General features: G+C 36.7%; 1 protein-coding gene across 6 annotated transcripts; it reads left to right on the top strand.

The window, feature by feature from the left end:
- Positions 1 to 15,788: 15,788 nt before the first annotated feature.
- On the top strand, positions 15,789 to 54,792 carry PTAR1 (protein prenyltransferase alpha subunit repeat containing 1; the record flags this gene model as incomplete). Of its 6 annotated transcripts, none has more annotated exons than XM_079706923.1 (8): positions 15,804 to 15,889; positions 25,803 to 25,972; positions 35,784 to 35,850; positions 44,721 to 44,825; positions 46,905 to 47,118; positions 52,003 to 52,307; positions 54,450 to 54,484; positions 54,569 to 54,792. In XM_079706923.1, the coding sequence occupies 8 exons, from the start codon at positions 15,804 to 15,806 to the stop codon at positions 54,790 to 54,792; spliced, it is 1,206 nt and encodes a 401-aa protein (XP_079563049.1). The 6 variants fall into 6 exon arrangements, with proteins under 6 accessions (XP_079563052.1, XP_079563049.1, XP_079563048.1 ...); XM_079706922.1 differs by having other exon boundaries at positions 54,566 to 54,792; XM_079706926.1 differs by having other exon boundaries at positions 15,789 to 15,889; positions 54,450 to 54,792.
- Positions 54,793 to 72,089: the final 17,297 nt, after the last annotated feature.

Below are 72,089 nucleotides of genomic sequence, written 5' to 3'. Positions count from 1 at the left end.
CATTATAACTTTAATAAAATACTTCAACACATATTAAGAATATAAGTCAACTAACATTCCTTCTTATAATACCTCATTAATAGCTAATAAATGGTTAGTTCAGTTACAAACTCTACAGTTGCTAAATCATTGCTTTTATTTATTAAATTATACAGCAAAGAAACATTATCTCTATTAATTTATTGCCCAACGTTTTTGCATGATCCCATGTTAAGAATGAAACATCTTGGGGGAGTGACCAAGATGGTGGAGTAGGAAGACCCTGAGCTCATCTCCTCTCACAGGCACACCAAAATTGCAACTATTTACCAAGCAATTATCCATGAGAGGGACCTGAAAACCATCAGAAAAGATCTTCTCAAGAATATAAAGAAGATCGCTCTAAGAATATAAAGAAGGAACCACAATGAAATGGGTAGGAGGGGCAAAGACATGGTATAATCAAGACCCAGATCCCCAGGTGAGCAACCCACAAATGTGAGAATAATTACAATTGCAGAGGTTCTCCCCAAGGAGTGAGGGGTCTGAGCCCTACATCAGGAGCTCCCCAGACCCAAGGTCCTACATAGCAAGATGAGCCCCCAGAACATTTGGCTTTGAAGGCCGGTGAGGCTTGATTTGGGGAGAGCCAGAAGACTGAGAAATAGACTCCACTCTTAAAGGGCACACACAAATCTCACATGCTTCAAGACCAAGGGCATAAGCGGTAATTTGAAGACAGCCGGGGTCAGACCCACTTCTTAATCTTGGAGAGCCTCTGGGAGAGGAAGAAGGCAGCTGAAACTCACTCTGGGGACATGGATGCTGGCAGCAGCCATTTTTAGGGAGCTCATCCCACCACAAGTACACTGGTGCTGGTAAGTGCCATTTTGGAACCCTCCCTCTAGCTTATTAGTGCTGGGACCTAGTCCTGCCCACTAGCTGGTGGGCACCAGTCCTGGGACACCCCGGGCCAGGAAGCTAGCTGGGTGGGAACACAACCCCACCAACCAGTAGGTTGGCTGCTATAGGACCCCCTAAGGTTCCAGCAACCCTGGGACTTGGCACCATCCACCAGAGGACCCAGGACCCAGCCCCATCCCCAAGTGCAAATCAAAGCTACAATGAGGGCTTCCCTGGTGGCGCAGTGGTTGAGAGTCCACCTGCCAATGCAGGGGACGCGGGTTCGTGCCCCGGTCCGGGAGGATCCCACATGCTGTGGAGCGGCTAGGCCCGTGAGCCATGGCCGCTGGGCCTGCGTGCCCGGAGCCTGTGCTCCGCAACGGGAGAGGCCACAACAGTGAGAGGCCCACGTACCGCAAAAAAAAAAAAAAACACTACAATGAGATACTACCTCACACCTGTCAGAATGGCTATTATCAAAAAGACAACAAATAAATAAGTGTTGGTGAGGATGTGGAGAACAGGGAGCCCTCATGCACTGTTGGTGGGAATGTAAATTGGTACAGCCACTATGGAGAACAGTATGGAGATTCCTCAAAAAACTAAAAATAGAACTACCATATGATCCAGCAATTCTACTCCTGGGTATTTATCCAAAGAAAACAAAAACACTAATTAGAAAGGATATATGTACTTCTATGTTCATTGCAGCCTTATTTACAATAGCCAAGATATGGAAGCAACCCAAGTGCCCAACAATAGATGAATGGATAAAGAAGATGTGGTATATATTCACAATGGAATATTACTCAGCCATAAAAAAGAATGAAATCTTGCCACTTGTGACAACATGGATAGCCCTAGAGGTATTGTGCTAAGTGAAATAAGTCAGACAGAGAAAGACAAATACCATATGATTTCACTTACATGTGGAATTTAAAAAACAAAACAAATGAACAAACATAACCAAACAGAATCAATGTCATAGATACAGAAAACAAACAGGTGCTTACCAGAGGGGACAAGGGTGGGGGAAGGAGGGAAATAAGTGAGGGACATTAAGAAGTACAGACTTGCAGTTACAAAATAAATGAAGAAAAAAAGAGAAACTTGACTGAACATTTTTTTTTTAATCTGTGTTGTGACTTTAATTGCTATTTTTTTTTGGTAATAAAAAGTTGACTTTTGAATTTGAATTTGTCTTTTTTTATTTATTGGTCTGAAAGGCATTTCAAACATATTATAATAATATATTGGTGTAATTTAATTGGTGCAACATGCTTTATGGCTCCAATCAAAACTGGTTTTCATTCATTTGATTGGTTTGAGCCCAGGATAGCCTACAGGGAAAAAAAAAGCTGGATAACCACCCAAAGTGTTTGTATTTTCATTGGAAACTGATTTTTGTTTTGTTTTATTGTTTCTGTTTTTATTTTTAAATTAAATAAACTGCCATGAACTGAAAAAAAAAAGTCACGAGTATGAAATGTACAATGTGGGGAGTATAGTCAATAGTTATATAATATCTTTGTAGGGTGACAGATGACAAATATTGGTGATCATTTTGAAAGGTAGAGAAATATCGAATCACTATGTTGTGTATCAGGAACTAACATAGTGTTACAGGTCAATTATACTTCAAACACAAACAAACAAACTCATTAAAAAAGAGATAATATTTGCAGCCAACAGAGGTGAGGGGTGGGAGGGAGGGAGGGTTAGATGAAGGCAGTCAAAAGTACAAACTTCCAGTTATAAAATAAATAAGTACTTGGGATGTAATGTACAATTTGATAAAGATAATTAACACTGCTGTATGTTATAAATGAAAGTTGTTAAAAGAGTAAATCCTAAGTGTTGCATCAAAAGGAAAAAGACTTTTTTTTCTATTTCTTTAATTTTGTGTCTATCTGAGATGATGGATGTTCACTAAACCTACTGTAGTAATCATTTCATGATGTATGTAAGTCAAATCATTATGTTGTACACCTTAAACTTATACAGTGCTATATGTCAATTATATCTCAATTAAAAAATGAAAAAATATTTAAAAAAATCTTACCTGCAAATGAAATATGCTGTCATAATACACACACAAAAATCAACTTTTGCTTTATTTGTGATTAGTGAATTAGATGTAACAAATCCAAAAACATCTCAATAAGACTGTTGTATGAATCTAGATAGAAATCTCTGCTGTCAATGTGGTTGTATGTTGACATTTCTTAGAGTTAAACACCTTACTTTCTTTTTTAGTTAAAAATCCATCAACTAATGATTTGTGGCTTTACGCCAAATTTCTTTTTTATGTACACTTCAAATGAATGATTGTGCCGAATGACAATAGACTTCATAAACTTGGCAAATGTACAAGTAAAGGCTAGAAACAAAAAAACTCACATTAATCCTATCTATAAAATATATGGTCCCTTAAAAACAAGTAAAAAGTTAATAGTTCCTTTGTATATAATGCAAAAGTAAAATTTGAAAGAAACTTGTTTTGTCACTTTAAAGTAACAAGACATAAATGTATTGTTTAAATAAAATACTGGTAAATAATTAATACTGTTTAATAACTTACTGTGTAAATAAGATAAACTCTTTACTAAAATAACCTGTTTAAATAAAAGTAATTATGCAAACCTATGCCATAGACCTCTTTACCCTAAGAGCAGGTCCACAGCACACTGAGATTTTTAAGGGGGTCAGATAGCATAACTGTTCCTGTAAATGAGTTAATTCTAAGAGGTAATTTAATTAAAGGTGACACTATAATTTCAGAATTACTAGAAGGAAAAGCTGCCTAATGAAAATATTTACACTGTTTAAAACTTTGTATCCTTCCAGCACCCAGTCTTCTACAGAACAGTGAGTGATTCAATAAATATTTGTAAATAAATTCTTTTTGTGATTAATTAAAAAATCTAAAAAATGCCTTTCTAACTTCCTATTCCAATCTTTGTCTCTTATGATATGTAATAAGAGAAGATTTCAGACAGTATTGTTAAAGATTTAACCTTAAAAAACTTTGCAGACTTCTATTTCTGCTAATGGGGGGCTAGATTGTTCAATCTAACCTTTCAGTTGAACAGAACTAAAATGCCAGCTAAAGTGTTTTAAAAGCTCCTCAAAGCAATGAAGAGCTGTCAAGAGACTAGAAACCAACAGGTCAAAAATCTAAGGGAAAGTGGAATCCAGATAGCTAAGTGGAACACCTGAATTCTTAGCCATGTTTGTCCTGAGACATCTACTAATCCAGGCAACTGTTGTTTGGTTTTAGCCTCATCTTCCATGGGAACAGATGTCAAGGTCAAGGGCCAACCCCCAATGAGGAATCAAAAAGGGTCTCAAAGGGATACACTGATTAAAATATGGATGAACCAGGTTTAAACACACCCTTGCCTCTCTCACCTCCACTCATAGCATACTGTGGAACATGGGAGGCTGAGAGAGTAAAGAAAACATACCCTGAGAACTTGAGGCCATGGGATAGCCCTAAGACAGATTTTTAAAAGGTTCATATTCAGGGAACCTAAACTGTGAATTGGTTTAAGGTGGTGACAGACTGATGGTGTTCCAGGCACCTGGCAGAAGCAAAAGTAAATTCTTCTATGAGGAAGGCATCATCATCTTAAGCTTTAAAGAACCCCCCAAAATACATTTTCAGGGGTAATAAGCACACACACAAACAAAAAACAGTATCATGAGCGAAATAACCGAAACAATAATTTCAAGAAACAGATATGCAAAGACTTCAGATACTGGAAATATTACATACAGATTATAAAATAACTATGGTTATTCTATTTAAACAAATAAAATCATAACCCTAAAAGCATCTGAGAGGAATAGGTAACTCTAGAAAGAAGCTAGCATATTTGTAAAAGAACTTCTAGAAATAAAATATTTAATATTAAAATTTTAAATTCTAAGCTTATTAAACATTGTTAAAGAGTGACTTAGAATGAAAAGAAAAAGAGGCAGACAGAATATTTAAAGAAATATTGACTTAAAAACTTCTTATTTGATGCAAATTATTAACACATGCAAGAATCTCAACAAAACTCCAAGTAGAATAAATTTAATAGAAAGTCATAACACATCATAATCAAATTGTTAAAAGACAAAGATAAAAACTTGAGGGCAGCAAAAGAGAAGCATTTAGTTATATACAAGGAATCCTCAATAAAATTAACAGTTGATGTCTCATCAAAAAACATAGAGATCAGAAGGTAGGAGGATGACACATCCAAAGCATTGAAAGAGAAAGGCTATCAACCCAAGATTCCTATACCCAGCAAAACTATCCTGCAAAACTGAGGGGAGGGGCTTCCCTGGTGGCGCAGTGGTTGAGAGTCCGCCTGCCGATGCAGGGGACATGGGTTCGTGCCCCGGTGCGGGAAGATCCCACATGCCGTGAAGCAGCTGGGCCCGTGAGCCGTGGCCGCTGAGCCTGCGCGTCCGGAGCCTGTGCTCCGCAACGGGAGAGGCCACAACAGTGAGAGGCCCGCATACCGCAAAAAAAAAAAAGACATTCCCAGATAAAAAAAAAACAGAGAAAATTTTTCATAAGCAGACCTGCCATACAAGAAATATTAAAAGGAGTTCTCTAGGTTGAAGTGAAAAGACACTAGACAGTAAGTCAAATCCATATGAAGAAATAAAGAACACTAATAGAGGTAACTAAACAGGTAAATCTAAAAAGCAATATAAATATATTGTTTAGTTTGGAACTCTTTTTTATATCTCCTATTTGATTTTAAACACAATTGCATAGAAGAATGATTATAATCAATGTTGATTGATTGTATACAATTGCATACAATATATAAAGATGTAGTATGTATGACAGTAACAGCACAAATGAGGAAGGAGAGAATGGAGATATATAGCAGCAAAGTTTTATAAACTATTGTTATTAAGTTGTTTTTATTTTGAACTAGATTGTGAAAGATGAGATTGTAATTGTAATCCCTAGGAAACCCATCTCTAGGAAACCCAACAAAAATAAAACTCAAAAAACAAATGCAATAAAAGAAATGACAAGGCAATTAAAATGGTAAAGTATATTTATTTAATATGAAAAATAAAACAGTAATAGAGGAACAAAAAGACATAAGACATATAGAAAAAAATACAAAATGAAGATATAAATTATTCCTTATCAGTAATTACATTAAATGTAAATATATTAATACCTCAAAGTAAAAGGCAGAGATTAGAAGAATGGATTTTTTTTTTTTTTTTAAAGATATAATCCAACTATATACTGTCTACAAGGTAGATACTTTAGATCAGGGGTTCCCAACCCCTGGGTCATGGACCGGTACCGGTCTGTAGCCTGTTAGGAACCGGGCTGCACAGCAGGAGGTGAGCAGCAGGCAAGCAAGCAAAGCTTTATCTGCCGCTCCCCATCGGTTCCCATAGCTTGTATTACCGCCTGAACCATCGCTTGCGTTACTACTTGAACCACTGCTTACATTACCTCCTGAACCATCTCTGGCTCCCCCACCCCCTGGTCTGTGGAAAAACTGTCTTCCACGAAACCAGTCCCTGGTGCCAAAAAGGTTAGGGACCACTACTTTAGATCCAAAGGTATAAATAGCTTGAAAGAAAAAGGATGGAAAAAGATATATCACATAAACAGTATCCAAAAAAAGAACTGGCTATACCAATATCAGAAAAAAATAGACTTTAAGACAAAATCTGTTACTAGAGACAAAGAAGGATATTTCATAATGATTAAAGGATTGATCCATCAAGAACATATAACAATTATAAAAATATATTCACCTATCGACAAAGCCCCAAAATAAAGGAGGGGAAAAACTGACAGAATCAAAAGAGAAATTGACTATAGTAATTGAGGAATTCAATATCCCAGCTTCAATAATGAAAAAAACAACTAAAAATAAGATTAAGGAAATAGAAGACTTGCACAGCACTATAAATCAACAGAACCTAACAGACATCTACAGAACACCCTACCTAACAACAGCAAATTACATATGCTTCTCAAGAGTACAGGGAACATTTTCCAGAATACACCATTATATTAAATTATAAAAGAAGCCTCAATAAATTTAACAGTTGAAATCATACAAAGTATGGTCTCTGACCTAAATAGAATGAAATAAGACATAAGTAACAGAGAGAAGTTAGGAAAGTTCAGAAATATGTGGAAATTGAACAACATACTCTGAAATAATCAAGGTCAAAGAAAATATCACAATGGAAATTAGAAAATACCTTGAGATAAATGAAAATGAAAACAACATATAAAAATTTATTGGATTCAGCTAAAACAGTGTTTAGAGGGAAATGTATAGCTGTAAATACCTATATAAAAAAGAAGAAAGATCTCAAATCAATAACCTAACCTTCTATCTTAAGAAACTAAAACAAGTAGAGAAGTGGCATATGAACTGGGCCTTTATTTGTTCATATGACAAATGCTGAAGTGCTTACTATGTTCAGGTAATATGCCAGGTACTAGGAAAACAAAGATGAAATGGATTCCCTCATTTTATTATGTGATAAAACTCAAAACTGTGTATGTATAGATACATGTGTGTGCTCAATTTACGTATGTATGTATAACTAAACATAGTATAAAGTAAGGAGAGCACCCTTGAAAAATGGGTGGATTTCAACAGAGAAGCATAAACCCCTTCAATGGCTCCCTGCAACCCTTTCAGAAAAATTTCAACTGCCAAAATATGGTCTTAAGTTTCCTCACGATTCAGCCTCTAACTAAATTCCTAGGTGAGTTCCTCTACAGCTTCTTTATCTATGCTACATGTTGGCTATTCTATCCTTTCTTATTTTTTTCCATTTCTTTTCTTTCGTTCATCTATCCATACATTTACATATTAATTGACAGCCCATTATACGCAAGGCAAGGTACAGATACACAGCACTGAACAGGAAAAATAGGGTTCTAGCCCTTGTGGAGTTATATTCTATAGAATGATAAAGATATTGAACTAATTAGACAACTGTTAATTGCATTTAATATATGCTACAAGGAAAAAATACAAGAGTCTTGAGTATATAATGAGAGCTTTAGTCCTTTTTTCCTTTCAGGTATTTGACTTCATGTGTAGTAAGTAACAAATATGCTACATGCCTTGGCAAAACACATACATGACAGAGGATGCTAGATAAGCCCTTAAAACATTCAGGGGCCTGTCATGATAGTGAAGCTTCTAAGAGTCCAGTAGTCTGGGGCATGTCACAATATTTCTATCAACGTGAAGGACAAGTTGCTTCATCTTGTACACTCCACCACTGAGAAACACATGGGCCACTTTAGATTCAGGAGGCAATATGTAGTCTATTCAAATGTTCTAGTTGGAATAAGTGACTGAGTAACTCATAGTTTTGAATGGATCCCAGAGCTTCCATGCAAGCTGATTTTGGGCCATATGACTCAGAAGATCCAGTGGTAGCAAAAATTTTTTTTTAAATGTCATGGCAACACTCTTAGGGTTTTGGAAAAAAGCCTGTCCTCTACTATTGATAAATATTAGCCTTTTGAGAAACAGTTCTGTGTTTGCTACTGGGCTTCATGACTAAATACCTGACCATGGGACACCATGTAACCATGTGACATGAGCTGTCCTTAGTGAGCTGTTCAGTGTGGTACAAAAAAGAAAAAAGAGGATACAGAAAGTAAGAAAAATTGGAAGTAAGCAATCATGCTCATAGCTGACATCCAGGTGAAAGCAATACTAAATCTGAAATCACTTTACAAACACTTTCAGGTCAGTAAAAGTTATTAGCTTGGCCTTCTTTCAATTTCTGAGACATGCTATGTAAACTCTCTTCTTAAGGACTGCACACATACTGTTTCCACTATTGATGAGGCTCTTCCCCTGCTTTTCACAGGGCTGGTTCCTTCTTACCTTTCAGGTCTCAGCTTAAATATCACCACCTGGAATAGGTTTCACTGACCACACTGTCTAAAGCTCTGCTCTTACTCCACACTGTTATCATCTAGCATGGTGCCTTGCTTTTACCTTTTGTGTCATGTATTACAATTTTTCATTATACATTTTTATGTTTACTTGAATATTGTGTATCTCTTCCATTAGATGGTAAATTCTACAAGAAGGCAAGAATAATGTCTGTTTTTATCACCACCGTATACCTAGCAGCAAGCACAATGTCTTAAACACAGTAACATTCATTAAAATTTGTGGAATAAATAAGTACAATTACTTGGAGTCTCATCCCTCAGAGGTGGTATTTAACCTTCTCCTTCTATGAACCCAATACACAACATTTTGCACTGTTCTTTTTTGCACACTGATGGTGATTTTTCAGACTTACCATAGAAATTCAAGTGCCTAAAGCCAGAAGATGTTAATTGGGGAGTTACTCTTTGGCATTCCTTCCTAAAACTCAGACTGTCAGTCTCTATAAATACTATACTACAAGTTTGGGCATAATTCAACACTTAACAAAGAAAGTTCATCATTTCCTATGGGTGATTTTGGCCTGTTGTTAATTTTGGTAAGTGTCAGAGGTGGCTTAAAACATGGAAATAGGAAGAAAATGAGAAATATGGTATATTTTTATTATAAAATTTCTGAGTTGAAAAATTAGCTTAAGAAGTGAGATGAAAGAAGAGGAGATATAGCTCTGTCTTACTTTTAGGCAGTTACCGAAGAAGTCTCAACTAAACCTCTTTGATAGTAAAAATGAAGCTTTTACTACTTTCCTAAATTTTCAGTTATGATTTTTTAACCTAAGTCTATTACATGATTGTCATATTTACACTGAAGAATAAGAAAAACGCAAAGCAAAAAAATAACTCCTTAAGAATGTACTCATATCTGGATACTTCTTTCCCTTAGTCATCCACTAAATGGCATATTACTAAGAAATTCCTAGAAAAATTTGACATCTTCAGTACATGAGAAACATTGAATCCATCATAGAGACATACCCATCTCCCTAGCTGTTTCCATATGCAAGGCCTGGATTGGCTCTTTTTCTCTCCAGACATTTTCTCCTGTTCTCTTCTGAAGATTACATCATGGGTTTCCTGGGCCTCTGTGGTAGGGAGAAGAGGATAAAGGAAAACGATGACAGTTTGGAACTATCAAATGTCAAGAAAAATAAAACACCAGTTACTCAGCAACAAAAACCATATTATGCAACTAGTATCTTCATTCCTCTATCATCATGGATTCCAACATCAGTACTAACTGATCATTTAAAGTCATTGTCATGATAAGCATCTTTATAACATTTACCTACTTTGTCTGGTTAAAAAAAGTTCATGTTTTGATTAGGAAATTAATTGTAATAGCAGTATAATTCTCTTTAGAATATTAAACAATAGAGTTTCATTTTGAAAGTTAGTATTAAGCTTCATCTTAGTTTACTATTGTGTTTTTTGTTGTTTTTTTTTTTTTTTGGCGGTCCGCGGGCCTCTCACTGCTGGGGCCTCTCCCGTTGCGGAGCACAGGCTCCAGACGCGCAGGCTCAGCGGACATGGCTCACGGGCCCAGCCGCTCCGCGGCACGTGGGATCTTCGGGGACCCGGGCACGAACCCGTGTCCCCTGCATCGGCAGGCGGACTCTCAACCACTACTATTGTGTTTTAATACTGATTTACCTGTAATGATGTTGTGTCAACTCATAGAAATAAGTAATAATTTGTATAGTGCTTCCCAGTTTAAAGGTGCTATCACATGCATTTTCTTATCTTTATCTCAAGAATTATAACAGTGAAGTGTTACAGGGAACAACATTCAATATCTTATAATAACCTATAATGGAAAATAATCTGAAAAATATATATATATGTGTGTGTATATATATATATATATATATATATATATATATATATATATATATATAACTGAATCACTTTGCTGTACGCCCAAAACTAACACAATATTGTAAATCAATGATGCTTTAATTATAAATAAATAGTAACAATAAAAAAGAATAATGAAGTACTAGATATATCAACTAAGTACAAGAATAGATGTCATTTGCAATTCATGATTTTGTGACTTAAAAAAAATAGTTCTTGATCATACATGAAGTTTTGTATTTGGGAAAATACACCTACACACTGAGGCAAAATGTATACCAAAACTCCCCTAAGTTTAATGTACATGTCTTTTCAAATTCATTTATTTTCTATTCCTTATCTTGAAATGGTTTTTAATAAAAACTTTAGATATAACATTACTCCTATTGATTTTTCTTAAGAATTCATAAAAAGACATTGATATTGTGACTTCTTGACTAGTATTATATTTCCCTTCTCCTATTTCTTTGTAAGTTCTTGGATTTTAAATTTTAGGAGTGATTAAGGTTGAGGTTTGGTATACTATAAGTATATACTTAGTCACAATGGTAATATTATAATGAAGCACTTAAAATTGAGCACTTAATTATTTTAATGGAGAAAATAAACTTGTTTTTGTAATAATAGCACATGGTAAAAACATGTTTAGTACTATTTACACTCTATCTTGCATAATGTTACCATAGTAAAATGGACTTCAATCCAAATACTGGAGTAAATAAACAACACATCATAGTGATAAAAGTGGAATAATACAGAGCAAAAATGAAAACAGATTATAAGGTCATCTACAACTCTGCACAAAGGTAATTACAGTTGACCCTTGAACAATAAGAGTTTTTTTTTTTTGCAGTTTATTGATTTTATTTGAATTTTATTTTTTATTCAGCAGGTTCTTATTAGTTATCTATTTTATACATATTAGTGTATAGATGTCAATCCCAACCTCCCAATTCATCCCACCACCCCACCCCGCTTTCCCCCCTTGGTGTCCATACGTTTTTCTCTACATCTGTGTCTCTATTTCTGCCTGCAAACAGGTTCATCTGTACCATTTTACAAGAGTTTAAACTGTACAGGTCCACTTATACACAAATTTTTTTTTCAATAGTAAATACTACAGTACTGTGATCCAGGTTTGGCTGAATCCCCAGATACTGAACCACAGAAAAGGAGGAATTGGAACCAGGGATATGGAAGGCTGACTGTAAATTATACTGATTTTTGACTGTGTGGAGGGTCAGCTCCCCAAACTCTCACGTTGTTCAAGAGTCAACTGTACTAGGTCTGTCATTAAAGCCACCTTGGTGTCTTTCTTCCCACCAGCGCCCTCAACACATACATTAGGTTTTTCATTGTAGGAAGTTTGGAACAACCAGAGTAATATAAAGAATGTCTATTTATAGGTCTTAATTATCTCTAGTAGCTCTATCATATGGAGATAACCATTGTTAACATTTTATACCATCCCAGTCTAATACTTATATATATATTTACATTATGTACAATTTGTTTTGTATATGATGAAATAAAATTCATTTTTTATGGCAAGAGGAGAAAAGTTTAAACATAAAAATTTTCTTTGCCTGGTTGGGCTTCCTCCCTCCCCTTAAGCATGTGTTGTGAATTTGTGTTAGCCAGACCTCCTTAGGAGATAATGTTCCTTCTTAACCTCACAAAGAGTCACAACTCCTTAAGAAAGAAAATAACCTTCCTTCTTAATCTTGTAAGGGGCCATGATAACCCATGACCCACTACTCGCTTTGTATGTGTAGATCTGGATTGTGTAAACTGTCAATGATACATTATTTGACGTATCACACCTTGTCTCAAAAACTTATATAACTGTGCATTGAACTCTAATAAGTGGAACAGTTCTCAGAGCTTTCTGAAAGACTATCTCCTGAGTTATAATCCTCAGGTTGGCTTGAAAAAAAGTTTCCATTTCTTTGTTAGATCAACTATTGAATAATTTTTTGTCAACATATATATATGTTAATGCAAGTTCGTGTGCCCAACGCACAGTGAGGCCAAACAAACTGAAACGTCGGAGTGTGGAGCAGAGAAAGGTTTACTGCAAGGCCATGCAAGGAGATGAGGTGGCTCAGGCCCTAAAAAGCCCTGAGCTCCCCAAAGGGTTTCTGCAAAGCATTTTTAAAAGCCAGGTGAGGGAGGGGGGTTGCAGGGTATGTGATCAGCTTATGCATAGTTCTCTGTCTGACGGTGAGGTAGCAGGGTGGTGTCACAAGGGTTAACATTATCAGTCCTCAAGCTCCAGGAGGCCTGGGGCTATGTGCTCAAGGTCAAGTAGTTCTTCCATTTGGTGAGGGGGTGGGGTGGGGGATGTTCACATCTGCAAAACAACTCAGGAAATTTGCATCAAATACTACTATCTAGGTACTTCATAGAGGAGCTAAAGCAGAGGATATGGGGGAAGGCCTGTCCTGGGAAGGCCCCATGGGGTCCTTCTCGGTTACATATATAATTGTCTTATATGCTGTTTTGGTACTTGTTTTTGTCGTTATATATCTACCTTTTCCCCCATCATCAAATAGTCTTCTAAAATATGAAAGGAATGATTTGGGGGAGGGTATGGGAGGACTGTCAAATACATTCACAGGACTGTCAAATAGTCTTCTAAAATATGAAAGGCATGATTTTGGGGAGATTAATTTTTAAGCGAGTCATGGTTGCTTAAAAATCAATCTCTAAGAAAATTATTATGCATGAGATAGTTGGCTAATTAACAAATAAATATATCCATGTTTTTATTAACATATACTTTAAAAACTTCTTATATTACAAAAATTATATTTTGTTCTTCCTGTTACTTAGAAAATAAAATTCTCCTATAAATATACTTCCTCCTAAGCGTTTGCTACATATTCTCCTAGTTACAATGAGCTTTTAAATGACTAAACAGTATTTCATCATATAGATTCACTGTAATTTAATCAATCCCCAAAGTTGGGCATTTAAGCTATTTAAAATATTTCATTAGTAAGTGTATTTTGCAGATCCCTGAACATAAATCTTTGAATCCTTCAACAAAATCATGCTAAATTCATCATATCCCATTCTTATAAACATATCATTATTAAAGTCACATGAATTTCAATTCTCCTTTGAACCTCAGCTTCCTTATCGGCAAAATAAGGGGATTGGGTCAGAGTCCTAGTATGCTCTAACTATAAAAAATTCAAGTTCTAAACATAGCAGATCTTTAATAATTGGGTGAAACAATTTGTGAACTCTTAGAAGAAACATGAGACATATAATTCACACCTTTCAAATGAAGGTAGTGTGTGTGTGTGTGTGTGTGTGTGTGTGTGTGTGTGTTGGAAGGGGACACACCGAATCATATAGGATGTTATCTTCCTGGAATATCAATTTCACTTCAAGATTTGGGAATAAAGTTTGCTGTTGCTGTTGTTTTTCCTGTTAAATATATTAAAGTGAAATACAAAAATCACGCTAATTTTTAAGATAAAAATAAATTCTTTGGAAAAAATGTCATATTTCTGAGTGTGTCCTTTAAGCTCTGCCCCAGAAGTCAGGATTTATTTCCCACTTTTATCAGGTAAGGATGCAAGGCTCTGATTAATTGAATAGGAAGAAGACTTATCAGTGAACTCAAACCATTTCAGAATTGGTACTACATTTTAAGAGTAATTAGGACATTTGAAGTTGTCTTTGGCCCTGGAATCTAAACACAAATTCACTCCACTGCCTCATTTGAGAACTTGTCAATATGTTAAGGTTTGTTTGACTTTACTAAATCAAAACTGTCCATCTTGCTTTTCTATAATTTTATGAAACTTCTAGCTCATTTCTTTTAAAACCAGAAGGCCAAAGTCCATACAGCAGGTGTAGCCTTTCTAAACGTACCCATAGGGAGTATCGACCACTGAATATAATTTGTATTTCTCATTCACTGCTTTATAATTTTGCATCCAGTGGATGGTTTTTACTTTCACAATCATCAACCTTACTTCAAATGCTCTACATGTTTACATTAAACATTGAGTTTGCTTTAAAAAAAAAAAGTTTCTAAAAGATAAGACTTCAAGGATTAAGTAAAAAGAAACAAAAGCAGCCAGATTTTTTCTAACAGAGGTTGAAAGAAAATCTGATACATGAAAATTTGAATTACAGCATTTCAAAATCCAAATGGACTAGAAAGCCAGTTTTTCTTATAAAGATTATTTGTAGCAAGGCAAATAGCTATTAAGAGCAAACCTTGCCAGGGACTTGTTTTTTTAACTCCAAAACTAACACGCAACGTTCATAGGACACCAAATGACGTGCAAAGCAAAGTACACTCGATGTAGAAAATCTAAAAAATACCTCTGTACTTCTACTCCCTATATGGAAAGAGCAAATAACTTTTCCTTTCCTTTCCTTTCCTTTTTCTTCCTTTAATCCATTTATTACATTTTTTAAATTAACTTTTTGAAAGCGTCTGCTTAGTGTCCGAAATTGGCACGCAGGTACAAAAGCCTGAAGTCACCAATACGGTCCGACTGGGCCTCATTCCGCCAAAGGCGTCTCTGGACGGCCTCATCCCTCCAACTAAGAAAATACAGGGAACAAGTTCTCAGAACGCCAAGGGACTAACTGCTTAAGAGGATCTTCACTCTCGGTTAAACTTTCCTCCAGGAGCATTCTGGGACTGGCTCCTTTCCTGAACAGCTGAGGACGGGTGGTCTGGGCGGGGTATTCAGGCCAGACCCTGGCTCTGGGAGTGACCTTAGGACCCCTCCCTCCTCGGTCCCCAGTGGCCTAGAAATTAAAATAAAAAGTGTAATACAGCGACCTGAGGTAACTGCAAATGAGTCTGCAGCATCTTCTCGGGCTCTTAGAAACTCGCTTACGAGGGAAAGTCAGGGACCAAGCTGCCAGCCTCAGCCTCGTCAGGGACCACACACCGGCCGACCGCGGGCTGACCCGGAAGTGCTCGGCGGCGGCCTCCACGGCGGGGGCAGGGGCGCGGCCAAACCGGCGCACACGCGCGCGCTCCCCGGGAACTCCCGCGGGTGGCTCGGCGCTCTCCCGGAGGCGCTCCCGAGCCGCCGCGGACGCCGCCAACATGGCCGAGACGAGCGAGGAGGTAGCGGTGCTGGTGCAGCGGGTGGTGAAGGACATCACCAACGCCTTCAGGAGGAACCCGCACATGTGAGTCGCGCGCCGGCGGTGCCCCCGCCTCCGCCGCCTCCGGGGGTCGTCGGGGGCGGGAGGGGGCGGGGCCAAGCCTAGAGCCGACCTCGGACTGCAGGTCTTGACCCGCGCGCTGCTCACAAGAGCCGACAGAGCCGGGTCGGGGCCCGACAGTTGTTGGCCGCCGCGGGGCCAGCTTTCCGCTACCGGAACAAGCTCTCAGGCGAGTCCTTAGAAGTGACCTCGGAAAATCAAAACGTTGCGACTTTGTTTGGTTCTCCTCCCTCCCACCCCTTTCCCAGGAGTTCACGAAACTCGAAAGACTTCACCCGTGTGTCCACGTCCCACATCCGTTTAAGGTACACGGTGTGGGTCTGTATGTGCTTTGTTAACACAACTCTTTTGAGGTTCATCCCGGACCTTGGTAAGAAGGGGTTACTGATCATCTTATTCTCCATGGGCCAAAACCCCCTCAGTTTACTAGCCGAAGGTAGCTTGAGGCTGCTTTTGACTTTCGCCTCACCTGTCCCAAAATTGTAGAGGAACTTCGATGAAACATTTTGTTTTGAAGGTGAACAGGGCATTCTCAAGAGAGTAGCTTCTGTAGGCACAGGTTGGGTCTGGTGGGAAGCAGATGAAACCTTGACACTTTTTAGCATTAGCTGATTCATAGTAACAGGGAGCATATTAACTCTTTTTTTATGCAAACGCTGCTACCCTCTTTAAGTAGGACACCACAGAACTGACACATGTATCTTTCCCTCCTTCCTTTCCATTTTACTTGGAGTACTCCGGGAAGATCCGGTAAGAGACTGTATTCTCTCTGATACTTCTGCTTTTATGTAACGAAAAAGAAGCTATTAAAGGAGAGATATATCTACACATTGTACAAAAGAGTAAGGAAGAAGCAAGAGTGTAGCTAGTTTCCTATCCTTCCTCCCTTCATCCCTCCTCCCCTCAAGAGAAAGAAACATGGAATCCAGTTTTACATTGTTTTCACTTTACCTAATTGCTTATGGAGTTTTTTTAAAAAATATTTTATTCTTTAAACTGGAACGCATGAATTATTCTTTTTAAGCATTCTAACTCCTTAAGCTTTTCCGCTGAAAAGAGGTGCCAGACCTTCATCTAAATGAAGTGTTCTTTTCCTTCAGGGTGATGCCCTCAGATGTCTTGCTCCCTCGTGGCACACAGTTGGAGACCTGCAACTGTGCCTCATTAAAAACAAGACACTGCTGGCCTCAAAACACACCTGCCACCTCTGACAGCGTCCACTTCCTTTCCCCTTGTGACTGCTGCCTTTTTCAGAATGAGAGTGTTTGGAATGATTTCCTGGCAGTAACCATAGTGGGCACTGGGCCTTCTAAAGAATGCTTTGATGCCTTGTTGTATATCAGTCTTTCAGTCCCCTTTTGAGAATGAGAGCTTTAGTGCAAATAAGAGACATTCTCAAAAAAAAAAGTTGGACAAATGAAATGACTATTTTCTCATCATTTGAGGTTATTTTTCTTAAAGAAACTGAGGAGGTTAGAAAGAAGTCTAATAAGTACAGTAATCATCTTAGTTTGCCTTCTTTGAAGTAGACTAGAAAAGCATCAGTATTTCATATTTGAAAAAACTTGAGTTTGAGTGTTCATTGGCCTGGCAGGTTGACACAGTGCAGTTTGGAACACATCCCAATTCTTCTGGATCATATTTATTGAAACTCATAAAGGACTTCAATGCCCCCCCATCGCATTTTTTATGAGATCTCATCAATGTGCTCTCTGCCAGTGCATAACTTATAATGATTAATAAACATTTGGGTCATTTAGTACTTTTTAAAGTTTGAAATAATTTGGGCAGTTGAAATAATATGAAATAATGATATAGATCTGAAAATTTTAAATAACTTAACTCATTGTTTAATATTAATCTTCAGCTATATTTTAGTACATATTCCCTACAGTAACAATATCTCCAGTAATACTATAATGAGTCTTTAAAAATGTCTTATAATTTGGACTTTTCAAAATTGCTCACACTTCCTCCCCTCATCTAACCCTTTTACTTCCAAAATATATATGCTCTATTTCTAGTTAAAAGAAAAAGGCATCATTTACCTTCAAAGTTAGTACCTAATTACACTTTTCAGTATTATAAAAGAAAGTTTTTTATTCTTTACTTTTTGTTTTCCTCTTTTCTACAAATACAAGATAGATCATAATTTTATTAGCCAACATCTACTACAGTAAATATATTGACTTTGTCTCTGGAAATTTCTAGCCAGTAGGAGTTGAAGATATAATGGGTGAAATGTGGATTTTGTTACTGGTGGGTATGGATAGGTTACCCTTTCTCAGCCTGTTTCTTCTTTCTCTTTTATTTTTAAAATTTATTTATTTTATTTATTTATTTTTGACTGCGTTGGGTCTTCATTGCTGTGCGCAGGCTTTCTCTAGTTGTGGTGAGCGGAGGCCATTCTTCGTTGCAGTGCGCGGGCTTCTCATTGCGGTGGCTTCTCTTGTTGCGGAGCATGGGCTCTAGAGGCTGATGAAAACATAGGAAAATCATCTCACACAGTGTCTTGCACTTAGTTGCCACTAGGTAAATAGTAGACTTAACCTGAATCCCTGTGTTCCTTAGGAAATATATTGGCCAACTGAACGATGAATGTGAAGCACTTTATAAACTGAAAAATACCATGCAAATGTTGTTTGTGCGGTTGACTCCTAGAGAATACTTTGGAAAAATAACTGAAGGCTTGACCCAGCAACAGGTATTAGCTTAATGTACAGACGCTGTGCTAGTGTGGAGGACAGCTGTTTACAGTGTAATTAGGGTCAGGTCAAAGTTCTCTTATCCAGAAAGTTATTATTTTTTATTACTCTGTAATATTTATTGAACTCTCACTGCTTCTGTAGCTACCATCTTCACAGTATGGAATAGAAAGAAGTATAAAATACAGTTCTTGTACTCAAGGCCCTCAGAAATATCTGTGATGTTGGAAATGTTCTTTATCTGTCCTGTCCAAATGGTAACCACTAGCCATGTATAGCTGTTGAGTGCTTGAAATGTGGCTAGTGCGAAAGAAGATCTAAATTTGAAGTTTTATTTAATTTTAATTGATTTATACATAATGGACACATATGCCTGGTGACCACTGTATTGCACAGTGCAGGTCTAGATGGAGACCTAAGACTTGTATGTATGAACAGTGCATTTACCCTGCAAAGCAGTTTATAATAAGGGCTGGACTAGCAGTATGGTAAACAAGTCGTACGTGAGTCTATTAGTTAAAAGGGAAGCTGGGTATGTCTGGGCTAGTGCTCTTAGGGGAGGTGGGGTTTTGAGTGGCACTTTGAAGACAAGGTAGGATTTACAGTCTTGGAGACCTCTACAAGAAGCAGTGAATAGACTAAAAGTAACAAAATGTGATTGAAAAAATAAAGTAGGGACAGATTATGGAAGTCCTTGACTATCTGACTTAATTTCACTCATTCCATTGGTGCATTCAGCAAAAGAATGTTTCTATTTGATAGATACAGTGCTGGTCTCTAGGTATATGGGGCTAGGATTGGGGTATAGATTGACGAACACACCACACTTGGTCCCTGCCCAGTGGAACTTTAAACAAATCAACACACAAATTATGAAAAAAGCCCCAAAGGATAAGAAGGATAGTTTGAAAGAATAATAACAGAGAGGACTAATTTAGGATGGAAGGTCAAGATAGTTTTCCTGAGGAAATAGCAATTAAACTGAGACATGAGGCTTGGGTAAGAGTTGGCTCAGGGAAAATATACTTCTTAGGCAGTGGGTAGGCCCCAGTGAGAACTTTTGAGTAAGGCAGTAGTAATGAAAGGCAGTTTCAGATCGTCTGCAAGTTGAACTGAAGAATAGGAAAGCATAGAATCTTAATTGACTTCTTACACTTGATTTTTATCTATTTATTTGAACAATAGTATACTTGTAAAAGTTTGGGTTTGCAGTCTCACAGTCCTGGGTTTGAACTTTGGCTTGTTATTTACTAGCTGAGTAGTGTCAGACAAGACTCTTTCCTCATCTATAAAATGGAATTAAAATTCCTACTTTATAAGATTAATGTGTGGAATAAATGAAATAGTGTATGTAAAACCTAAAACAGAGCATTGCATATAATAAACACTCAGTAAACAATAGTAATTTGTGTATCTGTTTTCTAAATAGGGTCAGTAATATAATTTCAGTGATAGTTAGTAATCTTTAGAATTGAGAAAGCTTATGAGGTCTCTGAAATATCTTAATCACCAGTAAAGTTTTAGTTAACAATATGCAAGGGTCAGTTCTTTTAGATACTTTTCTAACTTTTTGGTCATTCTGGAAAGAATTCCAGTTTGAAGGGAAAAAAATAACTATTAGATTAAAAAGATCTGTACAATTTGCTGAATCTCGGGCTGTTTTCTCTTTAGTCACTCCACATTACAGGGTTCAGTTTTAATATTTGGGGACCATCCTTACCTCCCCGACAGGAAGCTGGTCAATATTACTTTTGTAAATAAGTGGACCTACTCCAGTTAGACTGATGTTTCTGAAAAGCACAGACAAGAGAAGCTGTCTAAACATGAGGAACAAGGTCAGTATCAGTGGTGTATGAACCCTGAACTTCATCTGGAAGTTAGTGGATCCCCATTGTGAAGTGAACCGCTAAGGGAGATATACCATGCTGTGGATGATCTTTTTAAGTAAATATGTAGTTTCATTCCATGTTGCTATTCCTTTGGAGCAGCCTTCGAAGGTAACCTAAAAAGTGAGCACTGTGGTTTCTCGTTGAAAAGATTGGAACTTGATCGCTGTCCCAAATTTTCATGTTTGTAAAAATCCCATGACCTTGTTAATGCAGATATTTACTTGAGTATCCTGGTTAAGCACCAGGAATCTAAATTGCCAGAAACCTAAAAATAAAAAAGAATGGAATGTGGTGGTAGTGAAAGTCAGAAATTTCTCTTATGAGACTATTTCATAAAGAAATAACTGGAGATGTATTTGATGTTTACAGCACATTCATTGCAACCATGAACGATACAAAAATTATATAAGAAAATGTTTAATGTGAATTGTTAAATTAAAAAAAAAAAAAAGAATTATAGGGGCTTCCCTGGCAGTCCAGTGGTTAAGATTCCATGCTTCTACCACAGGGGGCACGGGTTCCATCCCTGGTCGGGAAACTAAGATCCTGCATGCCATGGGGCACAGCCAAATAAATAAATAATTAAATAATTAAAAAGGATTATAGAAGAGTATGTCCAATATAATCCCACTTTTGTAAACTACTTAGAAAAAAAGGATGCATACCCAACATTAGTGGTGGTAGAGGGGTGACAAATGACTTTTAGTTTTTTTTCCCTGAATTTTCCAACTTTGAGTATGAAATTAGAATTTAAATAGCCAGAAATCTTGCTAGAACTCTTAAAAGGAGTTAATCTAAAGCCTGCTTGCTTTCACTGATGTCTTTATTTTCACTAGTGTCAAGGGTTTTGGGCTAAATAGTAGGAGATCCAGATTTTGAATTAAGCCACTAGCACTATGACCTTGAGTAATCACCTTAACCTCAGTGGATCTCAGTTCCCTCATCTGACAAAATGAGAGACTGGAGGAATGAAGTCCCTTCCAATTTCAAAATGATTCTGGAATTCTGTTCTAAATTGTCTGAAAAAAAGTGGACTATGACCTAAGGGACTAGGCATAGGAGAAATCTGTCAAACACACTGTTATTTGGAATCTTACTGACCTACCTTTATGAAGTACATGTTATATTTTTAGGAAGCAGCAAAACACTGTATCTTAGGGTCAAATAACTTGACAAAGGCTTAACTTTCTTTGCTTTAGCTTCCCATTATCTGTTAACCAAGGAACTTTTCTGGTTGACCTCAGGCTCTTAACTGAATTAATGGTAATATACTTCATCTCTGCCTGGTACTTTGTAGCTTACCACAGTCTTTACATTGTATTATTTGCTTTTCATAACTGGCAGGGAAGGCATTGTTATTTCTGTATTTCAGATGAGGATACTGATGGCAAGTGCCTAGTCAAATTCACATTGATCAGTGGTAGAACAGAGACTAACTAGAACCCTGGACCTTAGAAGTTTGAGTGCTTTTGTCTCTACATCCTCCTACCTCTCTTTTAATGTTTCCTTTTTTTTTCATAGTGCTTCATATTCCCTGATATGACCATTTTCATTCTCTTTACATGGGAATAGCTTTTGGGTTTCTCAGTCATAAAATTTGAAAGCTGGATGAGACCTAGCAGCCCATTTCCCTTATTTAGAAATGTGATGTAATTCCTCTGTTTTACAAATGAAGAAATTGAGGTCTACAGAGGCCAAGGGGCAGGAGATAGAGATATTGATACATATATAGAGAGATATATCTATATCATATTGACAAAGCTAGGATTTGGACCCACTGCATTAGAAGGAAATCAGAGGTAATGTTCTTTTGGAGAGTCAAGAAGTGATATTCTTTGAAAACTATTTGAATATTATCACTGAAGTGCACTGATAATCAGTGTTCCAGTAGCAGTTATTGAGCACCTGCTATATCCAAGGCATTCTTGTTTTGTAAAATTATTTCTTGGAAAGATAATAGCCAACTAAAGCAGTGTGTTTTTATTTGTGCAGATGGTTCTGTACTTTCATTTAGGTACAAGATTATTAGTTGGGCATTTTATGTGTGGTGTAAATAGTGAGCAAGGCAGGTTTTTACATTGCGAATTTAAGTAAAAAGTCCTCCCCCCGCAAATGGACTATACTCAGAAGCTAGGATTCTTTTATTCTTGTTACTCTAACATTCATATTGTTGACTTTTGCAGTTCTTTGTAGTGTTGTAGGTGGTTGTTAGATCTCAGAAAACAGACTTTCTTGAAATAATTACAGAGTTTATTATTTTTTAACTATAATTCTAGTTTTCTTAAAATATTGTTTACATAGTAGTACCTGAACACCAGAAAATACCAGCAATTCAGACATGTATTTAGTCAGTTATAGATCTAGATGTGGCTTGTTGTCCTAATAGTGTGTTAAATTAGATTAGAATTCATATCACCAAATACAAAAATATATTTTGAAATACTGGACATTGGCCTCAGATGCTCTCTCAGCATCGCCCCATTCTTCCTAAGAACTTCATTTATATTACTAGAGTGGCAAAGTGTTAACATTTTATTTTAGATATTGACACAACTCACCAGCAAAACCATCAGCTTTGTGTAGTCTGGGACCACCTTGTTTTATTCATTTTTGCATTTTCAGAACCTAACACAGTATCCCATTCATTGTAGTACTCAGGAAATGTTTAGATAGTGCTGGCATGGTGTACCAAAACGCCCCTGAGTCAACTGAGTCAGTTGTCAGGACAAAAAGCCTTAGGTCCCAAAGTATACTTGGGAGTTAAATCAGCTCAAAAGAACGGTTAGTGACTTGGAACCCCTAGAATACCCTCTTTTATTGATATATCCCTGTGTCACTAATGAAGTGATCAGGAGAAAGTAGGTTACTTCTGAGCTATCCAGTTTAGAGTTTCCAGGATGGATTTTATTTTAGTTCCACAGCCTCCCACCAGTTTGTGATGGTGGCCTAACAGATAAAGAGTGCTTTTCTTATAACCTGTAATTGAACAGTTTTCCTCTTTGCATTTGTCAGCCAGCATACTGTCTTGGCAGGGGAATTCAAGGGCATAATAGATGCTGTCACACACACAAGCTCTGAAAACCAGTTCTTTATTCTGTTTTTAAAAAACACATTAAAAAAAATCTGCTTAGACGCTCTAAAAATATTTATGTCAGCTGCTCTTGTTAAAAGGTTTCTTGTAAGTTCATTAATTAATGGAAGAACATACTATTTGAGAAAGGATGTTTCACATAGACAAGACTGTAAATTCTTTATAATTGAAAAGAATGAGTGCAGGTTTTACAAAAATATTTTTGTGCTTGCTGGTTCATTTACTGTGTAAGTCAACTGCCCTATGTATTGTTTATTAAATCTCTGCCTGTAATGTAAATTTTCTTTTTTTTTTAAATTGGAGTATAATTGCTTTACAATGTTGTGTTAGTTTCTGCTGTACAACGAAGTGGATCAGCTGTATGTGTACATATATCCCCTCCCTCTTGGACCTCCCTCCCACCCCACCCCCATCCCACCCATCTAGGTCATCAGAGAGCACCGAGCTGAGCTCCCTGTGCTATACAGCTGGTTCCCACTAGCTATTTGTTGTACACATGGTAGCGTATATATGTCAATCCTAATCTCCCAATTCATCCCACCCTTCCCTTCCCCCACTGTGTCCATATGTCCATTCTCTACGTCTGCATTTCTATTCCTGCCCTGCAAATAGATTCATCTGTACCCTTTTTCTAGATTCCACATATATGCATTAATATATGATATTTGTTTTTCTCTTTTTGACTTACTTCGCTCTGTATGACAGACTCTAGGTCCATCCACATCTCTACAAATGACCTAATTTTATTCTTTTTTATGGCTGAGTAATATTCCTTGTATATATGTACCACATTGTCTTTATCCATTCATCTGTCAGTGGACATTTAGGTTGCTTCCATGTCCTGGCTATTGTAAACAGTGCTGCAGTGAACATTGTGGTACATGTATCTTTTTGAATTGCAGTTTTCTCAGGATATATGCCTAGTAGTGGGATTGCTGGGTCATATGGTAGTTCTATTTTTTGCCTGTAATGTAAATTTTCAACTTAAGTTGAGGTGGATTAAGGGATATAGAAGCCACCACAGATGAAAATGGTCAAATCCTGAAATGTATTTTGTGTTTTAACAATATTTACATATTAGCATGTTTTTTATTTTAGAAATATATAAAGAATTATAAAAAAGAAAAGAAAATATGGCCCATAGTCTCACTGATAATATAATTTTATTAATAATCTGGTCTACATATATTTATTAGCAGGCAAACAAATACATTTTTGACATTTTTAAAATCATAAATAATATGTACGAGTAACTAGAAAATTTAAACTGTATAAAAATAAATCCTGTCCCCAAAAGGTTCTTGGTATCCTTTCAAGAAATTTTTTAGTGCATCTATATATCTTTTTAAAAGATTATACAGGGACTTCCCTGGTGGTCCAGTGGTTAAGAATCTGCCTTCCAATGCAGGGGACACGGGTTTCATCCCTGGTGGGGGAACTAAGATCCCACATGCTGTGGGGCAACTAAACAACTAAACCCATGTGCTCTAGAGCCCACACACCACAACTAGAGAGAAGCCCACAACTAAGAGCACACACACCGCAATGAAGACCCAGAATAGCCAAAAAAAAAAAAGAAAAGAAAAAGAAAAAGACTAGGACTTTGCCCTTAAAAAAAAAAAAAAAAAGATTATACAAAGGGCTTTGTGCTGTACACTGTGTTTGGCATTTTGCTTTTTTTGTTTTATGTATCTTGGCACCCTTTCCATATCAGCATATGCAGATTTACCTCATTATTTTTTTTTCAGCTCTGTCACATGGATGAAGCACATTGATTTTACCAGTCTTATACTGTTTGATACACATTCAGAGTATTTCCAGATTGTTGCACTGTTGCCATGAATATCCAATGAATTCATATATTTTGGCACAGGATAATTTCTGAACAGTAGAATCACTGGGTCAAAGGGTATATGTACTTAAAAAATTGACAGACATTTTCAAATTTCTATTCAAAGATTAGACCAGTTTTCATTCCTGTAACAGCGAGTACAGCATACTAATTTTTCCATACTCTTGTCAGTATTATCAAACTTTTAAAAGATTATTATTTCTACCAATCCAGTGGTGAGCTAAATATTTTTAAGAAAGGGAAATATGTACATTTTTTTTTAATATTCTGTAGGATATGAAAATTTTTGAAAAGGCTAGTATTCTTATCTTTAATTCTTTTTTATGTTTTACATATTAAGAGATGAAATTGGCCTGATCCCATGTCCTGAAGCTAGGTATAATCGGAGTCCCATAGTCCTGGTTGAAAACAAACTTGGCGTGGAGAGCTGGTGTGTCAAGTTCCTTTTACCGTATGTCCACAACAAACTCCTTTTGTACAGAACAAGAAAGCAATGGCTGAACAAAGATGGTAAGTATGGAGTCTATCCTCTTTCTTTGACTTTTAGAAGCAGCATGAAATATAGTGGGAAGAACCCTCTCTGATGTTGCCATTCCTGGATTCTAGTTCTGGCTTTTTCATTCACTGCCTGGGCAGGCGTTTAACGTCTCTGTCAACTGAGGAGCTTGGACTCATCACTCGTTTTCTAATTTTGCATCCATGATGATTCTGTGGAAGGTGCCTCAAGCAGGGTGCCAGGCCCTCTACTGCAAACAGATATTCTGATTTTTTTTTTTTAATGCATTGGGGTCATTTGTAAGATATTTGAAGAAAGCATCTTATGGCTAAAAACAGTTTGAAAATCTGTGAAGTGGACTCTAGTCCCTACAAGCTCTGATTCTCTGGTTTCTAATCCTTTAGTACGTTATGAGCAATAGCACTAATTTAATAGCAGTCCAAATGAGATAACCAAGGTGTGATGGTGGTAGTTATACTGTGAACCAGGTCAGTGGTTTATGATGGTGCTGTTGTACTTTGACTCCCAAGTAAGCTCTGGCCCACTTTGTTCTGTTCCTATGCTGAAATGAGCAAAAGAAAACCATCCTATTTCTTCATTTTTCTGCTACTCTGAGGTAGTTCTTTGCTGCATCAGACAATCCCTATTCATCCCACCTGGTGTCTTTTCATTTTTTCCCCCCTGTATGTGATGTTAAGCCTCCATGTACACAAATTCAGTTTACTTTTTAGGTAAACGTAAGATCTGAGTTCTCACTTTTTTGGAGAGTGCTCATCCAAGACCATATTCTTGACTGTTTCTGTAAAGCTCTTTCCCCTTCCCACATACAACAGTACCTTCAGAAATGCTCAGTATATCTGGTAGCTAATTTTGAATAAGAACTTTGTTTCTTAGAGAATTTTAATTATAAGTTCAGTAGCCATTACCGAGGGCCTACTCCTACCTGAAGCTGTTCTAAGTACTGTGGGGGATAAAAAGATGAATAATACCTGTTTCCTTTACTCAGGAAGCTTACAGTTGAGTGAGAAACAATCTCTTCATGGAGAATAGTGTTGCCAAAGGTGACATACCAATTTCCTTGTGTTCCTCTTGCCATTGTCCTTAATATACTGTCATAATAGGTTAATAGCACTTTTCCCTGTTTAGACCAGTAGAAAAGGTAATCTGATTTGAAGATTTAATGTGAAATAGTTTCTATTTTCTGTTTCACTCAATTAGTCCACTGATATATATATTTCTTAATTATAAGGCTATGTCTAAGTTTATGGCATAACTTAAGTTTGTGGCCGAAACTTAAAGGCATAAGTTTAGGCATAAACTTAAAGTTAAGGGCATTTATCTGTTGTTAGACCCTCTTTCATTCTCCATTCCATTACCCTATAGTAGTTTTCATCAACACTAAGGTACAAAGTAGCACCATGTGAATCCATCAAGTTATTTTTTTGCCTAACAGAGCTATATTGTGTATGTTCTGGCACACAGAAATGTATGATTGAGCCAATACATAACTAACTCTGCAGGGGGAGACAAATGATGCTCTTGTAGAGAAGAAACAGTATGAATTTGAAAGTGTCAAAGGCTGTCTTTTCAGATCATTAGCTTTTGCCCATTCATGTATGCTAGCCCAACCCACCTTCTTCCTGTAGTCTTCCAAGTTCTTCTCTCCATTTCCCTGTTTCTTGTCTTTCTAGGCAGTGCACTGTAGGCTTTGCTAAATCTCCTCATCATGCAGTTTTATCTTGATAGACCCAGGAGAACCCAGGCAGAAGATCAAATGGTTAAGCTCACTCACATGAATTACTGACATCTAAGGTTTGAATTCTGATGCAACTGTGTGTGTGTACAGAAGCAACTTGATTTTATCTTAACCTATATCTTCATGGAAGTAGTTTTCAATTTCACTTTTTGGGGGCAGCGACAGTATAGTTCAATGCGGTGTCATATATTACTCAAGTTGTATGTTGTATTATTGGTAAAAATATGGGAGTGAGTTTCTGATTTGATAAAAAAAGATACCTGAAAATGCAGACTGACTAACATAAGAGTGTTCTGCTAAACTTGTGAACTGAAGGACACAGTGGTGAATTTTGCTAAGGAAAGAAAGTTAAAAGTATTAGGAAAAAGCAGTTATTTCATGAAAATGCTATACTTTTAAAATTGTTCTTGTAGAAAATATACATATAAGAGCCAAGTGAAGAAAGCTGGCAGTTTAAGAACAATTTCAGAAATGCCAGTGTCTTTGTGATAGATCATGCCAAAATCCTAGGCATTCCCTTAAGAATGTATTCTGTAACTGCAGGTGACCTTTATTCTGGGGATATATTTTTTTTCTTTTTAACCAAACTGAATTCATGCTCTCATTAGTGTGCTGACTTCCTTAGATGTTTGAAAATCATCTGTATTAGTCAGGGTTCTCCACAGCAACAACCAATAGAGATTTTATGTATATATATACATAAAATGAGATTCATTATGATGAATTGGCTCCCATGATTATGGAGGCTGAGAAGTCCCACAATCTGCTTTCTGCAAGCTGGGGACCCAGAAAAGCCAGTGATTTAATTCAGTTTGAGTCTGAAGGATTGAGAAGCAGGGGAGCCAGTGGTTTAAATCCCAGTCTGAAAGCTGGAGAAGATAAGATGAGGTGTCCCAACTCAAGCAGACAGAGGAAGCAAAAAAGGAGTAAATTCTCCTGTTTTCCTCCTTTTGTTCTATTCAGGTCCTCAACAGATTGATGTTCACCCACACTGGGGAGGGCAGTCTACTGAGTCTGCAGATTCACATGTTAATCTCATCTGAAAACACCCTCACTAATACACTCAGAAATCATGTTTAGTAATGTTTAATCTGTGCACCCTGTAGCCAGTCAAGTTTAACCATAGTTTAACCAAAAGTAACCATCACAGCCTCCCTGTTTAAATTACTTAGAGAGAAACTAATATTTTTTAAAAGTGTGCTGCAGTAATAGCCATATTTGGTTTGGGAGAGGGGTGATACTGTAATTCTGATTTATGAAAAATCCATGGCAGAAACAAAAAGCAAGAGAGAAGTCCATAGCACTGGAGTCCTGACTGAGTAGCGCTCTGTCCCACACTCTGTGTCCAAGTCAGCGCTTCCATCTTTTTGTTGTTGTTGTTCTTCCCTCTTTCTCACAATGCTTGCTCTCAGTCCATCACTGAGCTCTCTCTTATCTCTTCACTTCTTATTTTCTCATCTGGACAAATATTACCTCATAGTTGGTCTACCCTATTTTCGGCCTCTCTTCTGTAATCCATGTCCGTCATGCCACTAGTCAGTCGTTTCAAACAACAATTCTTAGAAACACAGTTTGAAATATGCTTTTCTGATATTTGTATCCTCTTGTTTCATGATGCCTAGAGGGACAAGGTAGAGTCATTATCCTTGACATGGTATTCAAGGGCCTTCACGATCTGTCCCCAGCCTGCATTACCAGCTTTTTCCTCTACGTTGTTTTTTTTTTTGTGTGTGGTACGCGGGCCTCTCACTCTTGCGGCCTCTCCCGTTGCGGAGCACAGGCTCCGGACGCACAGGCTCAGTGGCCATGGCTCACGGGCCCAGCTGCTCCGCGGCATGTGGGATCTTCCCGGACCGGGGCACAAACCCGCGTCCCCTGCATCGGCAGGCGGACTCTCAACCACTGCGCCACCAGGGAAGCCCTCCTCTACTTTTATATTCAGCATCAGAGGTTGTAGACTCTCAGCCCCCAGGCTGAAGCCAGCCCACAGGTTTATTTCGGTTGGCTTGTATAATGTTTTTAAAATTGTTTTTAAAACAACTTTGTTGTTGGATAAACATTTCAAATCAGGATGAACTTCTAAAATTAGGATGGAAGTATGGATTTCTGCCTTCACTTGAAAAATCAGAAGCCTTGGATGCATCCGTTTCTGCACAGCAGCAATTGGCTGAGGATCATAGCCTTTGCTTTTCTTGACTAGGCAAGCAGCCTATTCCAGTTGACTGCAACCTCCTCATGTCCTTCAGACACTGAGGCAGTGTCATTTGCTACTTACCAGGTTTGCTTTGCCTCTTTTTTGCCATTTATTTGAACCCTGGAAGCATTTGAGTTTGCAGCTGTTTGATGTGCATTCCAGCCACAACAAACACTGTTCCATTCTTGGACTTTGCTGTGTACTACTGCCTTAATTCCATGCCTTTGCTGAGTTCAGGTTCAGGTCTAATGTTGTCATTATTGTTGTGTTTGCCAACACACACACATGTGAAGCCTCTTGACTGCTCCAGGAAGCAACAATTACTCCTTTGCACTCTGGTGGGAGTCCTTATTCATACTGCATACATAGTAGAACTTACCACACTTTATTGTAGTTGATTATTTAAACAACATTTATCCCAGCTAGGTTGTGGGTTTGTTAGAAAGAGGGGTTATAGCTTGTCTTTATTTACTCAGCACTCTTACGTGTTCAATAGACATTTGTCAAATAAGTAACAAGAGTTTGGTAAGCAAGAAGGTTTTAGCTTAGTCTGGCTATTGATTCAGTGACTGTATTCTGTAATAAACAGGACCTTTCTGATATTTACCACTAGCCTCACCTCAAGCCTCTCTTGTTGTGGTAACCTGAATGTATTTTAGAGGAAGAGATTAATTAATCCAAGTTGACCTTGGATTTATTTTTAGATGCATGAAAACATATCTCTGTTAGAGACAGTTGTCAAACCCAGTGTCCAGTACCAGGTGACTGCTCACCTTGGGCCATTTCTAGAATGCATTGAAGCCAAGAAAGCATATTGGTCTTTCTCTGACTTTTCTGTAACATCCTTAAATGTTCTCTTTGTTACAGCTGAAATTTAGGTACTTTTTTTCCTGTGTATAATGTGCCCTGATTCATTTTCTCCTTGTGATGTGATGATGAGCTAGTCATATATTGGAGTGTGTGTAACAAAGGAATGGTTATTTGCTGGTATATGTTCTGGTGTTTGGAGAGAGATCTGTTTAATTTCAAGAGACTGTAGGGATATCAGTAGCTCACATCTTGGTAAAACTACAAAGAAATGGTATATAGTTGATGAGATGGAGAGAGTGAAATAGTCAACTGTTGATTATACATGTTTATCTTTAGATCTTTGGTTCAACACTCACTTGAAGACAGCAAAGTAATTATAGACAGTGTGCTAGGTTGGAAAGAGCATCTTCTTTGCAAGAAAAACAGAGCTGGATTTAGACTCAATTTATCAGCACACTGAAGTCATTTAGCAGTGATTTTAGGCAAATTACTTAACCTTTTCCTAGTTCCACACCAAAAGAAGAGAATTCTCACAGGTCTCAGAGGGTTGTTGTGAGGATCACATGAATTAGTGTATGTAAAGCACCCAGCACAGAGACTGGCATGTCATTGACTCTCAAGAAACACTAGTTTCCTTTCTCTCATTAACCAGAACCAGTGAGGAAGAAGAGCAGAAAAAAATATATAATTCAGTAAGGATTCTTTAATTGTGTCCAATATTTATAACCTAGTTACTTCTCCTTCATTGGCCCTTTTCCATTTCTGATATTCTACTTCACCCTCACCTCTTGGATCTGACTGGAATGCTTCTTAAAGGAGGTCCCATCTGAACTTAAGTCCTGAATCAGGAAGAGTTAGCAGTTTATCAAAGAGGAAGGGGGAAGGGCATGTGACTGTATGTGTTACTAGGCATTACTGGTGGTTGGCCAAGGCTGTTGATAAGTTTTAAGTGTGTTTAGAGAATAAGTATGTTTAGAGAACAGGGGGGGTTTGAGAAGGATCCCTCCACTGAGCAGTCGCTGCTCAGCCAGCTCAAGAGATTCTTTTCCTCCCTCTGGTGGCATCCAATCCCAGTATCATTTTTTTTTTTTTTTTTTTTTGTGGTACGCGGGCCTCTCACTGTTGTGGCCTCTCCCGTTGCGGAGCACAGGCTCCGGATGCGCAGGCTCAGCAGCCATGGCTCACGGGCCCAGCCGCTCCGCGGCATATGGGATCCTCCCAGACCGGGGCACGAACCCGTATCCCCTGCATCGGCAGGCGGACTCTCAACCACTGCGCCACCAGGGAGGCCCAATCCCAGTATCATTTATAACTGGGCTAGGAGATACAGGCTTTGTAACAGGAGTTATCACTGAGTGCTTGCTGTGTGTCAGGTATTGTCCTAACGATTCATGGGTATGAATCATTTAATACACCCATGAGGTAGTACTATTATTAGCTCAGTTTTACGTATGAGGAGGACACTAAGGCACAGAAAGATTGGTGTGCCTCGGAACTTCCCAGTCAGTAGTAGAGCTGGGCTCTGAACCCAACAGCTGCTGTTGCCTTGCTAGGGGGAGACCCTCCAGTAAAAGAAGTGCTCTTCACACATCCGCAAAATGAAAAGTGGGAACTTAGGTATTTTCTGTGTTAGTTTTTGCCTTGTGCTGCTATACAGAAGTATCTTGTGGAGGATGAACTCTTCTTCATTTATGGGTGGGGAAGGAGAGTTGCATTAGAAGTACAAACAAATAGCAACTATGATTGGTCAAATACACATTTTTTTTTAATGCAGAAAGGGAGAGTCCAAGAAACTAAATACCAGTTTATCTCATTATCTGGAAAGTGTAATGGATTTTGAAAAATTGTGGACTTAAAAAAAAACTCCAGAGGCCTTCCCATCATGCACAAACATTTTCATACAGCCACTTAATAACCAAGTGGTTTTTTTGTTATTGTTTATTACACAAGTTTAGAAATTTAGACAGCTTTGCAATAAGAACAACTGCCTCATTTTTTTGACTTCTTTGATTAATTGATGTTGAGAATATTCATTTCTTGATAAGTAGTAATGGTGTTTAGTTGAACAAGTATTTATTGAGTCAAACTGTGTGTCAAACAGCTATGGAGAAATGGGATGAATTTCATTGCTTACAACACTAAGGTTGATGTTATGATCCCCATTTCATAGATAAGGAAACTGAAGTTCAAAGACATTAAGTTATGTAGGCAGTAAGTGGAGAAGTTGAGATTTGAACCCAGGCAGAATGGCTTTAAGGCCTGTGCTCTTACCACTTCTCTGTGATGTGGGCAGACTTGGAATTTCTTTTGGGCAGAGGCCATATTTTTTTCATCTTTGATGAATGAATGGCTAATTTGAAGGTGTATTAGAGAGGACCTGCATCCAAAAAATATACAGTCTCATCAAGAGGATAATATTTATATAAGTTCAGTAACAAAGTAAGATATACACAGAACATAGAGATGAAAGATTGCTTTCAACCATGTAGGTCAGGAAGGCCTTTATAGAGAAAGATGCTTTTTTTTTTCTTTTAAATTCAGGGATAGGAGGACATTTCTGGCAGAGAGAATAGGAAGCAGGTAAATCTGAGTTATAGCCAGAGAAGAAAAGGTAGGCAGATGGGCAGTATGTTTAGGGAATGGGGGGTGGTTGGTTCAGGTGGAATGTAGCACATGAAGGGAAAGTAATGGAAAGCCAGGCTGACAAGGACATTGGGACCAGATTCTGTTTTCCAGGTACATTTCTCCAGCACCCTCAGCTTTAGTCACTCTCAGGATACCCATAATCTTTTGAGAGCATACTGTGTGTGAAGTTCCCTGCCTCTTACCTTTGCTCATACTTTTTTCCACAGTCTGTAGTGCCCTTTACTGTCTTACTCATTTATAGTCTTCCCTGGGTACTCCAGTAAGAATTAATTGCAGCTGCTTTGGTGGTCCCCAAAATGTGGTATATGTTTCTACTTCACAGTTATTTTAGTTTGTCTTATAATTGTTTACATATTCTTTCCAACTAAAGGTTAACCTTTTAGAAGGCAAGATCAGGTTTTGCATTTCTCATAATATCCATTCTCTCAGTCCTGTGGGCCCAGTTTAATCTCTGCACATAGTCAGTACTTGGTATATTTTGGAATTAAAGGAATAATGGTATAGAAAATTGTATTTAATTTCCCTGGTAAATGTTAAATTAGTGCCAAAAACTACTAAAAGTAAAAGAAGGAAGAGGTTTATTAGATTGTTCTTTATAGACATATTGACATTATATAATATATACATTGATATTATATAGTATGTTTGTAATATAGACATTTCATGATGCTTGTAATGAGGAGGATAAAGTTCAAAAATAAATGTGTGCTAATCCTACCTTCTGTTGCTTATTTATCAAATGTTATAATATATTCAGTAGTAATGAAATCATAGGCTCACAATAAATGTTAATCTCTTATTGAGATGGTTGAGAATTGAATAATTGATTTTCATGTTCACTAAAATATTTTAAGATGACTATAGGGATGCACTTATGTGTATTTACTCTTCGATTTTTAAAAGTTTATCTTTTAAAACGGGGAGTGCCCCGATTATTTATTGTAGACAGACATTTCAACTGCAGTATAATTGAGTTATTAAAAGCAGTCAGACGCTGTCATTGCACATACTAATTAGGTGACTCTGGGCAAATTCCTTAAACTCTCTAGATGTCCATTTCCAAATATCTTGGATTATGATTGTGAGAGTACAATGAAATAATGTAAATAAAATAATAATGTGCCTGATACATAATAGTGCTAAATAATTATAACAGTTTTTATTATTTTATTTACTTAGCATTTAATATGAGCTTGGTAGAGGTTACTATAATTTAGTATTATGCCCTAGCTTGATCATCTTAATCCTAAAATTCTTTTTTTCAGTTTTAATAAAATGAAGACGATATGTCTAAATATTACTGACTTTGTTTTATTAAATATAGGCTTATGGAGCTTATTCAAGACCATGATAGATACATAGCTAATGAATATGAACAGACAATACAATGAAAATAGAAAATAGTAAACAAAATCAAAAATGTTTGTATTAATAATTATAATTAAAGATGTAAATTAAAACAGAAACAAAGTACAGTTTTTTTATCTGCCACATTCATTTTCAGAAATATACTTACATAGGTCAAAGTTTCCGGGACATAAGTACACTCACATTACTCTTGACGATGTAAATAGATACAGTCCATTTGGAGAACAATTTGGAAGTGTTTAGTAGGATCCATACTGATATTTGTATTGTTTGACATAGTAGTTCTACTCCTGGAAAAATGTCCAAAGAAAATAATCTATGAGACAAAAAGTATGCTTAAAAATGTTTGTAGTAGTATTATCCATAACAGTAAAAACAAAACAGGAAACAGCCTAAAGAATAAGATAAATGATAATATATTAAACTGAAGGATTGTTATGCAGTTGTTAAAAATGCATACTGTAGCAATACAGGAGAATGCATATGTAATAATGTTGAGTGAAAAACATAGAACAAAATTGTGCATTTATCATTGCTATAACTGTAAAAATGTGTGTAAGAAATAATCTTTGCAGGGGAATGTAAATGAATTGTTAACTAAGTTGGATTATATGTGATTTTCTTTTTGAAAATTTGCACGTAGTCAATTCTTGAAATATTTGTGAAATTAAATGAATAGTGGTAGAGAAATTGTGTTTCTTTTTTTGTGCCAAAAACTACTAAAAGAATGAATAGGTTAGTTTGATTATTCTTTATAGATGTATTGTAAAGTGGTTTCAGTGTCAACTTTTAAAAAGTTATACTTATCATAAGTAGAAGAAAATCTTCATGTCTTTGTATCTGAGGATAATCTTTGTGTCTCTGACAGCTTAGAACAAAGTTATCATTAAAATTACTATGACATGAGATATAAGTATAATGTGAGATATATATATATATATATATATATATATATATATATATATATATAAAATAAAGAGGACCTTAAAAGAAAGAGAAGCCACACCTTCAAGGGTAGGACTGTTTTTAATATGACTTCTCTTTATTTTAGAATTGATAGATGTCACATGCACCCTGCTACTTCTAAACCCAGACTTTACCACTGCGTGGAACGTGAGGTACGTCATTCTCATCAGTGATAAAATGAAATGGCCCAAATTTCTGAAGACATATAAGCCCCATGAATTGTTAGCTTTTTGAAAAGTGAAATATAAATCACATATTCATGGCATCTTAAACTTATTTCTTCTTTATAATATCTCCATGACAATTCTGATATACACTTTGCCCCTTTTTGCATGTTTATGTCTGTTCTCCCTAACCTTCTTGCCTGAAATATAAATTTTCATGTTGAATTACAGTATACCATTTGATACATGCTTTTATCTTCCTTCCTTTTTTAGGGGGGTAGAAGGAATCAGCATAATTGGTTGTATTGTAAAGTGTTGGTTAGTATATTTGAGAAGCACTGCAGTGCAGTAGAAAGTGTAAAAGTGAGCATTCGAGATCACAAACTGTTAGTTTAGTCACATTGTGACCTCTGTGGGCAAATCATTTGAAGTCTCTGGCACTCAGTATTTTGGAGAAGGACCACATATTGTTAGCATCTTAAGTTCTTTAATTCTGATTGTTGTCACTTTAAACACAGAATACTTTATAGAAATATTAAAATTCAAACCAGGTTCATTTCTTAAAATTTTCATTTAAACAGTATGTATGGTTTTTAAAACTTGGTGGTTCTTTAGACTAACACAAATTTTCCTGGAGGAAAGCAGGATACAAATTGTAGATAAATAAAAGTGAAGTCCTGTTGAACATTGTGAATTCATTTAAAATTTCCTATAGGAAAGAGCCATAAATTATAGCTCTTTATCTTTAAAGATGACTTAAACAATACTTTAATTTTCTGTGAATTTTAATTCCACATTAGTGTTTTATAATACACACTGAATTTTACATTTGTAGCTAGTTTTATTAAATTTAGGTAACCTATTATTTTTTTTAATTGTCTTTTGACTGATAATGATCAGATATTTAGAGTAAAGAGTGAGAAAGGATAGAATGAGATAGAAGGCCTTAAAAATTTACAAATTTTAGAATTCTGATTTTCTTTCATGGAAAGCTCCACAGTGGTTAGGGAGTAGACTAATGTTTATGAGTGGCTACTCTATTCCAGGGACCATACTACAACTTTATATGTTATTTAACCCAAACAATACTTGACAACATTTGTTCATTCATTCATCAAATATTTATTGATTAACTGTATACTCTATGCTAGGTCCTAGGCACTGGGAATAGAACCATGAGCAAAACAAACAAAAATCTCTGTCCTTGTGGAACTTTTATTCTAGTAGAGGAAGAAAAGCAAAAAGGACATTAATAAGTGAAATATATGGTAGATCAAGTGTTGGTTAATCCCATGGAGAAAAAGTGGGAAAGGCAGGTAGGGAAGACCAGTAAGAGAATGGAAGGAATGGTATTGCAGTTTTAATAGGCTACATTTGAGCAAAGACTGCCATGAAGCCAGGGATCAATCTCTGTCAGTTTTGGGCTAAGAACATTCCAAGTAGAGAGAACAGCAAGTGGAAAAGCCCTCAGGCATGACTGAAGTGTTCCTGGTTATTCTGGAACAGCAAGGAAGCCAGGGTAGCTGGAGTAGCATGAATGAGGGAGAGAGTAACAGGAGATGAGGCCAGAGAGTGATGGACCAGATCTCACTGGGCTTTGTAGATCTTCATAAGCTGCTGTAGAAATTTTGACTTTTACTTGGGGTGAGATTAGAAAGTCATTGAAGGTTTTCAAGGTTAGGAGGGACAATATCTTATGTTTTAAAACTCTGGTTCCTGTGTGGAAAGTAGACTGTAGGAGTGCAGGGAGTGGTTAGGAAGTTAAGAAGTGGTTGCAGTAGTTTAGGTGAGTGATGATGGTGACTGAGGTAGATAAAGCTCAGCACTAGAAGTGGTGTGAAGCAGGTAAGATTCTCACTGTATTTTATAAACTATGTAAGCTTTGACTGTATTTAATAAACTGATTTTAAAGACACAGATGATAAATTGGATGTGAGAGAATGAAGAAGGTCAAGATTGACTCTGGTTTTTGGCCTGAGCAACTGAAAGGTTGAAGTTGCTATTTACTGAAATGGGGATGTCTGGAAGAGGAACATATTTAAGTGCGTGAGGGGGCAGGTGCTGGTTGGAAGTCAAGAGTTCAGTTTGGGACATGTTAGGTTTGTGTCCAAGCAGTTGTGTATGAATCTAAAGTTCAGGCGAGAGTTCTAGGCCAGATATAATTTGGGAATCACTGGAAAATGTATGCTATTTAAAGCCATGAGACTGTTTGAGATATCCAAAGTAGTGGGTATAGATATTAGAAGAGAACCAGTCCAAAGACTAAGCACTGGGACACTACAGGTTTCTAGAGCTGCACAGTTCAATATAGTAGCCACTAGCCACAAGTGGCTATTGAGCCCTTGAGATATGACTAGTCTCCGTTGAGATGTGCTGTAAGTGTAAACTACACATCAGATTTTGAAGACTAAGTACCCCCCAAAGTAAAATATTTTTCTTATTAGTAATTTTTATATTGATTACATGTTGAAATTATATTTTGGGTATATTAATTAAATACAATATATTACTTTGTACTTGTTTTTAATGTAGCTGTTAGAAAATTTTAAATTACATATATGGCTCACATGTATGACTCACATTATATTTCTATTGGACAGCGCTGTTCTAGAGTTTGTGAGATGAGGAAGAATCAACAAAGGAGACTTTTAGGAAGGTACTATAAACGTAAAACTGAGCGCTTTCTTAAGGGTAGAGACCATGTCTTTTTTTTTTTTCCCTTGTTTCCTAGCCTCTAACACTTTAGTGCCTGGTATACAATAGATACTCAGTTTGCAGACTGGGCACTGAAAATAATTAAATTCAGTGAAAAAGAAATGAGTGTAATAGAGAAGTGGGAGTACCATTTTTATTTATGTTCACAGATTCCTCATCATTACAGAGGAATTTAAAATCCTCCCACAAAAAAAAATTCTTACTACCATAATGTATATACACAAACACATATAATTCATTGTATATTCTATACGGCAGTTTAGTGGTGAAGAGAGAACCTAGTTCTTAAGATATATGGCTCTTAGTCCTGTTTCATCAATTAACTAGCAGTTGACTTGGACAAGACCTTTAACTTCTCGGGAGTTTTAGTTTCCATATCTGTGAAATAAAATATCTGAATTAGGGCTTCCCTGGTGGCGCAGTGGTTGAGAGTCCGCCTGCCGATGCAGGGGACACGGGTTCGTGCCCCGGTCCGGGAAGACCCCACATGCTGCGGAGCGGCTGGGCCCGTGAGCCATGGCCGCTGAGCCTGTGCGTCTGGAGCCTGTGCTCCGCAATGGGAGAGGCCACAACAGTGAGAGGCCTGCGTACTGCAAAAAAAAAAAAAAAAAAAAAAAAGATCTGAATTAGGTGATTTTTTTTTTTAATGATTCTGTTGAAACTGTGTTTTGATTGTGTGTGGTTTGGTCTTATGAAGGGAAATTGCTCCATAAATCTGACTTCAGTGATGTTAATAGCAGTTAATCTTGAAGCTATTCTAGTAAGATGATTTAGTAAGTTTTGTGCTAGATGAGTAGAAAGGAAATCTTGATTTTTAAGAAACCCATTGTAGATATGTGTTCTAGTAAATTTTAATTTGTATTGGTAAGATTGACATATAAAGACATAGAATCATGAGTACATTTTGAGCAAAAAACAAACAACTTTGGAAATAAACTGATCTAATGCTGTAAGTTCTCACAAATCAAATACTCAACATTTTATATTTAATTGTTGGTACATTTCTTCTGCAGTAACTTTGGGAATCGTTGAATGATCTTTGGCTGTATTTTATAAACTGCTAAAAGATGTTGTAACATATCAGTAGTTCACTTTATAGGTGTCACAGTCTTAGGAAGAAAAACAAGTGCAAGAATAAGTTTTTGAGCTGATCTGTGATTATAGTATGTGAGGCATATAGTTAAAAGACCCAGCTGGTTCTAGAAAAAAAATGACTGGTACATTTTTTTTTTTTGCTTTGAATTTGCTTAGAAAATTGGTGAATTAATTGATGAAAGAGGTTGACTTCATAATAATGTCCTATTTTTCCCTCAGTCTATGAACACAGAGTAAGCAAAACATCTTTGAGCAGCTAGAAGAGCTGACACCAAGCTCCAATGATTCATATTCTTTACTCAAAGTAAAGATTGATTTAAATTTAATTGGTAACTTAACTTTATGCAGATTTGATGTTTGGTTCAGACACTTTGAGCTTGGAGACCTTGAGCAGGTTACTGAATCTCTCCCAGCTTTTGTTTCCTCATCTGTAAAACTGAGGTAACATTGGGTTGTACCATATAAAATTGTTTTTTTTGTAAATCAGAAATTATTAAATCCAAACTTTCAGATCCTGGTTTCTAACACCATTCTCTAATAAAAGGAACTGGGCTTTTTGGAGAAATGGCTGATTCTAGGACCAGGCTGGGAAATACACCAAATGAGCCTGGAACATCTTTGAGAGACAGAAAGGAAGTGCTTCCATTCACCAAAGCCGGAACAGTTTGAACAATAAAATAACATAGTATTGGATTATACCCCAAAGTAGAAAATGGATATCCATAAGTCCATACTGATAAAAGAAATGCTCAAATAAACAAACAAATAAGAGACAATAGACAACTCTCCCATACAGAAGAATTCCAAATAATTTATCTAGGTAACTCCCCTCAAAGAGATGGAGCATATATCTTCACTCCTTAAAGTGTAACCTTTTTCCAAAAAGTACAGTGGAGGAATCTAGCGTATACTGCCTAAGCCAGGTATTCAAGGTCAACATCAACAGTGACAAGTCATGCTGATATTATGTACCCATGATATATGATGAAAATGGCACTTTACCTCTGTGGTCCCCTCAAAACCGATAACTGTAGTCTAATCATGAGAAAAATATCATACAAAATACCCAATCAGTACTCTCAAAACTGTCAAGGCCATCAAAAACAAGGTATATCTAAGGGACTGAGAGGAGCCTACAGAGATATAACAACCAATAATGTGATATCCTGGTGGGACCCTGATATACAAAAAGGACATTTAGTAAAAACGAAGCTATTCTGAATAAAGTATGGACTTCCAATACTAATCTATCAATGCTTCATCAGTTGTGACAAATGTACCGTAATAATATAAGATGTTAATAATAAGAGAAACTGGGTACAGGCCATACAGAAATTCTCTGTACTATTCTTAAGAACTTTTCTGTAAATTTAAAACAATTCTAAAATAAAAGGTTTATTTTAAAAAAACAACAAAAAATTGAATATTGTCAGTGTTATATTATTTAACATAATACAGGATCTTTGTGAGAACTGAAGTAGAAAATACAGGTAATTCACTTAACACACTGCCTGATTCAGGAGAAGTGTTCAATAAATGGTAGTTTTTATGAGGATGACTTTTATTATTATCATTATTGTTATTTCACACAAAATAACTGAAGATTAAGGGGTGAAAAAACGGTGGCATATGTTTATTCAGTATTTACTATATGCCAAGTACTGAGGCTAACCAGTTGAGATTTAGCCATGGACATGATACACATGGCCCCTGGTCTCCTACAAATTTTGGATAGAGTGACAGCAGAGAGAAGCCATAGTTTGAGATGGTAGAGAAGACATAAAAACTTTATAATAAGATAAACTTTGCAGAAATATAAAAGCACAGGAACTCATATAGAGAAAGAAAACACACTACTTAACCTTAGTAGTAGTACTAAGTACTATGTAGTAGTAGCCTGGAGGCTCCTGTGGGTGTGTTTTAACCAACACTAGCTGATTTTCATAGTGATGAACTACATTCTTCAAGGGAAAGTAATGAGGTTTTTCATATACTGTTTAATTAGTAAGTGAAATGTGTAGCAAAAATTTTAAAGGAGTAACTTTTATTGTTTGAAAAATCTGCTATGTGAGAAACCTCATTCCTTTTTATCATTCTACTTTTTATTATTTCTTAAAACTTCTTTAGTCTCCTCCCTTCTCCCACATTTAAAAAAAAGTCAGCCCTCACATAATTTAATCCCATAACAAGGTTGCATGTGTAGCATAGCACTGTTTCTTACCACCCTGCTCTCTATCCCAAATGACACAGATGCCTTGTCCTTTCCTAGTTAGTTTTTTCCATATTTATTTGATGACCCTCACTTCATGCCTTCTTCATCTGTTAGCAATGGACCATCTAAGGCTTTCAGGATGAATATAGAAGCCCAACTTTATTCAGTATGCCAGAAAATAAAGTCACCTCAAATTTAAGACAACACTCCATTTCCTCAATAACAGTCCCCCCCAAAAAAGATTTTTTTAGGCTAATATCAATATGTAAACCTTAAGGTAAGTACATGAAATAAGCAAACTTCTTCTTAGGATATTTAATTTTTCAATTTAGTTACCTTTAAAATAACATGTTACCTGAAATATTTTAATTTATAAATTCTTCATCTTGCTCTCACATTTCATTAGACAGTTCAAACTCCTCACATGGCTTATTGACATCAGTGACTTTGTCATCACGGGAACTATTTTTTGAGTTATCTAGCACAGTTTTCCAGAGCACATCGTGTTTACTTACATTTTAGTTGTTTCAGATACAGCACTTTCCAAATCCATGTGTGACTGGAAGTTTTATCTCAGACGAGATTCCTACTTGAATATATTAAAGCAGGTGGTTTTTTGTTGGATCTCTAGGTTATATGATAGCCATAACTTAACCACTTACCATATTTCTTTTTCAAGTGATCTTTTAAAAACTTGCTTTATAATGGTCCAACGCCTACGATGTTCAGTCCTTCCCCAGGAATGTTTATTAAATTGATAGTAAAATTTTGCTACCTTTTTTAATGATTCTATCAGACGATCTTTTTAAGCATCCATATATACCATTGATTGAGGTTGTTTCAGACTAAGATATCTTCACAAATATGACTTTGTTGTTCAAAATAAAGAGATTAAGAGATGGCTCTTATTTAAGAAACTTTGTAAAGATTCAGTTGTAAGGTAACTTCCTCTTTTCTGAAGAAAATCTTATTTCCCCTTATATATAGACATATATGGGAATATAGGTAGGCAGTTGTAAATAAGGAGAGGTTTTAAATTTAGTAAATGAAAATTTGGCTTAATACAATAAGTTCTCTACAGTAGTGGTTTTTAAACTCTAGTGTGCCCTGGAGGGCTTGTTAAAACACATTGCTTTGCCTCGCTGGAGTTTTTGATTCAGTGGGTCTGGGGTGAGACTTAAGAATCTATATTTCTCACAAGTTCCAAATGATGATGATGTTGCAGTTAGGGACTCTACTTTGAGGAACAAGTGCTCTACAAAGTAGTTTAAATTACATAGAGCAATATTTTGCCTTCTTTTACACTACAGGTATCCTGACTTATTGTATGAACAAAACGTTACTGATTTTGGAAGAGAAGGGATCTAGAACTGCAGAAATAACTGGCTGTTGCATTAAAATATTCTTTTAATGACATAGATTTCCTGCACATTGAAAGAAAAATAATAAATAAATCATTTTTTAAAGCAGCCATAAACCTTGGTATTACTTCAGATTATTTTACAGAGTGAAGTTACTGATCTGAAATAAAATTGATTGTAAAATGCAAGTACTTATTATCACTATATAGTATTTTCATTAAAAAGGAATTTATTTTCCTTATCAAATAAAATTTTAGAAATAGTACATTGCTGTTGGAAAGAAAATGTATTGTGGTATTTAGGAACTAAATCCATCTAAGTAGTTGAGACATATGAGCTGGGCTCTGGTTTTGTTGAGATTACCATCTCTAAAATAAACGAATGGTCAGCCCTACCACAGGAAAGACATTTTAAAGTTAATAAAAACTAGCAAGTGACCTAATTTTATTATAAAACAGTGGATAAATTGAAAAATATGAGTGTAATCAGTAATATCAGAGCTTATTATTAAAAACTTATCTGAGAAATTCAATCTAAAATTAGAGTAACCTGAGAAATAGGTGTAACTCTCTTGCGTGACAGTTTATAATTGCACTGAAGCTTTGAACAGTTTTTAAAACAACAACAAAAAGCTCATATTCCTTTTACTTCTGTTTATATTTCAAAAAGGAATGGTCTAGTGTATCAAGAGCCATCCAAGTATTTCACCTGGTAATATGTCTTTTGGAAACTTATCCTAGGTAGTAGTACAAACAAAAGAAGTTATAAGCACAAAGATTGTTTCAGAATTCTTTTAGAATAGCAAAAACTTGGAAGCAACCTAAAATGTCTAATTATAGGGGGAAAGGTCATTAAATTACAGGATAGCTACTGAATGAAAACTATTTGACCATTTAAAATGTTCATTTTAAAGATTATATAGAACTGTGGGGTAATTCTTAAGATGTAAGAGCAGAATATAAAATTATATTTTAAAATACATATGCATATGAGGAAAGGTAGAAGGGAAAATTCAAAAATAATAATAGTAATTTTGTTAGGGTAGTTATTGAATGAACGATTTTTTTCCTACATCTCAGTCCAGTGTGTTTGTTGCTGTATGTGTGTTTTTTGGTAACAGACTAGACCATATCAAGTCCTACTTAGGAAGCTACAATTCTTGACTTGTATTGGATTTGCCCTACAGATACTGATGTCAGGCCTTGTAAGTTTTGGAAATGATACAAGCCAGAAAACCCCTTTGCCTTCTACCAAATAGATAACTAAAGTTCCACTGTTGATTTAAGAGCTTCTGTTTCTGTTTTTAAATTTGTTATTTCAAGATTATGAGAATACATTCTTGATTACTGTGTGACTTTTATGTTTTCTTTTTTTTATTCTTGGAAATTTGCTTCACGATGAGGTTATATTAGTAGTCATGCAGTATGTTTCTGTAGAAAGGCAAAGTAATGGTTCTTTTTATTTTTCTTTTACAGAAAAGAGCTGATCCTCTCTGGCACTTTAAATCCAATTAAGGACTTACATCTGGGAAAACTGGCCTTAACTAAGTTTCCAAAGAGTCCAGAAACATGGATTCACAGGTTTGGTTAATTTACACCATAGGATTCTTACTTAGAATTTAGAATGGCTGGAGAAAAAAACAAACAAACAAACACAGAATGTGAAGCAGGTCACACAGTGATTCAGAGTATGAATTCTAAAGTCAAATTATATCTACATTTAAGTCTAGATGCCATCACTTTATATTCATGTGATCTTCAGAAATTGTTTAACCTCTTCAAGCTTTGGTTTTATCATTTGTAAAATGGGAATAATAATTATACCTATCTCAGAGTTAATGGTTGAGTTTACATCAGATAATGCATGTAAACACTACCACAGTGCCTGGCATATATGAAGTACTCAGTAAATTTTAGCTATTATTATTAACTAAAGCAATCATGGAAATTGCGTTTAGATATTCAACAGTAATGAGCAACTTGAGTTTTATTAAACTTGGATTTAATTCATTCAAGTGTGTTCCTGGTAAAGATGGTGGTGGTGATGGTTATGGTTGTTAAAATTAACCAAATAAGGGCAACTGAGGTGAGTGGTGTGTGGGCTGAACTAAAGTTGCTAAGACCATAAATGCAAAGAATATTTTTAGGTTAAAGGCCTGAAGCAGATATCCAAAGTGCATGTAAGAACTCTTTTCAAAATCCTGGCTATCTGGAAGCATCTTACTCTTGGATCCCATGTAACTACTCTCTTTTGACTAAAATGAGATTGTGTAGGCTTACTGGTTGGGGTCAGTGAGGAGAATCTCTGAAGAAATCTGTTCTTAGTTTCTTAAGCCCCTTATAACTTTTCTTACATCCTGAGTACTTTTAGGATCTTAAAGTCAGTTTAAGGTATCTTAACTGTAATCTTGCCTTTGGCTAGCCTTGCACAGCAGCTACTTCCAAATGACATAGTTAGCTGTGTTTTCTCCCTACTAGAAATAGGGATAGCAGACTACAGAGAGGTATATGATTGTGTGCATAGAGGTTAGGAAAGGGGTGGTGGCAGGGGAAGGGAGTTATTAAATATGCAGCCATCAATTTATTGGCTTATTATTTTATAAAGCAAGTTTTGGTTGTTAAAAATAACTTCTATTATTTGAAAATGACAAAATGAGTTTTCTTACTCAATTTTCTGTACCCTGGGTTGGAAATTTTTAGTCTAAAATTTTTAGTCTAAAAAGAATGCTTTCTTATGAGAAAATATTTGTAAAACCTGAAGACATTAAGTGGTTAGAGACACTTTTTTAGTGCTTTTCATTTAAATGTATGCTAGTGAAAATCTTAAATAGACAAGGGGAAAATCTGTGGATAAAGACATTTTAAAACCTCCTTGATGGTTTAACTAATCATATTGTATTTGTTTCCTTCCAGATTCTATGCTATAATATAGAAATTTTGCTTCATGAAAGCTTAATACAGCTTCTTGTTTGCCACCAAACAAATACACGTAGGACGAGGCATGCACATATAATGAAAAGTGAACTGGGACTTCCGTGGTATCCCAGTGGTTAAGACTTCTCCTTCCAATGCAGGGGGTGTGGGTTCAATCCCTGGTCAGGGAACTAAGATCCCACATGCTTCACCAGCCAAAAAACCAAAACATAAAACAGAAGTAATATTGTAACAAATCCAATAAAGACTTCAAAAATGGTCCACATCAAAAAAAAACTTAAAAAAAATAAATAAATAAAAGTGAACTATGCTCCTCTTGAGTATTTAATATCACCCCCTCCCACACACACAGTACCACCACACACACACACACACACACACACACTCACCCGTTGCCTTTACATTTCCTGGCCAAATGAAGTTTTGAAGTTGTCATTTTGGAACTGATGACATTCTCTTTTTGACAAATGTTAACATTTCAGAAAGCTTTTTGTTTAATCTTTGTCCTTTATTCCCCACCACCACCCATATCCGTGCTGCTCAAATTAATTATGTCTTTAAAAACAAAAACTACAGAACAGCCCCCCCCACAAAAAAAAGTTTGAAAACTGGGCATTATTTTGCATTGTCTATGAATGGAAATTAAATTGAGAATAAAAACTCTGGTGGTTTTCCTCTGTGGTTTATTTTCTTTCCTCATTTCTTTCCCACATGTTACCTTAACAGGCGATGGGTGCTACAACAGCTAATTCAGGAAACCTCCTTGCCTTCCTTTGTGACCAAAGGAAACTTGGGAATAATTCCTGCAGAAAGGACACAGCAACTAATACGAGAAGAGATGGAGGTCTGTGGTGAAGCAGCAGGGAGATACCCAAGCAACTATAATGCCTGGTCCCATCGCATCTGGGTTTTACAGCACCTGGCCAAGCTAGATGTCAAGGTAGGGCTATTATTCTATGTCCCTAGGCATACTCCCTGCCTGCCATTTAAATCTTCTGGTAGTATATAGTAGTTCCTTCTCAGAGGAGCTTTAAAAGAGAGAAGTAGAGGAACTAATGACCCAGTAGGCTGGAGAGGATTGTAAGAGCTGATACCTCCTGAGAAACCCTGGTATTTTTTTTTTTTTAAAGTTTACATTCCTCACCAGCATGGTTTTGACACTCTTAAGGCTAGTCCATTGGTAGAACAAAGCAGGTTTAAGCAGTAAGGAAGACTGAGCATAACTCATTTTGCCCTGAAACAGGAAGAGATTATTAAACCTTATAGAACTGAAATTGTTCTTTCTTGGTAGTCTTTTGTTTTGTGACTTAAAGTGCTAAATCAGCTGGCTGCCTTTTCACAGTCTCCTCTGCTGGAGAGGGAACAGAAGACCTCACCCAGGTGTTCCCAAACTTGGCTGAGTCTGTAAATTACCTGAGAATTCCTGTGTCCCACCCCAGGCCTACTGAATTGAAATGAAGGTAGGATTTAGAGATCAGTATTTTTCACAGGCTCAGGGGGTTATTTGGATGCAGAGCCAGGTTGAGAACTGTCACAGCCTAATCCTTTTAGTTTAGAAATGAGAAGATGGAAGTTTCTGTAGAATTTTAATGGCTTGGACTTAGCCACGGTTGTATCATTTATTATTCATCAGAATGAGAACCAGGTATCCTTGTGCCCCTTCTTACATACTACAGCTTCTCTATTTTTTCTTCACTTCTTGTGGTATCAGTGCCTTAAGAATCTAGGGTACTCTTCTAAAAGCTTCCCAGGATTGAGACAATTTAAAGGGGTCAGAATGTCTCATGTGGTGCTTTCAGATTAATGGCGAAGCATTCTCTAATTTTTACTCACCACCCCCTTCCTACGTCTCCCTTCAGGTCCCCTCTCCCCTCTCTGTGTCCTAGCCAGAGATTGCTCCAGGATAAATAGGAGAGCTTTCACTTCCGAGGGATTTTAAGCCAACAGTTCTGGAAGAGAAGCCCTTCCCTCCAGTATACATGGCTTTGCATTTCAGGAGGTGAGGCTACCTAATGGAGTGGAAAGAGAAAGGACAGAATCACATTAACCTGAGTTCACATTCTGGCCCTATTAGCTGTGTGTGTAAAGTAAGGCTTTAATGTTTTCATCTGTAAGATAGGGGCTCTACTGCCTGCCTCAGTGGATTACTGTGAGAATTACTTGGGGTAATGTGTATAAAGTACTGGGCACCTAATAGAGGCTCACTAAATTTTAGTTCCTTTCTCTGCTACCCATAGATAGAAAACTTAGATGAAACTTGCCTACCAATTTGCTAGGTCAACTCAGTGCAATTCATTCATGAACAAGTAGTGAAACCCTATCATTCCCAGACACTGTTGCATACACTGGGTGAGGCATAAAGACAAAAAGCTTGCTCTCAACAAATTGAAAAATCTAGTTGAAGAAACACATACCGACAGTTACAAAGCAGTGTGACACTTGCAGGAACTCAGGGAATCCCCGGGTACAGTGGGATCACAGAAATGGCTCCTCATCCAGACTGGGCTCATTGGAAACAGCTGCCAGAGGGAGGGATACTACACTGGGGGGGTGTCTGGAGGAATGAATTCAAGTTATCTGGTGGGTTGTGAGGGATATGGAGTGCTTTAAAACCAGTCATCTCCGCTCCACAGCTTGATATCCTGTGGGAGGTGGAAAGAGGTAAGGGGAGGGTTGAGGATAAAGGAAGGCAGAGTCCAGGTAAGCTGAGAGGTCTTTGGAAACTTTCCTGCCTTTATGTGAACCTTTTAAAGTGACATTCCCATAAATCAGAAACATGAAGCCAAGGTGAAATTCTTGGTTCCTTGAGACCATCCGTTAGTAATGTGTTGACTTATCTGCCCTGGTCCACTGCTAGCCTCACATGTTGTCAGTCTGCCCTCCTCTGCCCTTGGGGGGACTTGGCACTCTTCCTGTCACCACTGCCACTGTCTCTCACTCTCAGTGAAGAGTGCTGAATTTACAAAATCCCCTTTCTGTTTTTGTAAGCCATTGGGCCCAGCTAGGAGATCAGGTACTATGCTTTGCCTGTTAGAGGAAGTAATCGCAAAAGTACCGGTTGTCTAGAGCAGCTTAAAAATACATATGAACTGAATGGCATTTTTTTACTTAGAAAACTGAAAATAATTTTTTAAAGTGCTGATATTCAGCATTGATAAGGGTATAAAAACAAGCATTGTAGAAATTGGTATAATCTTACCAAAGGGCAATATGGCAGCATTTACCAGACGTTACCCCCCAAAATGTGTGTTATCTCTAATCTAGCAGTTCTGCTTCTAGGAATTCATCCTAAAGAAAAAATGGGAGATGCAGTATGATATAGTGATTAAAGGCTCCACTCAGTGGTCATACAGACGTAATTTGAATCTTGACTCTCCCACCAATTTGCCATGTGGCCTTAAGAACGTTTCTTAGCCTCTCTAAGCTTCAGTTTCCTCATCTGTAAATTGGGGATGATGATAATTCCTACCTCATCGAGTGATGTAAATTAAGTGGGAGAATCTACATAACGTGGCTATCACAAGTGCTCATACTAATTGATCAATAAACACTGGCTGTTATATTAAATATGGGAGTTTGGTATATAAAAATACCATTTATAATAGTGAAAAACTGGAAACAGTCTAATCCTCTAGTAACAAGGGATTGGTTACATTACAGTCCATCACAAAGTGGAATATTTTATTGCTACTAGAAATTATATTCTAGAAGATTATTTAAAGAAAAATGTTCATTATAGGTTAAGGATATAAAACTAAATAAGAGATGGGCCTACTACAATTTTTTTTATATGTTATTAGCATTGAATGATATTTAATGTGTTTAGAACAGTACCTGGTGTATTGTAAGTGCTCAACAGACATTTATACACACAAACACAGTGCTGTTACAGATATATATTCTTATATTTTCTATAAGCATGCGTTTTCTAGTCAGAAAAAAAAAAGATTAGAGAATAAAGAATGTTTACCAGTGCTAGGGAGTGGAATTATGAGAGGTTTTAATTTTCTGTTTTTTGTTCCCTGTGATGTTTGTGTGTTTCAGTGGACATATACTGAAGTAAAATTTTAAAATAGTCTAATTTTTGAGGGTGAGGTGGAAGGAAACAGTCACAGTTGAACAGAGTTCATTACTACTAGCCAATTGAAAGTTGATACCTGAAAAAGCACATAGGGTCATTTCTCCAAAAAAGATATACAAATGACCAAGAAAGACATGAAAAGATGTTCAACATCATTAACCACTGGGGAAATGCCAATCAAAACAACAGTGAGATACCATTTCACACACTAGGATGACTAAAATAAAAAAGACAATAGCAAGTGTTGACAAGGATGTAGAGAAATTGGGACCCTTATACATTGGTGGTAGGAATGTGAAACGGTGCAGCCACTGGGGAAAAGTTTGGCATTTCCTCAAAAAATTAAACATAGAAACACCATGTATGACCCTACAATTCCACTGCTAGGTATATATCCAAGAATATCGAAAGCATGTGTTCATACCAAAGCGTGTATGAGAATGTTCATAGCAGCATTACTCATAAAAGCCAAAAAAAGAGTAATACCCCAAATGTCCAGTACCTGAGGAATAGAAAAACAAAATATGGTATATCCATACAGTGGTCTGTTATTCAGCCATAAAAAATGAATGAAGTTCTGATAAATACTATAATATGGTGAACCTTGAAAACATTATGCTGATTGAAAGTAGTATTCCATTTATATGACATATTCAGAATAAGCAAAGCAGATTAGTGGGTGCCAGAGGATAGGGGGAATGGGGAATTAGAGGACTCCTAATAGGAATAGGGGTTGTTTTGGAGATGATGAAAATGTTTTGAAATTATAATCATCAGAGGTAGGCAAATCAAAACCACCTCACTCCTCTCAGAGTGGCTGTCATCAAAAAGTTTATCATCAAAAATAACAAATGTCGGCAAGGATGTAGGAAAAAGGGAACCCTATTACACTGTTGGTGGGGATGTAAATTGGTGCAGACACTATGGAAAACAGTATGGAGGTTCCTCAAGTAACTAAAAATAGAACTACCATATGATCCAGCAATCCCACTCTTATTTTTTCATAAATGCTGCTTTTCTTTTTATCATTCCATTTGAAATTCTTTAGTTTATAGATTTAAAGAATTCACTGCTGAATTTTGTCTTACCTACTTAAAAAAGCCATTTATCATTGATGTTAAGTAAGTTTGAGACAGATAGTGAAAGTCATGAGCACTTGAAAATTCCTGTTATTCTTGCATCATGTTTTTGTAGTAAGCCCTTAGAATTAAGTAATGAACAAAACAGACATGGTCTCTGCCCTGATGACACAGTGAAGAAGAAATAATTACATTGAGTCTATTGTTGAACAAATAGTAAGTTAGGTATAATACAGGTTCATTAAATGCAAAAGAAAGTTTCCATCAAAGTGATCTCTGAACTTATATTTTCCCTTCAATATAAGCATTACTTGAAAATGAACACCCAAATGTCTATCATTATTTTAGAACCTGGCTTTTCTATGTGTGTGCCAATCAGAATGTGATCAAGGTCTAGGGAAAGGTCCTTAAATTCTGCGGCAGTAAAAAAAAAAAAATAAATCAATTACTTATAAAAGAAAGGGAAAATTAGAATTTACTGAGCTTCCACTAAGTGCAAGCTTCCACTAAATGACAAAACTGTGTTGGACATTATATACAAAATATTGGTAGGAATGGCATTGTCAAAACAAGAAATGAATCAAAAGAGAAATCCAAAGCATTAATGGAGAAAGTAAAACCTTTGGCAATTCCTCATTTCACTTCCCTTTTTTCTTCCTACAAGATTCTTCTTGATGAACTATCTTCTACTAAACACTGGGCGTCTATGCATGTTTCAGACCACAGTGGATTTCACTACCGCCAGTTTTTATTAAAGTCTTTGGTTAGCCAAACTGTGGCAGATGGTTCTGTATTGGAGCAAAATACCTTGAGAAGTGAGCCAGCTATAGTTCTTCCAAAAGATGAAGAAGCAGTGGCTTCAGCAGAGGAATCAAGGATAAATCTTCCCCATCTTCTAGAACAAGAAGTGGAATTCAGCACTGATCTTATTGATTCCTACCCAGGACATGAAACCCTTTGGTGTCATAGGTAAGAGAAGGGAAGATCTATTTCCTGCATAAAACTGTGTGTGTCCTTATGAGAGGTACAGAAGGTCTTACATCTGACTCGTGCCTACTTGGGTAAATATGGTAATCTGATTGTGGAACTTTGCCTGAGTGCTTCAGAGGAGTTTGTGTTACCATATACTCCTCCTCATGGTCATGATCAATATGAAGTTCCTCATGCAGATCTTTGCCAACGGCTCAAGATGGTGGCGTTCATCCTTGACTGCGCCACAGAATAAGGTGTGTTACTTTCAAACTAAAGAAAGTTTCTGGACTCCCTCCTTGGAGATCCTGATACTTAGCATATCTGGGATGGAATGCTGCCATCTGTTTTTTAAAATATAAAGAAAAAACCCTAACAGGTAAATTTGATGCACAGTCAGGGCTGAGACCATTGATTAGACCCTGAGAATAGTTAGGCATTTTTATTGTTCTTCCCAACCGTGATGGCCTGCAGATTAATTTACCTTAAGTATAATCTCTTGACACTTTTTGCTTTTTTAAAGTAAAATGGACTTTGGGAGTGAATCAGGATTATTAGGAAGGAGTGAAAGAGGGTTAGCAACCTCATAACTTGAGTTTTAAGAACCTTTGACTGTACTTTTCATGTTGAAATGAAATCCAGGTTTGGGAACCCCCGATTGATTTATTTTGGATTATCATTTAGTTGGAGGCATCTCTGGCATTGTATCTACAGATTTTACTTCAAGTTACAGGATTCTGTTTGTAGACAAAAGAGTTGCCTGTGTTAGGCAGGAGGTAGGCATTTTAAATATTTGTGTATTTTTTAAGTTAAATGTGATTTGTTCCCTTTTTCCAGTCTAAATATATTTGGAAGATATATTAGAAGATGGAAGACAGTCCTCCTCTTTGGCATCTTCATAAATACAGAATTTTCTTTTTCCCTTAAAAACAAAACATTTTTATTCCACATTTTTAGGAGAGAAGATAGATCTTGACTTGCATGTTTTGCTGTTAACAGATTTTTTTATTGCTGTTTTATATTTAGACACATTAATAGCAAGACTCAAAGAATATTAAAAATTATATTTGTGTTTGAGAGAGAGCTAGATCATTAGAACAGAAACTTTGTTTATATAAAGATTACTTGGAGTTTGGAGTGGGGAGAAGAGACAGTTGGGATGACCTGTATATTACAGGAATGAATTATATTTTCTACTGATTCAGTGCCCTTAAGCAGCTTATCAGCCCTTTTAAGATTTGTCCTCTGTAAAATGGGTATTATATGCTCCTTTGTCTGCTCCCAAATAAGCTGGGAAAATGAATAGAATTCTCTTTTAAGGGATTAGAGTTGTTAATATGAATGATGAAGTATAACAACCTAGAAACTACCTAAGGTAGTTTACCTTATTTCGTACAGAGATGTGCACCCCTTTGAGTCACAATTTTTGGAAATTAGGCACATGGATCTTCATTTTTAACAAATAACTCCAGATGATTCTAAGGGCAGGAGAACTCTCCTTAGAGGAAGAACAGGAACTGTGTCTTTTAACATACTTTTCTTAGAGCCCAGCACATCCCCTACTGCATGTCGGTGTTTAATAAGGCTATAGTGCTGGATTTAGGGGAGAATTCAGAGGGTTTCTAAGATAATAAGTCCAACCACAGCAGTTCTGTTCTTATTAAAGAAAGTATTGGATAGAGGCCATACACTAAGCCTCTAGAGGAGCTATTTAATTCTCTTGTTTCTGAAAATCACTTGTCTTTTAGGATATCAATGAGGTTAATTTTTGGTTTTGTTTTATATTTTAATTTATAGCAGAGATTGAGCTAAGACCCATTTCTAGTTTCATATTATAGTAACAAGGTGTCATAACTCCAAGTGATTGTCATCGTCTCAGTCAATTTTTTTTAAACACCTTCGGGATAGTATTCTTTCTCACAAACCAGTAATCTGGGTTTGTGAGGCTCTGTCCAAATACCCAGAGACTACATCTTAACTATTCTTCCTCCTTCCCCCAGATAGCTCTGGGTTACGAAGGGGTCACTGAACTGAGTACTTGTATGTTTTAAAATTATCGACTTTTTTGTTTTTTCTGAAAAGCTTGACTTTGTGATGTGATTTTTCTTTTTCTATTCTCTTCCTTCCCCTCCTCTTTCACAGGCGGCATGTTTTCTACCTTCAGCATCACTTAAATGGTAGGTTTCCTCACAGCGTGGTCCAGTTGTCACCTGCAGACAGCCCAGGGGGGACTTTGAGTGACTTGCACCTCATCCCAGCAGGACCGCATACATCTCAGGCAATGGAGGTGGATGGACTCAGTGACTCTAGCAAGCAAGGCTATTCCCAGGAAACCAAACGCCTGAAGCGGACCCCTGCTCCAGACTCCCTGGGCGTGGAAATGGAGCACAGGTTCATCGATCAAGTATTGTCCACCTGCCGGAATGTGGAGCAGGCCAGGTTTGCCAATGCATACAGGAAATGGCTGGTTACATTGAGTCAATGAAAGAGGTGGATTCGTCCTGCAAGGTTCCCCTTTTAGTGCAATATTGCTTTCCTTTCTTATTTACATAGTTGCATGAACTGTTTGCTATTATTGTCTAACTATATGTGCTTCATCTTTAGGTTAAAAGTCCATAGTAAATCTTTCATTTTATTTATTTTGTTAAGAACTGGCATTCCTTTGGGGATAAAATAATTGTGTAGTTCCTTCCTGCTGAACAGTGAGTCTTAATTTTTTTCTTTTAAACTTCTCATCCTTTATATTCCTATACTTGAGGCTTTTCTCATTTGGTTCTCCAGATTGGTTCACACACACCTCAACCCACCTCAGTGTGGTTGCTGCATAGGCTAGTTTTTTTTTTTTTAATTAAAAATTTATGTTGTAGTTTAGCTTAAGAACAATACAAATTCAAAATTACTTGATCTAATTGTTGTTTTGAGAATCACATGGCCAGATGGATGGATGTGTGAAAATACACACCATTTCTCTTTCTCTAGTATGTTCTACTCAAGTCATAGACCAACATAACCAAAGTCAGAAGTATTGGAATTTATATGAACTACATGCTTCCAATATAGTCCATTTTAAAAATGGTTATTTTTTAAAAAACTAATTTTAAGAGTTTATGTAATTGTAGTGGAAAATTATTTTTACTACTAGCTTTGATAGGTTGTTTTTACCTCAATTAAAATCAATTTAAAAAAAACCTAGAATGCTGTTTTTAGTTATTACTACTTACTTTCCTCCAGATTCACCATGAAAAATGGGAGGCTTATGCATAGAAATGCGTCCATTAAAAATCTTCCTTTTTAAAATTTAAGTTATTAAGGATACACTGGATAAACTATAAAGTTTTTGTGAAGTGATTATTAAAAGTTTACTGGCAAAAGCCAGGGGGGATGAATAGTTTTGAAGGTTAGTTCTTCAGTCTTTATTTTAAAAAATAAAACAATTTAAAACTTTGATACTAAATTTATCAGGGACAAGGTACCAAAGTATCCACCTTTTAGCTGTATCTTATCTTTTCAATAATAAGGGCTGGGTTTTTCAGGTAGGTGAGGCAGGTGTGGGGAAAGTGCCAGGTAATGTCTAACGTCTTAATATGAAAGAATGCTTTGCATTTCTTCTTTCCACACACCTTCCTCTTTATTTTCCCATTCCATTTTTTTGTCATCTCCACTTTTGTATATTTTTCCTTATCTGTTGTATTTCATGGACGTGTACTAAACATAATCTCCTCTCTGTTTCCAGTTAATTCCATACCCCATTAAACACATGCACACATACACACACACACACACAAAATATGAATATGAACTGCCCCTCTAAAAGTTCCCCTAATGATGGAAGTTGTCTATTATCCTGTGTGTGTTTGAAATGTAATAGTGGCAGAAACAAGTGTGACCACTATGCTTTGCCTGTTTTCCTCTTTATATGCTAGGTCACCTGTAGGGTGAGAAGACAGATGTAGGGAAAAGCAGACCTCTCCTATACCACTGTTATGGAGACTCTGGACTTGAGTGAGGAGCATTCCTTTAAGGGAAAAGAATAGGTCCTTGTACATCATCATTTTGTTGAGTGGCAAACTGTCGAGTGAGACTTAACACCAAAAAAATTTTCTAGACTGGTCCTTGTAGACAGAAGCTGCCTGCCCTTCCCTCTTAGGGCAAAAATTACCCTTTTTTAGCTTTTTTATAGTATTTAGTTGAGAAAATGATTGGCATTATGAGCATAATTCTATGATCCTTTGTGTACAAAGCATATTTTGATTCAAATACCTCAAGGTCTACCTAGACCTCTATGGATAAAACTATTAATTTATGATTTTTAGCACCTGTGGGGCTTGGGAGGCAGACTACACACAGATGACATGGAAGATTCAGCACATTCCACTAATATATGTTGCCAAATTCTGGCCTCACTCAGTATTACCATTCTTCCAAGCATCATTTTAAGTATCCCAAGTAGTAGGGCTTCTTATGCTTTGATGTGAGAGTGTCGAGACATGAATACAGACAATCCTCTGTGAAACATCAGCTAAATTTGATAATGCTCCACATCTTTTTATACCTTCCACAGAGTCTCTTGCCCGTCTTTGATGTTAACTGCCTTCATGTGTTTTAAGTCTCTTAACCCACCCTTACATGAAGCCATGCAGTCCTTTAATATATCTTGGTCTCCTGTCTTCCTAATAGCTTTAAGTAGGGAGTAAAAATACAAATATCCAAAGGATACTGTTTATATCTGACTTTTGTGTGCTGCTTTATTTCTAAAATTTGCAGTTTTCAAGTGTTCATTCACTGAAAAACCTAGTATTGCCCTGGATGGTTGTATTTTTTCCCTAAATGGTTGACATCTAAACTCACTAGCTGTAGCATGATATTATCTCTTGGACTGAACGAGCTCATGCAGTGGAAAGGATGTGTCTATTTTTAAGGACTCATTAGTCTTCACTTATTTTTCTATAAATATGTCATTGTTAAAGGAAAAGATGATTTAGATTGACACAAATGTCATCCATCTTTCACTGGAAGAATTGTAGGCCATCCTGTGGATCAAGAATACTACTGACAAGCAAAAAAGCAATAAGATCTGTAAATATCTCTACCACTACCCCTCCCCAACCTGACTTTTTTTTTTTTTTAAGTGTACCTATTTTGGTAACATGGTGTTCCCAGATTCTGTGTGCCTTGCACATTGTAAGGACTCATTAAATATTTATTAAATTTATGAATGATTAACTGAAGATGAGAAAGATCGATCATGAGTGATGCATAGAGTGAGTTATGATTGAGAAATTGATGGAATAGAGCAATGGATTGTGAATGAATGATGTACTCTGCCTTCATGATACTTAGGGGGAGCTATTGCATATAAAATAAGTTAATTTAGATTTTCTTCCTTCATTAAACTACTTTGTTTATGCTTGTTAAATCCCAGCCAAGAAATGCAGCTGTATAATATCAATTAACTGTACTATAATATATATTAAAAATTCATAGAAAAATGAAGAACATTTGCAAGAACACTACTTTCTATTCACTTAATGATGTTGGAGGACAGATCTTGCCAATAGAGCCATAGCCACTCTTGGAGTATCTGAGGAAACTGATTTCAAAGACGTGTTGATCTGTATCTGTGCATGAGTAGTCATTTTAGACTCAAAACCCTTTCTTTTCTAGGTTTTAGCATTTTATTACCTCTTTGAAAACTCTGGGCCCAGACTTTTGAGTCATATCTCTTATTCCTATCGTACAATTCTAATTTAAATTAAAGGCTTCGTTATTTATCGGATTAAATATACAGGAGGTCACTCAAAGTCACTTAAGTCTTCAGATAAGGGCTTATGTAACACAAGATGTGCAAACAAAAGTTCTTGGATTTTTATGTGGCATTTTATAGGAAAGCATATATGGTGGTAGGCTGTGTCATTTAGATATATTCAGGTCATGTGAATTCATGCTTGTTTAGACATACATACATGTGTGTAAAAAACTTTTAATATTTTTGAGAACAAATTGTCAGCCTAGTATTTTCCTCTTAATAGCACAAGATGGTATCTGACATGAGGGCTAAATATAATTTAGGAATGCAACTACCACTTGCTATGCAGCAATCTAATTTCTACCTTAGTTCCCCTGTATTAGAGAAGATGCTAAATATTTAGTTTATCAAAGGAAGTAAGAAAACACTTTTGTTTTTGCAAAAAGCTTTTGTGAGCTTATTTTGTTACTAGAAAATTATATTTTAAAACTTTAAAATATCTAAAGTATGCTAGAAAATTTGAGCAGCATTGTAACAACTGAACTTTTTGTCTTCTAAGTAAATTTCTCAAATAGAACTGTGCAAACCCTAGCACTTTATGTGCTGCCGCCTCTCTGTACTTGAGTATACTCTGTATTGTGCTCCTTTTTATTAGAGAAGTTCATGGAGGCACAGGAAAGCATAGGCAAATTCAGTGTTATAAAGGCAGTGAGCAGGAAAAATCAACCCTGAGAATTCTCCTTACCATCACAGTGTCTTTTAAAAAATAACTGTATATTACTGTGTTCATTCGAGTGCCTTTCTTACTTTTTGGGGGAGCAAGATTATATTTAAGTCTAACATTTAGGTAGAAAACAAAGGATGAAAATTTTATTAAACAGTTGATTGACTCATTATTTTATTTATTCCAATTGCTAGGCATGGCCCAATGGAATATTTTATCCTTAAGTGAGTTACTGATAAGAGCAGGAAGGAAGCTTTGGTTTGCATGTCATTAGTTATCATTTTTAAGCACCCTACCAGGAAGAATTAGTTCTTTCTCAGTGACAACTAATGTTTTTGGGGTTGGAGGCCTCACATTTAGAGGACGGCGTATGCATAAAGATCAGCCAAAAACCCTGTGCAGCCCATGTTTAAAGGGAAACAGTGGCACTCTGCCCTAAAAGAAATGCCATACAGTTGTCCTAAATGAATCCTTTGCCTCATCTTAAGGACTTTTAAGAACTCCATCCCAAATTTAGTCCTACGTAAGATAGTTGAGTGGGGGGAGAAATGGAACCTTAATCTTTTCAAATATTGGAGGAAAAGAGGTAAATACTGAGATGAAATTTAAAATGTGGCTTTTTATGTATTTGGGTATGGAGAGGGGAGGGATAGGAGTTCCATATTTCCAGATAGCAAATAATTGTTAATTGTAATTTCATTAAAATATATAGCTTAAGATTCCAAAGTGCTTTTCAGAGAACTGTCGAATAATGTATTCCTAACGGACAGCAATAGGTCATGTTCATAGTGGAAACAGAAAACTATTGTGTCAGTTGTGGATCTGGGGGGTAGGGACTTCAGGCTCCCAACTTTGACTTCTGTATTCTCACTAGGCCATGTTAACACTGTAAAACCAACTCTTTACTTAAAAGAAGAAAAAAAAAAAATAGCAGCAGCTTACTCTGCTGATGAAATCTTGTGCTTCCAAGAATATTAGCTATATATAGCTTGTGCTTTCTGGACAATAATATGGTCCACAAAGCTAACCCTGGCATTTCTTTTTATTAATCTGTTATTATTTCTCAGGGTGTAGAAGATTTAGTAAATTTAGGACAAAATTTTATATCCAGTTGCCAAAAAAAGGCAAAAATATGCTAAGTATATTACTAGCTCTTAAAATTTTAGTATAGATAGTATTTTTTATAAACTACTACCAGTGCAGTAGCTCTGTGACTGCCTCATTGTTCATCTCACTGCTTCAATCCCTATGGTTCTATTATGAATGTTCTCTTACACGTGTCTTCTACGGAAATGACTTCTGTATTGCATTATTTTCCATGTTTTGCAGAGGTAGGAGTGCTTTAGTGGACATCAATCTCAGTTTTTAGAAATTCTATTGAGAAAGTGATTACTGTTGGTTTTCAAACTGACAACTCTTTTGCTTCTTAAAACTTCAGTTTCTCTGAAAGAGTGCTTTGTGTCAGATCTTGTACACGTTCAGTATGTTGCATAATGCCTTGCACCTTGTAGGAATTCAACACGTCAGAATTGTTAAAGGTTAGAAAGTTAAAACTAGCTTATTTATCTCTGTCTTATCATCATTGTCCACATTCTTAGCTTCAGGAGAAGTACAGTATTGTGCTTAAGATACATAATCAGGTTCAAATATACAAGGCAAAGATATACAGCTGTACAGCATTGTAAGTGCAATTTAGATACCTTTAAGGCATACATATGTGTGTGTATTCACATATATGTATATATATTAAAATGAGATTTGGAATTTCAACTTATATACTGGTTTTACAAAGAATTTTATCCAAAGAACTTTTATTTTCATACTTGCTTGAAGTGCTCCTGTTTAAAAGCAGTTTTCTTTATTAGACCAGCCCCCTCAAGCAAAGTTGGAAACCTAACACAAGTGCCCATTTGCTTGAATTAACCAGATATTGCTGTAAACTGCTTATAGTAAGTCTTTGGTTGCTTACGAACCATGACATTTTGACTTTTCTTCCATACCTTTAGGGAATCAGCCTTAATTTTATGTATGGCAGTCACTTTCCTCAAAGTACTATGCAGCATACTTCAAATGTTTATTTATCTTTATAAAGTGATCCATAATAAATTTGAGGTTTTTCAGTGTCATAGGGATGAACAATTTCACATGTCCAGATATTGACTCATACAGCATTCTGTTAGAAATGCTAATATGTTATCCTCCCTCACAAATGTCATTTTGCATTTGGAGCAGATATTTTTTTTCTTGTTGATTGAAGAATGAGTATAGGCTGAATGCAATCATAGTAGGTGCTCAATAAATATTTAGTTGATTATTGATCTAACATCAAAGTAACAGCTTTCAGAAAGGAGACTGTTGTCATCTTTTCATTGAGGAGTATATTTTTAGAGTAATATATGTTTGAAACTGAAAATTTTTCTCATTTGACATGAATTATTAGGATTATTTAGGTTGGAGTTAGTAACATGTAATAAAAATGCTGTTTATGTAGAAATGGTCTGAAGACAGGAGATGTGAAAAGTTTAAGTAGTATCTCTTTGTGCAAGGCACATTCATAAATGTGATTAAATGTCTTAATAGGCTGCTGAACTCTAGAGAGAACTGCTGTAGTCTTCTGCAATCAATTTCTATGTTGGTATATCTAGTATTATCTAGTATAGGTACTGTTTATTTCTCCCTAAACCTTGGTTACTTTCCAGTGTCTTAAAAGTAGTCATGGTAAGGTATGAAGTTATATTAAATAACTTCTTGTTTTTTGAGAACATGTTCAAAATGAAGGAGAAATTTTTATGAATATATAGTCGTTTCAGAGTCTTAATTTGTGGCTTTCAGAGCATTTTTGACAGACTTTACTGAATGCAAACAGATTTAAACAGTTTAAAAACAAGCATTCCAACCTGAGCTGTGAGAAGCAGTGTGTGCAGCACAAGCATATTTAGGCATTGCCTCCTGGCGAGGTTCTTGATGCATGGCTATGACGCTGGCTTCTGACTGAGGTGACCACTGTCGGTATTGTATTTTGGTGCTTGTTGTTCCTAGGAAAATAATGGAGTATGTACTAGGTTAACTTGTTTTTGAGTTGGACAAAATAAAAGATGAGGTATTATGAATATACCAAATATTTATATCCTCTACTACAAAAAAACTAAAAAAGGAGGAGGGGAAGAAAATGATAAAAGAGCAATGATCTTTTTTTTTTAAATAGCTTCTAAAAAACTTGTTTTCAATCCAAGTCTCTTGGACACTAGGTAGTTGCTTACTTTAACACTGAGGGACTTTAAGGGATAGTTCTTAGATACTGTATTCTGCTATTAGAATCCATTATGTGTGTTAATTTTATATTGCTTGAAGATTCTCCAGAAAATGGAGTAATTAAGTAGGTTGCAGTCAGTGTTGTTTTAAGATTTTCTTGTAGGTTATGGTTAAATGGACAAGTTACATGTATGATCTGTGGTGCAAGGTCAGATCCTGGGCATTAAAGATAAGTTTGGCTAACTTATTTTACTGAAGATACTAATTGTCTTCACTCTTAAACTATTTTCCCCCAATATAACAGTCTGCATTGAATTTCCTTTAGCTTTAACCATATTCTAGTTGATGTTTTTTAAGGATTAAATATTTTGTGAATTCTTTTTACACTTAAAATGTGTAATTGCAGAGGGATAAAAATAAATTTTGCAATAACGTACATACAGAGTGTGTTTACGGTGTTCTGAGAGTTAGTACTCCAGAGCGCTTTAAGTGTGATGCTAAGTGCTAAGGCTGATGTAATGACTATAGACCATCTGTATCAGCACTATCCAGTAGAAATAAATGTGAGCCACATATGTAATTTAAAATTCTCTAGTAGCCACATTAAAAAAGAAACACATAAAATTAACTTTAATAATATATTTTAATTAACCCAATATATTAAAAATATTATCTTTTAGATATGTAATCAGTATACAAAATAGAGGTGTTTTACCTTCTTTTTTCTCCATAGTAAGTCCTCAAAATTCAGCATGTATTTTGCACTCATGTGCATCTCAAATCTGACTAGCTACATTTCAAATACTCAAAAAGCCACTTGTGGATGAGGGCTGCTATGCTGGACAGTGTAGATTCATAGAATACAAAGTATGGCTTTACTTTAAATTGGAGATGGTGAGGTAGGCATGAAATTATGGTACTTTAAAAATTATTTAGCATACTTAGAAAAGCATCGAACAGAATTGTCCACTCGTTTTTTTCTTTGTCTTCATTTTAAATTTTCTCTAGAAGTAGGGTCAACCAGTTTCAATTTGCCAAGCATTTTTTAAGAAGGAAGGATTCCATGCATGTAAAATACCATGATATGCTGAATATAACAACATATTATTAACAACACATTTTTCAATGTGTTCACTAAATTCTGTCCTGTTTCTTCAAAATAATAGCTTAAATTGCATGTTAATTATATATCTGTACCTATTGTTTTTATATTATTGTTATAATACAATAATATGTATTAACAAACAGCCCTCGGATTCTAATCTGCCTATGCAGCTGTCCTCCAGTACTTACTGGTACACTTATTAAGTTGTAGTAAGTGGCAGAAAAGTAGAATGAACCTTTTTTTTTGCATTATATTTGTTTTTATCATGTGACCATGTACCAAGCCAGCTATAAATTATTGTATTTCTGTAGAATATGGAAAATAATGTTTATGTCTTGTCTTTGCTAAATGTTTGCAATTTCTAAGTAAACTTTTCATCTCCGAAAATTAGTGTTGTGTGATTTTTTTTTTTTTTTGGTGGTATGTGGGCCTCTCACTGCTGTGGCCTCTCCCGTTGCGGAGCACAGGCTCCGGACGCACAGGCCCAGCGGCCATGGCTCACGGGCCCAGCCGCTCCGCGGCATGTGGGATCCTCCCGGACCGGGGCACGAACCCATGTCCCCCGCATTGGCAGGCGGACTCTCAACCACTGCGCCACCAGGGAAGCCCTAAGTGTGATTTTATTTTTACTTGTGGTGGTGTTTTAAACTCAGTCTCCCAATCTGTCCTGTTTAATTGCTGTGATAGTGGTAGTTGGGTGGAGGTGTGAGCTGTGTTGTCTGTGTGAAGCCAATGATTTGATTACCTACATTTGTAAAAAGAATTTAAACATATCAATTGTGTCTAGGACATTAAAAAAAATGCCAAAATCAAATTAGAGCGGTTGTGTTTACAGTGCATTAACGATGACTAGCTGACTTGTGAAATCATCATTATGACTACGTATGCTTTTTTCCCATATACTTCAAATGAACATAGGGAGCAGGGAATTACTTGGTTATTTCAGTGTTATACCCCATGTTTTCTTTTTGTTTTTGAAATATCTTTATTGGAGTATAATTGCTTTACAATGTTATGTTAGTTTCTGCTGTATAACAAAGTGAATCAGTTATATGTATACATATATTCCCATATACCCTTCCTCTTGCGTCCCCCTCCCACCCTCCCTATCCCACCCCTCTAGGTGGTCACAAAGCACCGAGCTGATGTCCCTTTGCGCTGCAGTTGCTTTGTTTGCAAATATTTTCTCCCATTCTGAGGGTTGTCTTTTCGTCTTGTTTATGGTTTCCTTTGCTGTACAAAAGCTTTTAAGTCCCATGTGTTTATTTTTGTTTTTATTTCCATTTCTCTAGGAGGTGGGTCAAAAAGGATCTTGCTGTGATTTATGTCATGGAGTGTTCTTCTATGTCTCCTCTAAGAGTTTTATAGTGTCTGGCCTTACATTTGGGTCTTTAATCCATTTTGAGTTTATTTTTGAGTGTGGTGTTAGGAAGTGTTCTAATTTCATTCTTTTACATGTAGTTGTCCAGTTTTCCCAGAACCACTTATTGAAGAGGCTGTCTTTTCTCCATTGTATACTCTTGCCTCCTTTATCAAAGATAAGGTGATCATATGTGCATGGGTTTATCTCTGGGCTTTCTATCCTGTTCCATTGACCTATATGTCTGTTTTTGTGCCATTACCATACTGTCTTGATTAATGTAGCTTTGTACTATAGTCTGAAGTCAGGGAGCCTGATTCCTCCAACTCCATTTTTCTTAAGATTACTTTGGCTATTTGGGTTTTTTGTGTTTCCACACAAATTGTGAAATTTTTTTAGTTCTGTGAAAATGCCAGTGGTAGTTTGATAGGGATTGCATTGAATCTGTAGATTGCTTTGGGTAGTACAGTCATTTTCACAATGTTGATTCTTCCCCAAGAACACGGTATATCTCTCCAGCTGTTTGTATCATCTTTAATTTCTTTCATCAGTGTCTTATAATTTTCTGCATACAGGTCTTTTGTCTCCTTAGGTAAGTTTATTCCTAGGTATTTTATTCTTTTTGTTGCAGTGGTAAATGGGAGTGTTTCCTTAATTTCTCTTTCAGATTTTTCATTATTAGTGTGTAGGAATGCAAGAGATTTCTGTGCATTAATTTTGTGTCCTGCTACTTTACCACATTCATTGATTAGCTCTAGTAGTTTTCTGGTAGCATCTTTAGGATTCTCTATGTATAGTATCATGTCATCTGCAAACAGTGACAGCTTTACTTCTTTTCCGATTTGGATTCCTTTTATTTCTTTTTCTTCTCTGATTGCTGTGGCTAAAACTTCGAAAATTATGTTGAATCAGAGTGGTGAGAGTGGGCAACCTTGTGTTGTTCCTGATCTTAGTGGAAACGCTTTCAGTTTTTCACCATTGAGAACGATGTTGGCTGTTGGCTTGTCATATAGGGCCTCTGTTATGTTGAGCTAAGTTCCCTCTGTGCCTACTTTCTGGAGAGTTTTTAACATAAATGGGTGTTGAATTTTGTCAAAAGCTTTTTCTGCATCTATTGAGATGATCATATGGTCTTTCTCCTTCAGTTTGTTAATATGGTGTATCACATTGATTGATATGCATATATTGAAGAATCCTTGCATTCCTGGGATAAACCCCACTTGATCATGATGTATGATCCTTTTAATGTGCTGTTGGATTCTGTTTGCTAGTATTTTGTTGAGGATTTTTGCATCTTTGTTCACCAGTGATGTTGGCCTGTAGTTTTCTTTCATTGTGATATCTTTGTCTGGTTTTGGTATCAGGGTGATGATGGTGGCCTCGTAGAGTGAGTTTGGGAGTGTTCCTCTGCTGTATTTTGGAAGAGTGAGAAGGATAGGTGTTAGCTCCTCTCTAAATGTTTGATGGAATTTGCCTGTGAAGCCATCTGGTCCTGGGCTTCTGTTTGTTGGAAGATTTTTAATTAGTTTCAGTTTCAGTGCTTTTGATTGGTTTATATTTTTATTTCATCCTGGTTCAGTCTCAGAAGGTTGTGCTTTTCTACGAATTTGCCCATTTCTTCCTGGTTGTCCACTTTATTGGCATATAGTTGCTTGTAGTAATCTCTCACGATCCTTTGTTTTTCTGCACTGTTACTTCTTTTTTATTTTCTAATTCTGTTGATTTGAGTCTTCTCCCTTTTTTTTTTGATGAGTCTGGCTAATGGTTTATCAATTTTGTTTATCTTCTCAAATAACCAGCTTTGGGTTTTATTTATCTTTGCTATCATTTCCTTCATTTATTTCTGATATGATCTTTATGATTTCTTTCCTTCTGCTAACTTTCGGGTATTTTTTGTTCTTTTTTAAATTGCTTTAGGTGTAAGGTTAGGTTGTTTGAGATTTTTCTTGTTTCTTGAGGTAGGATTGTACTGCTATAAACTTCCCTCTTAGAACTACTTTTGCTGCATCCCATAGGTTTGGGGTCATCGTGTTTTCATTGTCATTTGTTTCTAGGTATTTTTTGATTTCCTCTTTGATTTCTTCAGTGATCTGTTGGTTATTTAGTAGTGTATTGTTTATCCTCCATATGTTTGTATTTTTTACAGTTATTTTCCTGTAATTGATATCTCGTCTCATAGCATTGTGGTTGGAAAAGATACTTGATATGATTTCAGTTTTCTTAAATTTACCAAGTCTTGAATTGTGACACAAGATATGATCTATCCTGGAGAATGTTCCATGAGCACTTCAGAAGAAAATGTATTCTGTTATCTTTGGATGGAATATCCTATATATATCAATAAAGTCCATCTTGTTTAATGTGTCATTTAAAGCTTGTGTTTATTTATTTTCATTTTGGATGATCTATCCATTGGTGAGAGTGGAGTGTTAAAGTTCCCTTCTAGTATTGAGTTACTGTTGATTTCCCCTTTTATGGCTGTTAGCATTTGCATTGAGGTGCTCCTTTGTTGGGTGCATAAATATTTACAATTGTTATGTTTTCCTCTTGGATTGATTCCTTGATCATTATGTAGTGTCCTTCTTTGTCTCTTGTAATAGTCTTTATTTTAAAATCTATTTTGTCTGGTATGAGAATTGCTACTCGAGCTTTCTTTTGATTTCCATTTGCATGGAATATCTTTTTCCATCCACTCACTTTCAGTCTGTATGTGCCCCTAGGTCTGAAGGGGGTCTCTTGTAGACAGCATATATACAGGTCTTGTTTTTGTATCCATTTAGCCAGTCTATGTCTTTTGGTTGGAGCATTTAATCCATTTACATTTAAGATAATTATCGATATGTATGTTCCTATTACCATTTTCTTAATTGTTTTGGGTTTTTGTAGATCTTTTCCTTCTCTTATGTTTCCTGCCTACAGAAGTTCCTTTAGCATTTGTTGTAAAGCTGGTTTGGTGGTGCTGAATTGTCTTAGCTTTTGCTTGTCTTTAAAGGTTTTCAGTTCTCCGTCAAATCTGAATGAGATCCTTGCTGGGTAGAGTAATATTGGTTGTAGATTTTTCCCTTTCATCACTTTAATGTGTCCTGCCAGTCCCTTCTGGCTTGCAGAGTTTCTACTGGAAGATAGCTGTTAACCTTCCGGGGATTCCCTTGAATGTTATTTGTTGCTTTTCCCTTGCTGCTTTTAATATTTTTTCTTTGTATTTAATTTTTGATAGTTTGACTAATATGTGTCTTGGCATGTTTCTCCTTGGATTTATCCTGTATGGAACTCTGTGCGCTTCTGGACTTGACTGACTACTTCCTTTCCCATGTTAGGGTAGTTTTCAACTATAATCTCTTCACATATTTTCTCAGTCCCTTTCTTTTTCTCTTCTTCTTCTGGGACCCCTATAATTTGAATGTTGGTGCATTTAATGTCCCAGAGGTCTCTGAGACTGTCCTCAATTGTTTTCATTCTTTTTGCTTTATTCTGCTCTGCAGTAGTTATTTCCACTACTTTATCTCCCAGGTCACTTATCCGTTCTTCTGCCTCAGTTATTCCGCTATTGATTCCTTCTAGAGAATTTTAAATTTCATGTATTGTGTTGTTCATCATTGTTTGTTTGCTCTTTAGTTCTTCTAGGTCCATGTTAAATGTTTGTGTTTTCTCCATTCTATTTCCAAGATTTTGGATCATCTTTACTATCATTACTCTGAATTCTTTTTCAGGTAGACTGCCTATTTCCTCTTCATTTGTTTGGTCTGGTGGGTTTTTTACCTTGCTCCTTCATCTGTTGCATATTTCTGTCTTCACATTTTCTTTAACTTACTGTTTTGGGGTCTTCTTTTCACAGGCTGCGAGTTCGTAGCTCCTGTTGTTTTTGGTGTCTGCCCCCAGTGGATGAGGTTGGTTTAGTGGCTTGTGTAGGCTTCCTGGTGGAGGGGACTGGTGCCTGTGTTTTGGTGGGTGGGGTTGGATCTTGCCTTTCTGGGGAGCAGGGCCACGTCTGGTGGTGTATTTTGGGGTGTCTGAGCTAAATATGATTTTAGGCAGCCTCTCTGCTAATGGGTGGGGTTGTGTTCCTGTGTTACAAGTTGTTTGGCATCGGGTGTCCAGCACTGGAGCTTGCTGGCCGTTGGGTGGAGCTGGGTCTTAGCGTTGAGATGGTGATCTCTGAGAGAGCTCTCGCTGATTGATATTATGTGGGGCTGGGAGGTCTCTGGTGGTCCAGTGTCCTGAAGTCAGCTCTGCCACTTCGGGCTCAGGCCTGACACCAAGCCATAGCACCAAGACCCTGTCAGCCACATGGCTCAGAAGAAAAGGGAGAAAAAAAGAAAGAAAAAATAATAAATTTTAGAAAATTATTAAGATAAAAATAATTACAAAAAATAAAAAGAGCAACCAATAAACAAATCCACTAATGATAACACATGCTAAAAACTACACTAAGATAAACATAAAAATCAGAAAGAAATCAGTCACAGATAGCAAACCCAAGCCTACAGTTTCTCCCAAAGTCCACCGCCTCTGTTTTGGGATGATTCGTTGTCTATTTAGGTATTCCACAGATGCAGGGTACATCAAGTTAACTGTGGGGATTTAATCTGCTGCTCCTGAGGCTGCACAGAGAGATTTCCCTTTCTCTTCTTTGTTCACACAGCTCCTGGGGTCCAGCTTTGGTTTTGGCCCCACCTCTGCACGTAGGTTGCCCTCAGGCATCTGTTCCCCGCCCAAACAGGAGGGGGTTAAAGCAGCAGCTGATTAGGGGGCTCTGGCTCACTCAGGCCAGGGGGACGGAGGGGTATGGTGGTTATAATTGGAATGCAGGGTGAGCCTGCAGCAGCAGAGGCTAGCATGACGTTGCAAAGCCTGAGGTGCGCCATGTGTTCTCCCAGGGAAGTTTTCCCTGGATCATGGGACTCTGGCGGTCGTGGGCTGCATAGGCTCCCAGGGTGGGGGGTGGGGGTTGGGGTGTGTGTGGATAGTGACCAGTGCTTGCACACAGGATTCTTGGTGGCTGCAGCAGCACCGTTAGCATTTCATGCCCGTCTCTGGTGTCTGAGCTGATAGCTGCAGGTCATGCCCATCTCTGGAGCTCATTTAGGCAGTGCTCTGCCTTCTGTGGGCAGACAGGGAAGGATCCCCTCTCCTTGCACACCCTGAAACAATGGTCTCTTGCCTCAGGCAATTCCAGTTTTTCCCGGACTCCCTCCCGGCTGGCTGTGGCACACTTGCCCCCTTCAGGCTTTGTTCACGCAGCCAACCCCAGTCCTCTCCCTGGGATCTGACCTCCAAAGCCCAAACCTCAGCTCTCAGCCCCTGCCCACCCTGGCGGGTGAGCAGACAAGTGTCTCAGGCTGGTGAATGCTGGTCGGCACCAATCCTTTGTGCGGGAATCTCTCCTTTGCAACACCCCTGTTGCTGTGCTCTCCTCCGTGGCTCCGAAGCTTCCCCCCCGCCCACCCCTCGTCTCTGCCAGTGAAGGGGCTTCCTTGTGTGTGGAAACTTTTCCTCCTTCACAGCTCCTTCCAAGAGGTGCAGGTCCTGTCCCTATTCTTTTGTCTCTTTTTTTTCTTTTTTCTTTTGCCCTACCGAGGTACATGGGTATTTTCTTGCCAGTGGGAAGTCTGAGGTCTTCTGCCAACATTCAGTAGGTGTTCTGTAGGAGTTGTTCCACATGTAGATGTAATTTTTTTAAATTAATTAATTTATTTATTTTTGGCTGCATTGGTTCTTCGTTGCTGTGTGCAGGCTTTCTCTAGTTGCGGCCAGTGGGGGCTACTGTTCATTGCAGTGCGCAGGCTTTTCATTGCAATGGTTTCTTGTTGTGGAGCATGGGCTCCAGGTGCACGGGCTTCAGTAGCTGTGGCACATGGACTCAGTAGTTGTGGCTGTGGGCTCTAGAGTGCAGGCTCAGTAGTTGTGGCACATGGGCTTAGTTGCTCTGCGGCATGTGGGATCTTCCCAGACCAGGGCTTGAACCCATGTCCCCTGCATTGGCAGGCGGATTCTTAACCACTGCGCCACCAGGGAAGTCCCTGTAGATGTATTTTTGATGTATTTGTGGGGAGGAAGGTAATCTTCACGTCTTACTCCTCTGCCATCTTGAAGCTTCCCCCTTCTATGTTTTCTTAATCTTGAGTCTTGCTTCTGTGTAAGACAGATATAGCATTCAGAGTTACTGAAAAGGTATAATACAAAAATAGACTCCAAAAAGTATTTGATGAAATGGACACTTTTTTTACTCAAACTTTAAATATTTCAAAAGGGTGTTTTATGGGAAGAGGACTTTATTACTTTGTCCCATGACTACTAAGGATTATATTTTAAATAGTGCACTACTATTATCTTTGTTTTTGGTAGGAATTAGGATATAGAATTTATTTTGCATCGGGCCAAAGTACCACAAACAGTGTTTATTACCACAGTATTGTTTTTGCTTTCATAACCTAGGGAAGGGAAGTAGCTTACTAAAGACAGTCTTGATTTGAATTAGTAATCAGATTATATAAGAAGTCTGAGAACAATTAATATTACCAAAGTGCTTTGCTTAATAGGATGCTTCTTGAACAATAACAAAGGCAGGATAATACACTAGCCAGTTACAACTTTTAAATATGATAAACCTTTCATGCTTTGTCTGTATTTAGCAGTATCACTTTCCTTATGCTGGAAGCTTGAATTTTTGCTTTTGGTGCTTTTTGTTTTTTTCACTTTTAAATTAAATGGCATGGCTTCTGTCTTTTCACTGACTCCAGAATGGCTAGATTGGACATCAACTATATTTAAAATAACAAGTTACAGAAAGCCCTTTTCTTATGAGAAGTACAATATTATTATATGTGTCCCATGTTACAGTAGAAGTTGAAAATAGAAGCAATGATTTCTATAGTGTCTTTTCTTTCACAGAAAGATTCTTAGAGTAATCCTCGTTGCCCAGAGGAATTCCCTTGCCACTCCTTAATTATATGAACAGACAGAGCGTACTTTCGAATTTACATTTTTAGTATCTGAATCCTCTGAACATATATAAATCCTCTGAAGATATATAAATCTCTTATATTAGATTCCTCATGTACCTCTCACAGTAATTACAGATGATTGATGGAAGGTTTACTTTCTGTGTAGGGGAGAAATGGGCTGAAATGGCCCTCCATCATATTTTTGTATTCTAATATTTCTTAAATTTCTAGTGATCTCCTTAGACGTGTTGTTGAGAGAATACTGGAAAGTGAGTGAATAAATAGGATTGTTGCCACATTAGACACCCCATTTGTTTTATTTTTAAGGAAGTTTTGTAGAGTCTTCCCACCTACTAAGGGCCCCTGCAGCAAAAATAATCACTAGTTCTCTCTTGTCCATAACTAACTGGGGACACATCTAATTTGTGACATTGATCTCATACAAGTCTTAATGTTAGTTATTCCATGTGAAGAAATTTTTAAATTTAAGCATTTTATGTAGCACTTATTATAGTAAAAAATTAGAAACAACTTGAATGCACAACAGTAGGAGATTCAGTAAATTGGCTTTTTCCTACAATGGTATAATATGCACCATACATAAAAACAGAATATGTAGTTACATGAAAAAAACTCATATTTAAAAAATAA

This window comes from Hyperoodon ampullatus (genome assembly GCF_949752795.1).
Source record: "Hyperoodon ampullatus genome assembly, chromosome: 6".
NCBI classification, from domain to species: domain Eukaryota; kingdom Metazoa; phylum Chordata; class Mammalia; order Artiodactyla; family Ziphiidae; genus Hyperoodon; species Hyperoodon ampullatus.
The sequence above is the reverse complement of the archived record's forward strand: the minus strand, read 5'-3'. Positions and strand labels throughout refer to the sequence as shown.